Raw genomic sequence first — 71,119 nt, forward strand, 5'->3', positions numbered from 1 at the left:
AGTGTTGAATAGCATTGCTTAAGGGAACAACATGAGTTGAAAAAACCAGTAATTTCTATGTACACCTTGAAAAGAGAAAAAAAAGAAGTTTGAGTACAATGTTCAATCCCCAGATTTAGCAACATATGGAATGAAGAATCATGCCTGTAGTAGGTGAAATGTATCTTACAGGACAGATGAAGTCTGTCCAGTTGTTTGGTTTCCTACAGTGTGGTTCCTCTAGCACAAGGAGGAAGACACTTGATCTCATGGAAATCTTTTAATTTGACCTTATAATCTGTGTTTTATTAATTAATTAGTGCTTTATAAGAAGCAGCTTTTGTATGGGCTTTTATCCACTGTGTAAGAAGGTTCTGAAATACATTTTATTTGTTTTCATACCACGGTCAAGCATTTAAAACCATTCTTTCACATCTGCCTGAAGATAAGCCAGCAAGATAAGCCAGTAGGAGGAAGGTGATGGTAGGAGTTGCTTTCCCCTTAAAGTGCATGTGAGGAGGGCAGTGGAATCAGCTCTGTCCTTGGACCTGATCCATATTTGATACAAATTCACTTCTCCATGGTGTTACTAGTACCTTGGCTTGATTCTCATTTCCTTCTCTGGCCCTTAGGCTGCTCGGACCTAAGGTGAAAACAGATGTAAAAAGCCGTAAAGCTAGCAGTGTTCAAATGCTTGATCTCCGGAGGCAAGGAATGCCCTCCCTCCCATGATTTCCACCAAACAGGGTCCACTGTCTAACTGCAAGTGGCGCTGCTCATCAGCCATGTGTGTTGAATGTCTGCAGGCACGAGCATTGTTTTAGAAACCACACAAAACCATTGACCTGGGTTGGGATGAGGTGGGGTAGAGGTAAATGTCTGTTGTGCACCTTTTCAGACTTAGGCAGACTCTGCCATGTTTGTCTCCCCTTTCTCCAGGCACCTTTTCCCTGAGCTGGACCTGCCTCTTTTCCCCTTGTTCTGGACACCCTGTGCCTCTACTCCGTCCTCCCAGCTCTCAACATGCCTGTTTTCTTGCCTTTTTACCCAGTCTGTGCTGTCAACCACCAGCACCATGTAGAGAAAAAGATGGTTATCTTGGGACTTGCTCCCTGTGGGAGATCATAGAATCACAGAATCATTTAGATTGGAAAAGACCTTTAAGATCATCAAGTCCAACCGTAAACCTAACACTGCCAAGTCCACCGCTAAACCATGTCCTTAAGTGCCTCATCCACACGTCTTTTAAAAACCTCCAGGGATGGTCACTCAACCACTTCCCTGGGCAGCCTGTTCCAGTGCTTGATAACCCTTTCAGTGAAGAAGTTTTTCCTAATATCCAATCTAAACCTCCCCTGGTGTGACTTGCAGCCATTTCCTCTTGTCCTATCACTTGTCACTTGGGAGAACAGACCAACACCCACTTGTCATGGTTTAACCCCAGCTGGCAACTAAGCACCCCACAGCTGCTTGCTCACTCCTCCCGAGGTGGGACTGGGGAGAGAATTGGAAGAGTAAAAGTGAGAAAACTCATGGGTTGAGATAAAGACAGTTTAATAGGTAGAGCAAAAGCCGTGCAGGCAAGCAAAGCAAAACAAGGCATTCATTCGCTACTTCCCGTCGGCAGGCAGGTGTTCAGCCATCTCCAGGAAAGCAGGGCTCCATCATGTGTAACGGTTACCTGGGGAGACAAACACCATCACTCCGAATGTCCCCCCCTTCCTTCTTCCCCCAGCTTTATATGCTGAGCATGACATCATATGGTGTGGAATACCCCTTTGGTCAGTGGGGGTCAGCTGTCCCGGCTGTGTCCCCTCCCAACTTCTTGTGCACCCCGAGCCTACTCACTGGTGGGGTGGGGTGAGAAGCAGAAAAGGCCTTGACTCTGTGCAAGCCCTGCTCAGCAGTAACTAAAACATCCCTGTGCTATCAACACTGTTTCCAGCACAAATCCAAAACACAGCCCCTTACCACTACTATGAAGAAAATTAACTCTACCCCAGCCAAAACCAGCACACCACCTCTCCGCAACCTCCTTTCAGGTAGTTGTAGAGAGTGATGAGGTCTCCCCTCAGCCTCCTCTTCTCCAGCCTGAACAACCCCAGTGCCCTCAGCCGCTCCTCACAGGACTTGTGCTCCAGACCCCTCACCAGCTTCGTCGCCCTTCTCTGGACACGCTCCAGCACCTCAATGTCCTTCTTGTAGTGAGGGGCCCAAAACTGAACACAGTAGTCAAGGTGTGGCCTCACCAGCACCGAGTACAGGGGCACGATCACCTCCCTGCTCCTGCTGGCCACACTGTTTCTGATACAGGCCAGGATGCCGTTGGCCTTCTTGGCCACCTGGGCACACTGCTGGCTCATATTCAGCCGGCTGTCGACCAACACCCCCAGGTCCTTTTCTGCGGGGCAGCTTTCCAGCCACTTGTCCCCAAGCCTGTAGCGTTGCATGGGGTTGTTGTGACCCAAGTGCAGGACCCGGCACTTGGCCTTGTTGGACCTCATACAATTGGCCTGGGCCCATCAATCCAGCCTGTCCAGATCCCTCTGCAGAGCCTTCCGACCCTCCAGCAGATCAACACTCCCGCCCAACTTGGTGTCGTCTGCAAACTTACTGAGGGTACACTCAGTCCCTTCATCCAGATCATTGACAAAGATACTAAACAAGACCAGCCCCAATACTGAGCCCTGGGGAATGCTACTTGTGACCGGCTGCCAAGTGGATTTAACTCCATTCACCACAACTCTTTGGGCGCGGCTGTCCAGACAGTTTTTTACCCAGCGAAGAGTGCGCCCAACATCAGACTCTTACGTTCTAGATTACCACTCCCACCTCCTCAAGTAGCAATGTCTTTGTTCAGAAATCACATGTAGGAGGCTGCTTCCTGAGAAGAGTGACTACATCAATGGCAGCATGAGCTACCTAGTTCAGTCATAGGAAGTAGGGTATTTCTAATAACATAACCTCTGCTAATGGTGTGAGCTAAACTCTAAATGTCTTGTCCCCTTGGTCCTTTGTGGAAACCCTCTCCCTGGTTGCACAGCCCCTGGCTGGAGCAGTAGGTGCAAACAGGGCTTCTCACGGCCTGCCCTCAGTCCTGAGCTTACACTCACTACCAAGAGAGATGCTGGGTGTAGTGGCAAACATCTGTGTACCTTTCTGTGAGGCAACCTGAAGCTTCTAGCTGCAAGGTTCTTAGTTTTCAACTCCTAAGGACCCCCTCTCATTTCACTTCCCCTTCTTGGGCTTTCTGCAGCGCAGAAACACTTTCTTAGCAAGTGTTTCTACCAAAAGCATGCGGGTACTTATGAGTACATGGCAAGAAAGAGATAAAAATGTTGAGAAATTTGTCCTCTGGTCTGTCTTCCACAGAGAAAAAGTGTTCCGTCTTAACTTATCTTCTTGCACCGTATTAAAGTATTCCTACCTCTTTTTCCTGTAAGTTTGGGAAAGAAAACAAACAAAAAAACCAACAACAACAACAACAACAAAAAGAAATGGTGAATTACTTCAGTGACTGTCAGATTAGGATTGATTGGGACCTGGTTAAAAAAAAAAAATCTAGAACCACTAGGTAGATCATCCCTCATCTCTACTGCTGGGAGCGATTGCCCCCAGAGCTCTTCTAAGATATGAATGTCTTCAGAAGTCCTCTCTCCAGCACCAGGTCCTGTGGCTTACCTGTCCCATCCTCAAATTCCTCACTTTGTTCTGTGAGGGCTCTGAGCATTTCCATTTTCCTCTTGAGACTCACAGTGCTTGAGGCTTATCTTCTACGTAAGTAGGCAGTGAGGTTAATGTATTTCCACAACTTTGGCTCAGGCAAGGTCAGGTGATGACTCTCTTTCCTAAAATTTTTCGGTTTTTCACTTCTGTGAAGCTTTCGAAGACTGAACATAGTATGCAAAGCCTATGGAACCTTAGACACAATAAACTTTGGTACATGTAGGTGAATTTAAAGGGGATTATGCCTTTTGTAAAGCTTGGGAGTCATGTTCTCAAAAAGTAACTTTCCAGAATGTGTGATAGAAAACACTTTGGTTTTCTAAGTGTCATTACACCTGCAGGGATTTGTATTAAAAAAAATAAAGCTTGGCAGAGGACACCACAATGGAAAATATCTAGTCAAATTATTCCAATGCTGGGGTTCACACACAATTGAAGCATGCTTTGTAGCACATAGTGCTGCTGGCTCCTCGTCCAAAGAGTGAACGTCTACGACAGAAAGGAAAGCGGCATAAAGCTGCTACCTCAATGTGACAAACCTATATTTTTAAAGACTTTTTATAGAGACAAAAAAGTTGCGAAGACTTTTTCGCAGAGGTTGAGCTGGACACTTGGAGGGAAAACCTTTTTCTATACTTTCCTAAGCAGTGTGAATTCTTCCTTTGCTTCCCTATTCCCGGTGGCAGCAGTGAAAGGAATGTTGCTCAGTCCGGTGAATTCTTTGTTCAGCCGCACTTAGACCACCTCCGAAATGACCGTGCGGAACTCCGTCCCAAAACCTCTTCATCCTCTTCTCTTCAGATGACTTCCCAAGCAAGTTTTGGGCTTTGACAGCTCCGAAGCCAAAGCCCGTGGGAAAGTCACGCTCTTCCGGCACGGTTTTCCCGGGTGGGGAGAGGCTGCGTGGAAACCCCGTGGGCATGCCGGTGTGACTGCCGCTCCCCTGCCATGTTCCTGACGGGACTCCCCGGGGCTCTGACCCTCCTTCCCACGGGGAAGGGGGCTCCTTCGGAGGGCAGCCTGCGGGCAGGGCGGCGGGCAGCGGGGCCGGGGCGTAGCGGGGAGCCGAGAAAAGGCAGGGATGCTCCGCGCCCGCCGCACCGGCCGGGGTCTGCCGGCGGCTTGGACGGGTGGGACCGCCACCTGCCCTCAGGCCCGGCATGCAAGCCGAGGGGGTCGGGGGAGAGAAAAACACGTTCGTCCCACCCGCCCTGCCCCTGCCCTGGACCGATTTGCTGACCCTTCCCCGCCGGCCGCCAAACGCCCTCCGGGGCGGAGCTCGCTCTCGATTTGGCCCCGAGGAGCTGGGAAATAAGCTTTTATTTTTGAGGGGAGAGTGATTTCTTTTTTCCCCCGCCCGCTCCCCCTCCCACGTTAAAGAAATGGGGGGCAGAAAGCCGTTCCTTGGCACACTCGAGGCTGGAGCGCCTATTCCCGCTTCCTGGTGGGTGCCCGGAGCCAAGTGCGGGCTCCTGCGCACGGGCAACAAAAACACCAACGCATCTGCGGGAATCGGAAAGAAATAGCCTTCAAGCATAGTATGCTCCCGTGGTGCCTTACTCTGCTGTGTGTGCCACCGTTTTTCTAGCAGGAGAAAAAAAAAAAAAATCTTTCGCTTTTAAAAAGATCGTAAAGTCACGCGAAGGTACGAATTGCAGTTGAGCTTCCCTGTTGCTCTGTAAGCGTTGTTTTAAACAAGGAAATCAGCGAGTTCCGTGGATGTTTTTAACTCGAGTATGTAGGTAGGTGAATAATACACATCTGCCTGTAAGTTCCGTGAATGTGTTGTGTGTATGCATACGTATTTAGGCACAGACGCAAAAAATGTAAGCGACGAACAAAGTCGAAATAAATAACACCGCCCAACACTGAGTAGTGCTGCGTACAGGACCGTTTAATAGTTGAACACAAGGATTTTTTTTTAAACCAACCTCTTTGATATTTTGCTGTTGAATAATAACAGGTATTTCGTCACACATAAGTCGTAGGAACATTGGGTAGACGATGGAAATCGCATAGGAGAACAGAGGCAATTGCGTGTGAAGAAATTCAGATTTATAACCAAGCTCAGTCATTTATTTTTTGTTTCCAAACGCCTGGGCTAGAGACCCGGAAAGCTATCTTAAAAATACCGAGGTCGTTGCCCAGATCTTCTGAATTAACGGCGTATCTCCAAATGTTAAAACTCTGCAGTAGCTAAACAATTACCAATTGGTTTCTCACATGAATAGCCTTCCCCAAATATATCTGTGCAAAATACTTGCATTAGTTCCCAGACTGTAATCTCTATCAGTGTTAAATATTTTAAGACTTTCGAAGTTGAGCGGTGTGATGAGGGGAGAAGATTTGAAAATTAATTAAATTTGTAAACGGGATGGCTAAGGTGTTCACTGTTTCGGAGCGCTGTATAAGAGAATCTCAAGGCATCCCTAAAATGCAGAGCTCTCGCGGATTGTGCGATAATGAATAAAATCAGTACCGTCGTGAATGAGACACGTATCTGATGGAGATCAAGGCAGTGGCTTGCAGGACAGTGAGCAAGTCTCTAAGGGCGTTTTCACTTCTCTAAACCGCCTGAATTTAACAACAAATGGAGGGGGAAACGACGAAATTTTTTTTTTTTTTTTTCCCCTGGAGCACCGGAGAACCGTTCTCTGCTTGTCCTCCGCCTGCCGGGGAGCCTGCGGGGGTTGCGGGGGGGGACGACCTGGAGCGCTCCCCGCGGCCGCGTTTGGGTCCTTTCCGCTTTTTCTTTGAAAATTCAGCAGCATGCGTCGCCTCGCAGAAGGAGGACACAGAGTGCCCGGGGTGTGTGGGAGGAGCTCTGGGGCAGAGGGACAGAGGAAGACCCTCCCCAGCTCCCGGGAGCACCGCCAGCCGTGAGCGCTCGCTCGACGGCGGGGGGACTTGCCCGGTAGCTGCCGCGGAGATGCGTGCAGGGGACAAGGGGAGAGGGGCTCGGCGGGGGGAGGCGGGGAACGGCTGCCGCCGGGGCTTCGGGCGCTGCGGCGAGGGAGGGCGGCGGACAGCGGGCGGGGCGGGGGGCGCGGCCGGGGATGGGTCAGCGCGCAGCCCCCTCCGCGGCCGGCCCGGCTCCCGGGGCGTCGGCGGGGAGGGGCGGCGGGTGGCGCAGGTAGCGGCCCACCGGTCCGTGCGGGCCCCCCGCCGCCACGTCGAGGGGGAGGCGGCCGCGGCCGTCGGGCAGGTCGAGGCGCGCCCCGGCGCGGTGCAGCGCCGCCAGCGTCTCCAGGAAGCCGGCGCGGGCCGCGTCGTGCGCCGGGAGGCAGCCGGTGCGCGGGTCGGGGCGGTTGGGGTCGGCTCCGCGCTGCAGCAGCAGCTCGGCCACCCGCGGGCTGCCCAGCATCATCACCTGCGGGGAGAGACAGCGTCAGCGCCGCGCCGCGCCCGCCCGCTCCGCGGAGCGCCGCGGCTCCGGAGAGCCGGGGGGCGGCGGCTGGGGGCTGGGGTGTCTTCGCGGCACAGTTTTCCCATGTCAGCTACGTGTAGCTGTGACCTGCATGAATGCACACGGCTGTACTCGATGATCCTTATGGGTCCTTTCCAACTTGAGATACTCTATGGTTCTATGATAAATTAAAATACTAGCTACGGTACGTGTGATTTCCAGACTGGGTACCACGTATGTGTATGCTCTGTTCCACATTTTACACCATTTATATATACCGTGGTATATACGGTACCTGTGGGGGGTGTGTGTATACACACACACTAATATGTACATATATACATGTGTATATACATATGTATATACTCATATGTACATATATACACACAGGCAGAGGTATAATGTGTGTACATATATATACACAATATATATGCCATTTATATATACCATTTATATGTACCATTTATTATACCAGAAACTGTGCGTGTGTGTTTATACACGCACCCTACGTATTCTGTGAGAGCCCTGAGGAGCCTCCTGCCACTTCGGATGCGTTACTGATCCGTCGATGAGCAGCGCCGCTGCAGCGCACCAACCGCGGCCGGGCGAGGCGGTGGGGTGTAACGGCCCTGGCAGTGGTTCGCTTCTTTTCGGTGCCCGGTGTGGATTTCCCCCCTCCCGAGTTGCGGGTCGAGCCGCTTCCCTCTCTCCCAGCTCTGGCTAAACCTGTGCTGCTGCTCACAGGAGCAAGGAAAGCTGTTGCGCGCCCACGGGTAATGCACAAAACTTTCCTGCTGAGCCCTAATGCCGCTCTGGAGCTGAACCAAAAGCAAAAACTTCTGGCAAGGTCTGATCGTGCACGATTGAACAAAAGCAAAACAAAACCAGCTAAACAAAACCAACAAACAAACAAAATAAATTGACACTTAGGGTTTTACTTCCCGCATTCTCCCGGTCGCTTTCAGTGGAATTTTAACCTCCATAAATTGAATCTTAACGCTGTAGAAAATATCTTGAGACAATAGGTTTTCTCATTATTTTCTTTCTCCAGAGAATTTGGTTATGGACTACAAATATTTGGTTTTATTTATAAGTGCAAAAAATGCTTATAAATTTCATAATTTATAAATTCCTGTAGAGGTTAAGTTTTTCAGAAAGATAAAGTGAGTCCGCATGTCAGAGTGGCAGCCATTTTGCAAAGTGCTGGTAAGGGAAACAGAACTTAGTCTCACTCTGAAATGAGGGGAGGAAAGAGAAAAATTACAACAATTTGGAGACCCTTTTAATCTGGAATTTGAACCTACAACAGAAACAAAACGAATAACTTTCTCAGTGCCTTTCTCAGTAACTTACTTTAGAAAAATATTTCCTTTTCCATATTAAAGTGCAAGGACCAAAATGGCTGTTCAGCTTAGCTGGTGAATCATTAAATATATCCCTTCAAATGACAACTCGAGAAAACCTTTTCATGAAACGCACAACTCACAGTACATTAATCGTTCAATTAACATTTAAAACCTTTCAGCTTAAATATGTCGATTAATATAACACTCTTCTAGCTCTCAGGATGCCTGGAAAGCAACTCCACTACACACTGGTACTTACAATATCTATCAATGAATACTACCACTATTGATGAATAGTGAATATTAAAAATACTAATAATAATAGTGACGACTACTAATAAATACCCAGTTTCAAGTTACAATTTCTACTCAGTGACAATTTCTACGCTGTCCTGTGTGCCGTTCTTTCTCATGAAAACACTAGTAAGGGACCCCACTTCGATTTCCTTGGGGAAGAAGACCCATTAAGGCTATATTTAAAACAAACAAACAAACAAGAAAAGTTGATCTAAGCGCAGTCAGCTCCCCGAACCCATCTGGAAGCGGATTTTGCAGTCCCACTTCCCCTTTTGAGTACCCTCTAGCATAATTCGTTTGCTGCCAGCGGTGCCCCTCTAAATTCCATCTAGTATTTGCAGGAGGGCGAGGGTTCAGAAAAACGCCCGCTTCTATTCAGGCAGCTGCGGCTGGAGTCCGGTTCCGATAATAACAATAAAAACTTATTCAAAACCCGAAATCCCTCCCCCGCCAGCGTGGCAGACCACAGCTCCCCCCACCCGCCACCCCCGCCCCCCGGTGCTCCGTACCTGGAGCGGGGTCCTCCCGAAGGAGTTGGTCCCGTTGGGATCCGCGCCCGCGTCCAGGAGCTTCCGCACCTCCTCGCGGTCCCCGCGGGCGGCGGCGCTGCACAGCCGGTCGCCGGAGCCGTCGCCCCGGGGGGACCCCTCCATCGCCCCCCGCCGGCCCGACCCGCGCGGCCGCCCCTGGCTTTCCGTCTCCCCTGGCCGGGACCTCGCCCGCCGCCGCGCTGCAGCTCCTCCTCCTCCTCCCCGGGGGCAGCGGCCGCCCCCCGGCCCCCACCGGGGTAGGCGGCCCCCGGGCACGGCCCCGCGTACCCCCCCTGCGCACACCGCGGGCGGGGCAGGGCGCTGCAGCGTCCCCCCGCCGCCGGCTCCAAGCGGGGAGGGGGGGCGCGGTACTGGCGGCTGCGGTGAAATCCGCGCAGCCTGCCGGGGGGGCACGGGGGGCGGCGGCGGCGGACCGCGGGGTGCCGGCAGACGGCTCCGCAAGCTGAGGGCAGGGGGCGGCTCGGCACGCCCGCGGGGGACCACGATTTCTCTCCCCCACGAGAGTGCGGGGCGGCTCCCGCGGGGGCTGCCTCCCTCCGGGAGCGCCGTCGGTGGGGGAGAAGGAAGGGGATGAGGGCTGCGGCCCTGCGCCACCCCCACACCCCACATTGGGGTGGGGGGGTGAGGGCAGGGGAGGGGGACGCAGCCCCACCGGCAAACGGCTTCTCCGGGTTGCCCGGGATGGCCGCAGCTGCCCCGGCCCGGGCAGGTGGGATGCGCCCCGCGGTTGTCTTGCGTGGGGCGGGAGGCGCAGGGGGGGTTGACCAGAGCCTTCCCGGGGCATAGAGGGACTCTGGTGCGAGGGATGGATTTGGCTTTTGCCTCCGGAGGCGGGGGGCCTGCCCTGCCCCGAGCCCCTCCGAGCGGTGGGTCCGGCTCCGTCCCTCCGCCCCGCCGCCGGCCGGGAGCAGGCAGCCCGGATGAGGAAGAGAGCCGTGCCCGCAGGAAGTCTGCGATCCACCTAATGGCACCCGGCAGAAGAGGACCGCTTCACCCCGGCCCTGCGGGAGCCTCTCGCTGGCAGGAAAACCGCGGCGAGACCCAGCCGCGTTAAGGTAGGGCTCCAGCCCGGCAGCCGGAGGCTGGGCAGGGCCTCGCCTCGCCGCTGTGAACGTCCACAAAAAACGAGTACCTGACTCCTCCCCCTGCTTTCCGTCCTCCCACTTATCCCTCCTGGACAAAGCGGCTCCCCGCTGCCGGCCCCGTGACACCACACACACACAAGCGACACCCCCCCCCCCCCCGCCCCGTCGAGGGGAGCCGGGGATCGGCGCCAGCGCCCGCGGGGCTGCGAAGCACCCACGACCCGCGGCTCGAAGGTTTTATTCCGCCACCTCGAAGCTACGGGCAGACTTGGGTAAGAGGCAAGACGAAGGAGGGGGTTTAAGGCTCCCGCATTCCCCCAGAGCAACGCGGAGAGCGGGGCGGTTCGGAGCCACCGCCGAGGTCGGAGAGTGAAGTGAGCAAATACAAAAAACAGATTAAGGAAGTTTTTTAGGTTTTTTTCTTTTTTTTTTTTTTTTTTTCCCCCAATGTCATTTCCCTAATCTCCTCTTTAATTGCAGAAAACCGGTGCCATTGCCACAGGAGCAGTATCTGCCGTGCAGATGCACCTTTGTTCCCTTCGGCGTTAACCTCCCCCGGCCGCTCGGGCACACGAACCGCCCTGCGTAGCGAAAGGGGAAAAACGGCGGGTTTATGTCCACACGTACCGACGGCCGAAAGGCAGAGGCATTCTTGGATGAGGAGAAACAAACACAAATTTATCCCTGCGTAGACAAGTCAGAGGTTCACTGAAATTTCCTTGTTTGGGGGCCTTATGAGCCTCCCTCGCGAAGTTTCCGGGGCAAGTGGCGTTGCAAGAGCAGGGTGCGACATTTGAAGGGTGCTGGGGTGGGGTGAGACGCCCGCTCGGCAGGGACCTGCGGCGGGCTCCCACGCACCGTGGCTTTGCAGCACCGCATGGTGCAGAGCGGACCCCAGGGCTGGCGGGCGATTACAAAAAATAAAATGAAAAAAAATCAGCAAATAAAGTTTAAAACTGTATTTTTTTAAAAGTCCGTAAAGTCTGAGAAATTAAGAGGAAAGGATCCCCCACCTAACAGGCGAAGCGCCCTCCAGTCCGTCGTGCGCTCTCTGCCATTAATGATAACCATGTAGAGATAAATCCCAGGAGAAAACCTCCTTGGTTACATGTGTCCTAAAATTACAAATCAATAATTTGTAAGTAAGGCGCGTCAGGGTTGCATATTATCGCTGGCTAATCTTGCTTTCTGTGAAATAGTATTGATAGTGGATCTCTGTGTGTGTGTGTATAAATATATGCATACGTGTCTTTTTGTGAATATATAAGTATAAAAAAAAAATCTATACACTCACACGTCAACGTACTTCTAAGTGAAGACGTTACTAGAAGAGTCAGAAGGCCTGTCTGCATCTCCGTCCCTGCTAAAATCTGTTAAAAACTACAAAATCGCAGGACGGCATAAAACAACGAACAGGGTTCCGTGCTAATGATCACTGACCCTCCAAAACACTTATCAAGCTATTGGACCATTAAAACGACACAATTTTAAGTCACATTATTGAAGTAATACAATTTTTCCCCCCACAAGTGCAAATCCTATTTTGCACAATTCTGGTACCGACAAACGACCTCAGATTAATCGAAACATAACAACACACCGTCATACCTGAAGTTAGGGAAATAATAACCGAGCCTGTGCTAATGTGTTTTGAAAACCACCCTTTTATTACACTTGTGTTCTTGGGGGAAGGGATGAGAAACCGTCTGCTCTCCCCAACAAACCTTACTGCAAAGATATTTTCCCGAAAAAAAAAAAAAAATCCATCCACGTTAAGCTATCTCACTATTTTACATTTCTACTCTTATTTCTTTCTAAAGTCACTGTTCAACAACACAGACCTTTGACACTGAAAACAGATCCATTTTAATACTACAGTACAGCAATCCTGCAAATTGTTCTGAGATGTTTTGATACTAGCACACAGGACGGAAAAGGTAATTTTCAGTTACAAAAGCAGCCATCTTACGCCCTGTTTAAGGCTTAGCAAGTACTACCCTTTTAACGAAAAAATAGGGAAAACAAGTATAAAAAAAAGTATTTCAAAACATTTACGCGAGTTATTTTACCATCTAACAAGTATTTCGGTAATAAGTTTAGGGGTTAATTAAATACTACAAAGAGACAAACTATAGAGAACATAATAGTGGGATTTCCTCGCCTGTAAATAGGCAAAAAAGGCGCACGAGGGGCAGGGGGGGATGCCACAGAGAAGTTGCATGGAAGTAATCTGACTTACAATTCAGGTGGGAAAAAAACAGTTGTTTGTAGTTATGCTAAAAATGAAGAAAAAACGGTGAATAGAAATAGCTGAACAGTATCCTTCTACTCTTCAGCTTAAAATGTCAGTATATTTGCAAAGATAATTATCCTCATTACACATACTGGGTAAGAACAGGGAAAACCAGCACCTTAATTTTAGACTTTTAGAAGCTGTGCCATAGAGGTTTCTTTTGAACATAAAAATGACCAAAAACCCACCAAAACCAACCACCCAACAACCTGCAACAATAAAGAATAAATAGTTCGGTTTCTGTTTTCCGAGTCGTGTGATATAAACTTGCTCAGAGCACATTTCTGCATGTAATACGCTGCCCTAAATAGCTGTGAAAATATCCCTAGATATTTTTACATTTTTCTTAGAAACCCTCCAGAAAATTTTAGATGCATATTTTTTCGGTCCCTCGTTTTGGGCTATGGAGTCATCAGAAAGTAAAAAGACATAATGGCTCTGGGTAATCACCTAACAGTTTACAAAAAGCACTTAAGCATTCGTCAGGCAAAATACTCCCTTCCTTAAAAAACAAACAGCAGAGCAAAGACAAATAGCAAATAAACACACAAACTCTGTCAGCCAGTTTTTGAGTGTCCGTCCCCGTCTCGGACTCACTGGGGGTTCAGAAGCAGTTTCGTGAACGCTGTTTCAACGAAAGACTGTTTCTCTCTCTAGTGTTGCTGGAGGAGTGTTAAAATTGTCTTTGTTCCATCTATTTAATTAAGCAATTTAATTTTTAACAAAGCTTGAGACTAGGACCCGTCTTTCTAAATAGGAAATAAGGGCAAAAAGAACTGTTTTCTCTCTATTTCCAAACTTATTTTTTCCCCTGAAATAGATTTCCATCTAATCCGAATATGAAGCCACCCTCTCCCTGCAAACTGTGGCCCGAAATACCATGGGTTCGGGGTTCGCTCTCTCCGAGCTGCCAAAATATTTATGCATTACTTTTGTGACTGTAATGTTGTTACATCCTATTATGGAAGGAGTACGGTCAGGCAAAAGGGAAAATCTCGTCTTTTTTTTAGATTAAACACACACCCTTGTCTTACCCCTCCCCAGCCCCTTTAGAATCAGATTTTCAGCACATTTCGGTGACTATTTTAGACATAACTGGCGTTTTAGAAGAACTCGATCTACCCGATGAAAAGCTGGGGGGGGGGGGGAAGAGAAAAAAAGCAGCAGTATTTACAGCAAGTGTGGAAATAGAGAGAAAAAAATTTGCCACACTGCCTGATCCACGAGAGGGTTTTGTCCCTGCTACAGCGAATTTACTTCAAGATAATCAGCACCTTCATATTTATGTTTCATGCTCGAGATCCGTGCATTTCAGGTCAGCCAGGGTTTATAGTTTCTTTTTCCCCCTCTTAGTGTAAAATGAAGAAATTAGGCCTACTACAAATGCAAGAAACGAGGGATTTGAAGGTAACAAGGAAAACTGGATATTGTTTCTGATTTTTTTATACTTTTTTTATACTTTTATGCTTATTTGTGTGTGTATCTCCCCACACTTGTTATTCAAAAAGCGCTGAAAGTGATTTAACCAGAAACTGGAGCAGGCAAACTGTGAATTGCTTTATCTCCACACCTCAATTCCTATAGCTTGAAGGGTTTCATTTCTTAATATATATTTATATCTATATATAAAATATATAATCGCTATTTTTGTAGATATTATCAGGCAAATATTGCTACTCTCTTTCTCTTCTACCTCTGTTCTTCTCCAGTCTGTGCTCTGGATTAGAGGAGGTTGTGGACTGCTCTAATGACCCCCTACGAGGATTTTGCAGAACGATCCTCAAATACCCATCAAAATTAATATTCGCTTTATTTTTCATTATGTGTCTAATTATGTGTGATGATCGAGGCCTAAGCTGTGTCGTGCAGATCCACAACAATCCGATTTTGCATTCTGCAATCAGGAAAAAGTCTCTAAAAACTCCGGAACCTCGTGTATCTCTCAAGGTCCTTTATACGCGTGTATTTTAATTACTCTTTCTGCCGCTGCTCGGCCGCTCTGACCCTTATTGTGCATATTTATATAACAGCAAGGGAAGGCAAAGTAGGCCACTGTATTTCACTGTCATTTACAACAGTGGAAAGTAACACACGCTCAGAAAACAGTGGCCATTTTCTCTCTTCAGAGCAAGAGTTATGTTCCTTGTTCGCAAGGAACCGTCTGCAGATGTTGGTAAGGGGTGGTGGGTTTATTTTTTCTAAATTAGCCATAGAGAAAACGAAAAGAAAAACTTCTCAAGGGGGCTAAAAAAAGAGGCAGAAATAAGTTACAGCAACTTTTCAAGGACCTGTCGCTTTCTACTGCGTTAAAAAAAAAAAAAAAAAAAAAAAGAAAGAAAAAAAATAATAACCCGCACGCCTGTGCAAACCTCACGTGTTCCCGGTGTAATCTGAGCATGTGGCGCGGAGAGGGCTCCGCGGCCCTGCGCGCCCGGGGCCGGGCTGCCGCGGGTAGCAGGCACCCGGCTCTCCCCGGGGCGGCAGCCGCCGCCGCCGCCTGCCGCTGCCGCCGCCCCATCGGGCCGTCCGCGGCCACCGGGGCCGCGCCGCGCCCCCCCCCCGCCGCCCCCCGAGCCGCCCCGCTCCCCGGGGGCCCTACCTGGGCCGGGGGCTCCCGCGGCGCCTCCTCCGCAGGACCAGCAGCAGAGCGAGGCGCGGCGGCCAGCGCCGCCCCAGCGCCCCGACGACGACGCCGCGGAGGATGCGCCAGCCCAGTGCCCGGGCCCTGCGCAGGCTGCGGGCGCGCCGAAAGCGGACGGTGCACCTTATCCGGGGGGTCATGGGTGCGGGGACGCCCCCGGCGTGCCGCGCTAGAAATAGCTCCCCGGCGGGGCCCCACCGGTGAACCGGCCCTCTCACCCTCCATTCATTGGAGAGGATTTTCTTTTTTTTTTTTTTTTTTGTTTCTTCTTCTTCTTTTTTTTTCCCTTTCTTTTCCGTTCGACTAATTTCGACTCCCCATTTCGCCTCACCTCCCTCCCTCCCTCCTCCCCCTCCTCTGCCCTTAAACGCCTCCCACGATGATGGCTCCCGCCTCGAAAGCGGGCGAAGGAGGACCGGCGGCGGGGGATGGGGACGGGGGAGGCCGCCGACTCCTCTCCCCTCCCACCGGCTCGCCCCGAGGAGCACCACCGCCAAACGGGCGTGGAGGCCGGCCAATCGCAGGGCGCTCCCCTGCTTTCAAATAAAGCCTTGACGACATGTCCTTGCCCTCCCCCCCGCCTGTCCCCTCCAAACACGCCGCCTCCCGCTCCGTTTGCGGGGGGGGGGCATGTTATTTTGCCGTTTTTCTTGTTGGTTGGTTGGTTTCGGACTCCGCTCCCCTCGGGAGCCCCTCGGCGGGGCGGGGGCTGCGGCGGCCCGGCGCACCGCTACCCCGCCCGTCCCGCCGGGGGCCGCGCTGGTGCCCCGGGGGGGCGGCTAGCGGATCCCTGCCGCTTTAAAAGCGCAGGCCAGTATTCGCCCGGGCAAACAGCTATTTCCTTGTCACATGGTCATTTGAACGCGACGCGGGGCCGTTGCGTAGCGGAGCGAAAAAAAAAAAGCACACACACAAAAAAAGCGGATCTCGTCTCCCCCCGCCGGTAACCGAAACGGGTAATTAACTGTTTCTTCTCCCCCGACCCTCTCCCCGGCCGTGCTCCGCGGTGCCGGACCGCTTCGGTTTTGTTTTGAAGGGTGAGATTTCGGAGCCGGGGGGGGGAAGCAGCGGAGGAGCGCTGCAAAGCCCGGAGCAACCTGCCGGCGCTCCCCTCCCGGGCCGGCTCCAGGCGCTGCCGCGGGGACCGCCGGAGGGGTGCCGAGCCCCCCGACAGCCGGTGCTGAGCGGGGCCAGCCGCCCGGCAGAGGATCTCTGGGCGACGGGGCGGGGGGGAGAGGTGGTCCCGCTACCCACCCCGTCCCGCCCCCCTCCCCGGGAGCCCCTCTGCCTGCGCATCCCCCCTCCCAGGGTGCGGGGTACCTCCGTGCGCGGCGCGGGGAAGGGTGACGGGCAGGGAGGGTCTCAGTCCTGCGGACGCATCTTCGCCCTCCCCGGGTGCGGCGGGGCCCTGCTCGGCGCGGCATGGCGCGGCACGGCACGGCACGGCTGGACGCGGCTCGGCGCGGAGCTGGGGGTGCGCAGGGACTGCAGGGAGCCGGCGGGGAAGGCTCCGGGGCGGGGGGGGGGGAGGCAGCGCGGCAGTCCCTGGGAGGGCTGGTGAACATACGCGTATGCAACACCCCCCCCGTAACAAACACCTCCTTCTCTCTGCCGGACAAACAGTAATGACACCCATGTCAATAGAAGTTTCCTTCTTCTGCCTGGGCACGGAGTGACCCTAACAGCGGTGCTAATAAAGAAGAGCCTGTAATGGTTTCTCCTGGACCGAGTCCGATTTCAAGCCTGGGAAATGGGTGAGTGAAAACAGCCATTTCGAAATGAAAGCAGCTCCTCGAGAGATGCTTTTTTTTTTTTTTCTCTTTTTCTTTTTCTTTTCCCCTCCTGTGGCAACTCCTCCCCGACAGGCAAGGCAAAATTGAGAGAAATGAATGCCCGCCTGGGTGTGCGACGCAGGTGCCGGAGCGGGGGTGGGAGGATGAGCTGACAGTTTTGGCAATAGAAACCAAATACCCACCAACGCTGAATGCATGGCCGAGCCGGGCCCGAGGAGCATCTCGCCGTGCGCGGGGTGCAAACCTTGCTGCAGAGGGTTGTGTGTGCGTGTGTGCACATGTACTCAGTTACAGCTGCGATATTAGAAATAAAAAGCCCGAGTTATCTGCCACGTTAAACGCAGTGCTTTCAGGGCTTTCTCGAAGTGTGTATTGCTGCTGCTGTGTGTCGTTAACAACCACTGTTCCTCTTTTCAGGGAAGACTCCAAGCCCTGGAGCCAACGCTGCTGCCAGAAGAAAAGGCGCCTGTGGAAGCTCCCGCATCCGAACGGGATCGCGTCGGGGACCCCCATCCTCCCACGGGGTGAGTAGCCCCCGCCGTGGCCCTGGCCCGGGCAGGGGCTCCGGACCTCCGGCCTGAGGTAGATGTATAGCAGTTAGGCATTTAGCCCTGCTGGGTTTTGAGGGCATATTCTGCTCCTTTGGTCTGGTCAGCCTAGGAAAGTCCGTTATTTCCCTGCCGATTTTATGTGGTGGTGGTGTTGTTATTAGCAGCAGCAGCAGTATTAGTAGTATTAGTATTATTAGTGTATTATTACTACTACTACGACTGTTGTTGTTTCATAAGCTGTAATAGAAATACTCAAAATACTAAATCGAATTCTCGTTCTAGGAGAAAACGACGTTTTAAAATAGGAATACTGATCTAACTAAGGTTGGAAGCACAGTTTATTAGACCCTTACTTTTCTGTAAAGAGGCTGGTCAGGCTCTAGCCTTGCCCTATCTCCGTGTCTGGTCCCAGCTCCATCCCGGTTCCCTCAGGCATGGGATGCAGGCGCTTGACTGTCATGTCCCCAGTGTTGTCCTTGGCTCGCTTATGGCTGTGCCATGTACTAAGACAGAACACGGTACAATTTCGTAAGGTGTTGCCATCGCATATTGTAATTTTATATTTTTTCTGTTTAAAGAGATGTAGAAAATATATATTCTAGGCACTCTTATAACAAACAAGTACGAATATAGACGAAATATGATGTGATTTTTTTTACATATTTTATATGCATATAAAGTAGTTATAACTAAACATAAGCATATTACATATAAAAATAATTGTTAAGCAAATACATAGGCTTGATATATAATCATAATGTTTTTATATATACGCATATTATGTGTATTTTTGTATTGGTTATACATAGATGTATTACGTATGTAAACAGCATAACCACATATTTATAGCGTGCCAACTTATATGAAGTAATTGTAAAGCACGCGTTGTACGAGATTACGTGGCAATAAATTACACGTTCCAATAGGTTATATAAAAGTATATATATTACTTTTAATGCTTATGTACGAAATACATAGGAATTGGACACCCAGTCGGAATGCAAAACGAAGAGAAATCTTTCCCCCCTTTAATTCTCTCCAGGCAGCTCTGCAAAGCGCCCAGGATTTGCGCTGGGGAAGGAGACCCGAGCTCTCCCTCTGCCCCGCCTTGCCTCCTTTTCTGCGTCCCTGGCGCGCGGGACGCGTGAGCACAGCCCCGCGTGGGCTGCGGGGAGGGGAGCAGGGTCTCCCACCCGTGCCGCGGGACCGGCGCCAGCCGCAGGGGCTGGAAGCGCCGTCCTCGCTGCCTCACCGCCCCGCTCGCTGCCGCCCGGCCGCCTGCCGCAGCGCAGCCGCGGAGGTTGGGCACCCGCCGCGGCGGGAGCGGGTCTCGCCGCGTCCCCTGGGCGGAGGCCGGGCTGCCGCCGTGGCTTCACCGTGGGATGCTCACACCCGGCTTCCCCGGGCCGGGGCAGCCGGTGAAATGCGGATCGGCTCTCAGGTCATCACGCTGCCCCCGTTCCTCCTCCAGCGGCACAGCCGGCACGACCACTTCTCGTTACAACGGCTTGTTTGTGTCTCTACCAAACGTGCCACTTCCCAGCAGCTTGGGAGACCCAGAGGCCGAGCTCGGGCGTACGAGTTTTAATTTTTAGTTCCACGCCGCCTTCGTTTTGCAACCGTCACGATTTCTTCAAAATGCGGTTAAAATAACTCAGGGAGGGTCACCTGCAAGTTGGTAAAACACCTATTACTTCAAGCGAGGGCGGTATCGGGCTTGCAGAGACACAAATCGCTCTTCATTTTCTCCTTCCAGGTCCCATGTTTACAACCTTCATGAGAAAAGCCACGGATGCGCCGCGGGCCCATGCACAGACATGCACAGCATCTTACGTCGTTTTAAGAAGGTATTTGCCAAAGCCGCAATCGCACCAGGAAGCCTCGATTTCCCGCCTTCCCGGCCGGTTTTGCTAGGGAGAGGCAGAGATCGGCTTCAGAGCCCCTTGAGCTCGATTCGACTTGAGGCTGAAGTCAAACGGGGAGCAGCCGTCTCGGGCCCGGGAGAGCCCGGAGCCTCTCCCGACACCTTCTGACGGAGGTCTGGGAAGAGCCAGCAGGGAGCCCCGGGGGAGGAGGGTAAAAAGAAAGCCCAGACGCGGTCCTGTCAAAACACGAAGGGTTTATTGTGCCATCTCTGTGCGGGGTTTTTCCTTCATATTTATTTCTCTTCACAGTGTTTGGACTCCCGTGTGAAAATAAGTGAGGCGTGGAGGGCCGGGGGTTTTCAAGTGCAGGGTAACATACAGACACGTGCAAACTATAGCGTACATAACGATACATATATCCCGCTGGTCCTCCGTGCATCCGGGTGGGGAGACGCCACCCGGGGATTATTTACAACGCTTCAGTGCTGCTCGACTTCGGGTCTCCGGAGGCGTGCGCGGGCAATAAATTAGGGGAGGGGAGCGCCCAGGAGGGGGCTAGGCGCGGGGCGGCGGGTGGCGCAGGTAGCGGCCCACCGGTCCGTGCGGGCCCCCCGCCGCCACGTCGAGGGGGAGGCGGCCGCGGCCGTCGGGCAGGTCGAGGCGCGCCCCGGCGCGGTGCAGCGCCGCCAGCGTCTCCAGGAAGCCGGCGCGGGCCGCGTCGTGCGCCGGGAGGCAGCCGGTGCGCGGGTCGGGGCGGTTGGGGTCGGCTCCGCGCTGCAGCAGCAGCTCGGCCACCCGCGGGCTGCCCAGCATCATCACCTGCGGGGAGAGACAGCGTCAGCGCCGCGCCCGCCCCGCTCAGGCTCTCTCGTTCAGCCCCGCAGGAGCGGCGGTCGCCCGCGGAAAGCAGCGCGAAATCCGCGGGTGAGGCCTAGAGATCAGCTCCGGAGGCGCCACGAACGGCGGAGAGCACGGACCCGGCGGGAGCCGTGCGCAGCCGGGGGAAACCCTCCTTTGCCGCACCGCGGGACACGGCGGGGCAGGTGGGGCAGAGCGGCGCGGAAAGCCCCGTCGGGGCCGGGGCGTGTGGGCCCGCACCGGGGCTGCTCCGCGACAGGAGCCGGCAGGGGGGCAGGAGGCGCGGGGCGGAGGGAGCGGGGGAAGAGGCTCGCCCTTCTCCCGGCGCACCCCCGCAGGAACCGAGGGCAAGCCCCGAGCCCCTTCGCAACGGCCACCGCAGAACCGTGCCGGTGGAGCGGCTCCCGGGGGCTGCCGCCGTCCCGCTCTCACTCGGGACGCTTTTCCAGGAGGTCCTTAGCAAGGGGGACACTCGTGTGCAGGGGATCCGCCCTCCCTGCAGCACTGCGCTCGCGCGTTCCTCGCCCTCAGGAGAGACTGCAAAAGCACTTTCAGCCTGACACCCAGCCCAGTGCAGCACCAAAATGCCCGGGAGCCCCTCGGGCGTGCCGTTTTCTAAGCTGCGTTTCCCCCGGCGCACCCGGCAGTGCGTTCAGCGCACGGGCTAAGTCCCTGCTGCGCAAAGGCGCAGAAAAAAACATGTCGGAGGACGGCAACAGATACGTGTTTCGAGTGAAATGCTGCACCGACATTTTGTAGGAGAGAGTTTCGCAAGCACTGGCCCTAAAACTTAAATATAGCTTCTCAGATTATCCCAGTTTCGTTTTATTTTGAAAATTTAAAAAGAAGCTGGCTACAACTACCTCGGAAATTAACTCAGCTTTACAAAGCTAGTATCTACTACTCCTCCGGGCGCTACATCTACCTATACTTTCCCGCGACTGTAAAACGCGGGCAGACCGAGCCCCACAGGGACTGCCAGCTGCGTACCTACAGGGTCTGCTGGGCAAGGCTATCGCCCCCGGGAGTTTCTGCTCGTAAAGGTCAGTGCACATATCGTGAGAATCAGTGAATATACTTTTTTCGTGGGAGAGGAGAGGAAAAACGCTAACAGACATACAAAGCAGAAGACGAGGTGTGACGAGAGGGTAATTCTTTCTGAAAAGGTGACTCGTTACTTTTTATTGCGAGATGAGCATTGAAGTTCTCGGTTTTGAGTCATCCTATCTCAGTTGGTTAAAATAAAGTCAAGGGTTGCTAAGACTAAAACCTCTCTGTTGCGGCCGTCAAAGACTTTCGCCTTTCCAGAAAGGCGAGAGGAACCGCTGCGCCGCGCCGCTTCGACAGCAGCCGAGCGCAGCCGTCGGGGGGCGGCCTGCGCCGGGAGGCTGCCCCGGGGCTGCCCCCGCCGCCGCTCCTCGGGCACGGAGAGGCCGCCGCCCCCGCCCCGCCGCCCGCACCCCCCCGGCCTCCCTACCTGGATGGGGGTCCGGCCGTAGGAGTTGACGCCGTTGGGGTCCGCCGCGCCGTCCAGCAGCTCCCTCAGGCGCTCCAGGTCGCCGCGGGCGGCAGCATTGGCCAGCTCGTCCGCCGCCGTGCCGCCCGGCCGCCGCGCCATGCCCCGGCCCGCCCCGGCCTCACATCCGCCGGCGGCCGTGCGCCGCGGAGCGCTGCAGCCGCCCCTCGGTCGCCCCGCGCTGCCCGGGGCTGGCGGCGACGGCGGCCCGCGGGGGGCGCCCTGCCCATGGGAGCGCCGGGCCCGCCGCTCCGCGGCCCCGGCAGCCCTCGGCACCCCGGGCAGCACGCCCCGGCCCCGGCCCGGAGGTGCCTGCGTGGTGCTCCCGCCGGGGCGGCCTCCACCTGCGCGGACGCGGCCCAGCCTCCCGCCGCTTGTTTTCTCCGCACAGCTGGTGCCGCCCCGCCCCGCCCCGGCCCGGCCCCGCGGGCCCCGCCTGGCCCGTGCGCCGAAGTCACCGTCACCGCAGCGGAGCGCCGCGGCCGGCCCCCGGCCTTGCCCCGATGGGGCGGAGCGCCCTGCGCTGCCCTCTCAGGGCCGGGCTCCGGGAGGGCGTCCGGCGGCGGGGCGGTCTCTCCATGTTTGGTTTTTTTTTTTCCCGGCCCTCTCCTGAGGGCAGCGGCGTCTTAACCTGTGCCTGACCGCCCCGAGAGGAGAAGGGGCCGGGGGAAGGAGTAGGCGCAAAGGGAGCAAAGGGAGGCAAAGGCTTTCTTTAACGAGAGTGGGATTTAAGGCCGAGAGCGGGCCCGGGACCGCGGGCCCGGTGTCAACGGGGCCCCGCTCCCGTCCCGGCGGCCGTGCGCGCTCGGGCGCTCCGTCCCCGCTCTCTCCGGACACCCACCGGTCCCCGAGGTCCCTCTTCTCCTAGGGGGAACTGCGAGCTCTTCCGAGCTTTTTTAGCTGGCACAGGCACTTAGTAACAGACAATGAGCGCAGCGGCGCAGAGAGCCTGCACGGAGGTACGAGCCGCGACTGCGACGTCTCCACCCTCCGCCCGAAGCGGCTGTTTTTTCTTTCTTTTTTTTTTTTTTTTTTTTAAATAAAAAAACGCGCACCCGTCGAGACTTTGGACCCTTCCTCCAAATAAAGGCCACGGAGGACGGGCAAGCTCCCCTTCGGCGTGGCAAGGTGTTCGCGCGGCTCGCACACCGCCCGGCGGGGACCCAGCGCCGGGGCGAGCGGCGGGTGGGGGCGGGATGCCGCGGGGCGGGGCGGGGCGGGGCGGGGCGGCGGGGCGGGGGGGCGCGAGGAGGCGGCAGCACCACGGACAGCTCCCCCCCCGGCCGCCGGCCGCGCCGCCGCCCCGAGCCGCCCGCCGGGCCGGGACACCCCCCGCCGCCCCGCCGCTGACCACCCACCGCCTTCTCTCGTCCACTGCTCCCGGGGAAAGGCGTCCCGGAGCTGGCAGGAAAAACACCCTTTGCGGAACCCGCCGAATCACGGCACTGGTGACGTGCCGTGGCGGGCGGTCTTCCTCTTCCTCCTGTGGGTTGCGTTGTGAATCTCGCTGGAACGGCCAGTAAAGGGAGTGCTTGCGTTACACAGGGGGATAAAGGTTTCCTGGGTCTTATTGCGCATGGTGTTGTGCAAGGACTCAGAGGAAGTAAGAACTCCTCACTTCTTCATTCAGGTATGTTTCACAACGCTGCTGCTTCAGGTTTGTAAGTGCCCTTGCTTCTTTCAATGGGAAGTGCCATGAAAGTGACCTATTTCCTCACCTTAGCGTACGGACGCAACCTTTTTCAGATACACGGGATCTCTAAGCTCATTCTCTTGGGAAGTCTGCAATCATAATTCTACTCCATATCGCCATTCCCTGCTTTTTAATCCTTTGCCAACCATGCTGCCCACTTGTTTACCTGCATCTTTGTCTGAAACAGCTAGCACATATTATCAAAACAATGAAACTACTTTCTTGGCCTAATACTTTAGAAAGGCGTGGCTATACAACCAAGAAAGCTCTCTGTTTTCAGTACCAAATGGCGCAGGCAGTTTCCACCAGCAGCAGACAGAACAATGCTAGCTGGCGTGACCAGTGAAGACTGCCTATGTAAAGGTTAAATTTGTGGAATTATTTGCAGCGCTTGGCATGTTCCTATAATCAAATCAGCCTAGTGCCAAATTCTGCTTCTTCACTCACACTGGCTCCTATTTCTGTGCTCAGGTATGTAGAAATAAGTGGAGTTCCACTCATGATAAAGAGCTTCTGATATAAATAGTTGCTTCTGGTTAAATAGTTGAGCATTAACACACAATCTGGGGATTTCCTAGTTTTCTGTTGGTTTTGTTTGTTTTGTTTTGTTTTGTTTTGTTTTGTTTTCTCTTTTATTTATTAATGAATTCTCTATTCAAGCCCTGGGTGCCATAAAAATGAGAGAAGAAAGATACTTCAGACCTCCATAGTGAAAAAAAGGAAACAAAAGGAAGAGTTAAATCTCTATACCCTGGTGTGTAGACCACTGTACAATGAAAACACCCAAGTAGTGAAAGGTATACTTAAATCTTAAAAAGACTGCAAGCTAATTTTGACAGCAGCTGGAGTAAATAGCAATATCGCAGAATCAGTTCAGTAGAGATAGTATACTGATCCTGATTCTCAGCTACAGGACAGCCACGCACTAGTGGTAGAAGAAGGGTTCTGACAGGGCTTTGGTGCCAATGATATATCCATAAGGTAAACAAAACCAGTCCATGTCTACTGGAATTGTGTGAAAGTTTTAAGGAGGGCATGTTATTTTAACAACAACAAAAAAAAAAGCACGGAAAACATGCCTAAAGAAAGATTGTCTTTCTACTCGTTTATTTAACTCACTTGTTACTCCAAGGCTCTGTGGTAAATAAGATAACTGAACCCCAAAATATCCCTTCACACCACTTTCAGAAGAGGCTGGCATTTCTTACAAACCTCAGGAAGTAACACTGTCAAACATACAGGAATGACAAAGTAAGGAAAAAACCTCACACTGTGCTATTAGGGAAAAGAAGGCTGTCCTCAAAAAGGCTGCCTTTGCAAATTTGTAAATGCTTATTCTCCCGACTGAGAACTGAAAACTCACCCATGAGAGAAAATAAGATATTTCAGTTGTAAACTGCTTGCTTTGGAGCTGGAATCTCAGGCAGTGTTTTCCTTTTACTCCGAATATGCAGCTGCTGGCTGAAGGACAGTTTCACTGTCCAGCTGATGGTAGCTTTACACAGTTGGAAGTGTTGGTGTTACATGGTTAGAAGTGTTGGTGTTACACAGTTGGAAATGACTTCTTCCGGTTTCAAAGTTAATTGTGCAAAGACAAGTTGTGCAATCATGACCTTAGAACAATCATTTAGGGAGGCATCACGCCTTTTGTAACTGTATTACAAATGTGTGCTGCAGGCATATTAAATATGCATACAGACATTGAAAAAATGCCCAATAAATACAAATCGCTTGGCAGACAGGTAGACCTTACAAGCACTGCAATGATACCGATTTCTACAGTCAAAAGGAAAAAAGAGAAATGTCGAGAGATTCAGGAAGATAATTGTTAGTATACATAATGTGTAATCAGCTCAATATTACTCAAAAGCAGCTTACCACAAAGGAAAATGTTACTCACAGCAGATTTTCTTAGTCTTCACTGATTTGACTCTGGAGAAACTGAAGTTCTTCCAAAATATTGTTTTACTATAAGTGCAAAGAACTCAGTGCCACAATGAAATGTAATTTAGCACAGGTTAAAGAGCTTTGGATTTTGAAAAACTTGCCACTAATTTTTTTCTGCAGACTAATCTTTATGTATCATGCTCTGATAAAGTAGGTGCAGATGTTTGTTAGTAAAAATCCCCATCATCAGTTATGTTACTGTTTTCACTGGGAGAATAGACATCATTGAGTCCTGTAGAGGATCACTGGGGATGTCTGCCAAGAAGAATGGAGTATCATAGGGTAACAGGAATATTTAGGGGTACAGTGGTAAGGATTTGAAAACAAAACAAAACCATACAAATAAACAAAACAGGCAGAAAGGTTTTAAAATCTTCAAGTTGGGTGATAACATGACTGCAAGAGCAGTGGGCTTCCCGTCTCCAAAACCATCAGATGTTCACAGACCAGTTCTCCTGCTGACTGGACCTCACAGTAGTTATGTGCCAGCTCTGGTGGCCTGCTGACCTGTAAGTGAAAGGTGACCATTTCGTGCTCCCCTCAAATACTAATTGCCTGTATCAGGGAGGCTTAACCTTAGCAGGGGAGAATCTGGCTTTGTGAAAAAGTCTGTTCCTTCCTCAGTTTCTTCTGCTTGGTCTGGCAAGAAATTAGGCTAGTTATCACTGGGCAGGAAAAAAAGTTATTGGCAGGTTTATCACAGATGCATTTTCTTCCAGCTAACACTCTTCAGGGAGTTATGTTTGGAGTAGGAGGTTCTGTTCTTCCCTCAGCTGGGTCTCTTTCTTTGGGAAGGAAGAAGATAGGCAGCACTGGTGACCTAACATTCCTTGTCCAGATCAAAATAAATACACAAACAAATCAAAACAGAAAAACATGACGGTTTTGGATTTCTTTCAAGTGGAAGTATATGCACTAACTCAAATTAAGTTGTGTCTCTTTTTAGTAGTATTGACACTGTTTTGGAAGTGGATGTTCTCTTTTTAACCCATTTGTTCTTTATGTATTCTTTCAAGCAATGTGGACACGAGCACTACAAAACACTGCATAGACACACTTGTGGCAATTTTATGGCTATTTGCCTAGCTGTGTTTGCAATGAGCTCTCTGTGTGCACTGCTATTCTTACTGAAGTTGTAAGCATTACAGATTCAGTGAGAGAGAGCTTGAAACTTGCTTCCATGTTTGGTTACCATGTTGGATATGCCATTTGCTTCCTTGGTGCTCTTCAACAAAATATTCTCTCAGAATAGCTGAATCAGTGGTAGAGGAAGCACTCAAACTAGAAAACAAATCAATGACTTTCTTATGTCAGAGAGCTGTAAGCTACCAAAACACAAGCAGATGCGAGCGGACTATCTCCTCTGTAAGCTATCCCGGATTTTGTTATTTGGGATTTACTTTTGTTCCACCAGAAAAAGTTTCCTGATCCATGGATGGCCCAATGGTTTGGTCCTGTGGTTTGTACTATGGAAACGCTGATAAACCACATCATCAGAAAATGTGCTGTCTAGATCTAGGGGTGTTTTTAATTTTTTTTTTTTTATTTTTATTTTAGATGCCTTCATATCCAAAGGTTTAGCTGACTACAGAGAAAGACATGAATGCAGAATTCAGGACACATTCTCCAGTTCACATAGTCTAGCACAGCCCCAGCTTGCTTTTGTGGCATCTGTGTAACAAAACGACTTGCAGTCTAAGTAATAATTCTCATGTCCCCATCACTTAACTGTACAGTGCTGAGCAAATCACCCTATTTGTTTGTAAGGATTGTGCTTATAGGCCTGTGGGACAGCAGGAGAAAGTTTAGTGATATCAAGACATGCTTTCAATATATAAAGTTAAACGGTAAAAGCTACTGTGCACCCTGTTCATGGGCTTTGCGATTTTGCAGTTGCAGGGAGCTGTCATCTTCGGAGCGTCTGAAGAAGGGGGTGAGTCAGGTAACATGCTGTCTGAGAGCTAAGCAGCGCTTAACATGTTAGGCAGATGCCAGGCATCTTCCACAATCAATGACTATGTTACTGAATTACATAAAAGTCACAATGAACAAGTCTTTAATTAAATATTTAATCCAGTCCTCAAGTGTACGGATATAGATTTATAATGTTAATGACAACTCTTCTGCTTAAGCTGTAACACTTCTATCAGATTGAATTGAAGAATCAGTCACATTGTGCTAGTTTTTTCTATTTTGATCAAGAGCGCAGTGGTCGAGTTTAGCTGCTAAAAGTTACTGGCTTTCTCACTACAGTTTAGCTGCATATAAAGACATGCTGAGAATCTGTAGGTTCAATTTCATCTTATCAATTGCTGTATCTCTATAGCTGTGTATTTATATCTCCACAGGGAACAAAAGAGAAAGATTTCCTAGCTACAGTCAACTCATATTCTCAAGGATGTGAATTATTCCAAATGGGACTGGGGGCTTGGAGGCAGTGCAATTTAGTGCATTATTTCAACATACAGAAATCTTGGAGTATGAAATTTTGATCGACCTGAGCCCTAAGGTTAAGGTCCCCATGTTAAGGACATTAAGATCTAATTACTTTAAAAAAAAAATTATTCAGACCTCTTGTCAGCTGACTGCAAAGTGAGCTTTGCTAGCTGAGAGTTTAGTGAATGTTTATGAATTTTTCACTTGGCAGCTGTGCCTGTCATACCTTTAGGTAAGGAACACAGGGAGGAGTCACAGAATCACAGAATCACTAAGGTTGGAAAAGACCTGTAAGATCATCAAGTCCAACCATTAAAAAAAACCAAAAAAAACCACCCAAAAACCAAAAAACCAAACCACACACAAAAAACCCACCCACACCACACACCACCATGCCCATCAAGCCACGTCCCACAATGCCACGTCCACACGTTCCTTGAATGCCTCCAGGGAGGGTGACTCCACCACCTCCCTGGGCAGTTTATTCCAGTGTGTTACCACTCTCTCAGTAAAGAAATTTTTCCTAATATCGAGTCTGAATCTCCCCTGGCGCAACTTGAGGCCATTTCCTCTTGTCCTGTCACTCATTACTTGGGAGAAGAGACCAACACCCACCTCTCTGCAACCCCCTTTCAGGTAATTGTAGAGAGCGATGAAGTCTCCCCTCAGCCTCCTCTTATCCAGACTGAACAACCCCAGCTCCCTCAGCCGCTCCTCATCAGACTTGTGCTCCAGACCCCTCACCAGCTTCGTCGCCCTTCTCTGGACATGCTCCAGCACCTCAATGTCCTTCTTGTAGTGAGGGGCTCAAAACTGAACACAGTATTCGAGGTGCGGCCTCACCAGAGCCGAGTACAGGGGCACGATCACCTCCCTACTCCTGCTGGCCACACTATTTCTGATACAGGCCAGGATGCCGTTGGCCTTCTTGGCCACCTGGGCACACTGCTGGCTCATCTTCAGCCGGCTGTCGACCAACACCCCCAGGTCCTTTTCTGCAGGGCAGCTTTCCAGCCACTCGTCCCCAAGCCTGTAGCGTTGCATGGAGTTGTTGTGACCCAAGTGCAGGACCCGGCACTTGGCCTTGTTGAACCTCATCCAATTGTCCTGGGCCCATCGATCCAGCCTGTCCAGATCCCTCTGCAGAGCCTTCCTGCCCTCCAGCAGACCAAAACTCCCACCCAACTTGGTGTCATCTGCAAACTTGCTGAGGGTGCACTCTATCCCCACATCCAGATCATTGATAAATATATTAAACAAGACCGGCCCCAAAACTGAGCCCTGGGGGACTCCGCTTGTGACCGGCCGCCAACTGGGTTTCGTCCCATTTACCACAACTCTCTGGGCTCGGCCATCCAGCCAGTTTTTAACCCAGTGAAGAGTGTACCTGTCTAAGCCACGAGTCGCCAGCTTCTCCAGGAGAATACTGTGGGGGGCAGTGTCGAAACTGTGGTGGACAGAGTCAAGACATTTTTTAAAAGCTGACCTGCAAAGAATTTGTATTAAATTAGCTTTGTTTTGCCTTTGTAAAGCCCGTGAAATTTTAAGAACAAGAAAAACATTAGTGGTTTTCTTTCCCTCTAGCCCACTCTGCTTTGTAGATCATCTTGAAAATTAGTTGTTAGGAATACCAAACCTGATCTGCCCAAGCTGGCTGGCAGACTACTGAGGATATGAGGACTCTATATACTGTTAGTCCAGCTGTTGTAAAGCCCGAGCCATGAGTCACCATATAACATGCTTTAAATTATTGCACTATAAACCCCAAACATTTTGGTGATCTTTAGCTTGTCTATTGATTATATCAGTTTCTGGGGTTGTATTTTCAAACCTATTGCAAAAAGCTAAGACCTTTCTTTTACCTAATCACATAAGCCTGGAAACTGGGACCATCAAAAAAGCAGGAAGCAGGATAATGTCACTCCCCAGAGTGGCCACACCAAAGTACTTAAAAATTCACCAGAATGGTGGAGCAATGGTTTGATTCTAACCACAGCATTCTTTCTGCAGAGCATTCATTAAATGCTGGAAGTAAGAGTTTAGCTGAAATCTAGAATAATATTTTGAATTCCTTAAGCAGTTTCTTTCCAAATGTCGAACTTTCAGTTCCTTGCCTCTTGGCATGTCATGATTTCCCCCATTCTCCAGGCTTCATACAGCCTTCCAAAATAAAGGACATGTGCACTCTGAAAAGTCATTGGAAAGTAACTTATTTTCCAACTTTATCTGACGTCTTTTAAACATCAAAAATAAATCTGCCCACTGGCTTTGCCTTTTGCTATTTGTCATTCAAAGCCCTTTTGCAATACCTAGAAGGCGGAAACATGGAGACACAGCTGACGTCTGAGGCTTTGGTTAAACCCCACTGTTAGGCAGGCAGAAGCACAGGTTACTATGCTGCAGAAGGGATGGTACAGGAGACAAAAAAGCATAGGGTGAAGTTTTAGTTTCTGTCTAGCTTGCATTCCACTTTTGAATGTGGACTATTTTTCTCTTTCTTTTTTTAAAAATTTGTTGAACAGTGTGCATTATAGCTGCCAAAACTAACAGTAGGCAGCTCTAGAGGCAAAGTGAAGGGCTGAGGGATGAGTGTTGAGTTTGAGCCTAAATCAAGACTAAAACTGTGGGGGAGGGGAACGTAGTAGATCTGATTGAAGGCATTCAGTGTTTCTATATGACTGATGATGGGATGGTGTTTAGCATTTGGATTCACTTACTATCCTGCAGTTTTTACATACAGTACCCTACCCGATAAGACCCATTATCCAGTTAACTTGTTTGCAAAGCATTTAGAAAAGTAAAATAAGCTTCAGTAAAATGTTGAGTGCATATTATGTGTGCAGTATCTCTCCATGCAACATGTGCTTTGTAGAGTTCATACTTACTGCTGAAATGTTTATGCTGGGTGAAGCAGGTACTGTTAACTTGTATTGGGTTTGCGTGGCAAGGTTTTGGTAGCGGGGGGGGGGGTGGGGGGACTACAGGGGTGGCTTCTGTGAGAAGCTGCTAGAAGCTTCCCCTACGTCTGATAGAGTCAATGCCAGTCGGCTCCAAGGCTGAGTCCATCAGTGATGGTGGTAGCGCCTCTGTGATAATGTATTTAAGAAGAGGGAAAAAACAACTGCGCAACAGCAGCCGGAGAAGAGAGGGGCAAGAATATGTGAAAGAAACAACTCTGCAGACCCCAAGGCCAGTGAAGAAGGAGGGGGAGGAGGTGCTCCAGGCACCGGAGCAGATTCCCCTGCAGCCCGTGATGAAGACCATGGTGAGGCAGGCTGTCCTCCTGCAGCCCATGGAGGTCCACGGTGGAGCAGATATCCACCTGCAGCCCGTGGAGGACCCCATGCTGGAGCATGTGGATGTCCAAAGGAGGCTGTGACCCCATGGGAAGCCCATGCTGGAGCAGGCTTCTGGACCTGTGGACCCATGGAGAGGAGCCCACACTGGACAGGTTTTCTGGAAGGACCTGTGACCCCACAGGGGATCCACGCGCGAGCAGTCTGTTCCTGAAGGACTGCACCCCGTGCCCACGCTGGAGCGGTTCATGAAGACCTGCAGCCCGTGGGAAGGACCCACGTTGGAGAAGTTTGTGGAGAACTGTCTCCCGTGGAAGGCACCCCACGCTGGAGCAGGGGAAGAGTGTGAGGAGGAAGAAGCAGTAGAAACAACGTGTGATGAACTGACCGCAACCCCCATTCCCCGTCCCCCTGTCCTGCTTTGGGGAGGCAGAGAAAATCATGAGTGAAGTTGAGTCCAGGAAGAAGGGAGGGGTTGGGGGAAGGTGTTTTTAAGATTTGGGTTTATTTCTCATTATCTTACTCTGATTTTGATTTGTAATAAATTAAATTAATTTCCCCAAGTTGAATCTGTTTTGCCCGTGATGTTGATTGGTGAGTGATGTCTCCCTGTCCTTATCTCGACCCATGAGCCTTTTGTTATATTTTCTCTCCCCTGTCCAGCTGAGGAAGGGGAGTGATAGAGTGGCTTTGGTGGGCACCTGGTGTCCAGCCAGGGTCAACCCACCACATAAGTCTTCCCTACTTTTCTAAGACATGATTTAGTCTTTCTCTGTACTCCGCTCTGGCTTTACTGGTGTTTCTGGCTCATGCCCGGTGACCTGAAGTATATCCTCTCTACAGTTTTGGACACAGTTAAGTACTCTGTTTTATTGGTAAGATTCTTTTCTGTTTAAATAAATTCAGGGGATGCTTGTGTTACGGTTAGGTCTGTAGACACAGCTGGTAGTGGAGGTTAACATATCCCACAGTAAAACAAGACTAATCAGGCAATCGAATCTAGTGTTACATGTGTGCAATATTTTAATCTTCAGTGACAAAGTTTTCTATACAAGAATCTCTAAATCCAAAATTCAGTTATAAAAACACTTTTATTGTTCTTAGCTGTCATAATTATGGATAGGCAAGGAGACACCATGTGGTGAGGAAAGGCCTACCTTGATACTCTGCTGGTTTCTAAAAGCCCATGACCTTGTACTTAAGATATAATGGGTTTATTTTTGACATGAGAACACAGAAGTTTTCTGTAAATAGAATAATGAAAGAGATTTGCCTTGTAATTTATCAAAGGGTCAGCGAAATGTGAGTAGATGGAACAATAAGTGTGCTTTAGTATCATATATTTTAAGACAAGCTCAGCAAAATCAGAAAGTCTTGAACAAAATGTTTTAAAATAACTTCAAATTTATATTTTGGCAATGCTGGCATTTTTGTGACTTAAATAATGCATATATGATCTCATCAAACAGAATGGGAGGTTTTATAATACGTGTGTAGCTTAGGTGGTTTTAAGCAATAAAGAGAGCATGTTACGGTATGGTTTAGAATGAAACTGTTTCTACCTGAAGAGATCTCTGCCATATGTGATTTATCCTTTTCTTCTTAGACCAGATAAGCTCTTAATGTTTCTGTTACTAAAACTTCACTTCGGCAGATTTTTTTTTTTTTTAATTTTTGGGGTTTTTTTTTGGTAAAACATGTTAAACTTGTGTCACATTGCATTTTAAACTTCTTATGTATGCAGTGTTTCCTACAAAAGCTTTGCTAAGACTGCTTCTCAAATTACAACCCTGTTTAGAAATGGAGCTTGAGTCATCTTTCTTTATCAACAAGTACAGTCTTCTCATGGTGGAAGAGGCACTGTGACTCCGGAGATCCCATCTGTGAGGTGATAGCAGACTCCTCACTGATTGCAACCTTAAGATACTCTCTTAAAAATAAAGTTACCTGACTAGCCTTGTTTCTCATGCTGCTATATTACAATATGCCTCTTCATATTTCCATTTAGCTTGGTTAGATACAGTCATTACTCTGTAGTGCCGCTGTCTTTTGTAAAATTAATCCCACTGTTCTTCCTGGCTGTAAGCCACAGAGGGTGCTCAAAGTGGGGAAAAGACGGTAAGTTTGGCACTCTGCGTCGGTGTGCATGTTTTTTTCTGTGAACAAAAGCAGCTCAGGATGATCTGTGATGCTGAACAACTGGTTAGTGGCATCCTGTTTCAGGGGCAGGGATAGCTTCTGATTCCCTCATTGCTTTCCTGCAGAGGCTGAGTAGGCAGCAGAAGCGGCTGCTGTGCATGGAAGGAGGATACAGCTGATCAGCTGCTTTTGCTGTGCCTGCTGATGCTGCAGTGCAAGCTGCCCTGTGTGCTACAACGAGCTATCACACTCTGTTCTGGATTTTTTTGGGGACAGCCTTTGATGGCTGCTATCAAGCACCTTTGGGCACGTGTTTGTTTTCAAGTTACATATTCACGAAAGAGGTGATTGCCTAGGAAACACAGGTGTTTTGCTTTCTGTCGCCTGTGGAATGGCACTGTCCCCACCTATCTTAGCACACATGCACATTAGTTACCATTCCTATAGTCTCAGATACTTCTAACCACTGTGCAGTCCTCTATAAAGCTGTATGTATTTACCTCCAGGTTTTATTTAGGAGAGGAATGTGATTGGAAAGCCTTGCTTCTACTGAAGAAAAAAGTCTTTATTTATGATAAGGGAAAGCTGAGTTGCCTTTTTTTTTTTTTTTCTTTCAGTTACTGGTTGCTGCTGTGTTCAATACATCTTCCAGGCTGTGTGTAAGCTTGCAATGACCCTTAAGGTACTAATGTAGCACATCTGCTTGATCATATCCCACACGCTGGCTGCCCCTTTGAAATCTAACATTTTACGGCTCAGGAGCCCTTCTTCTGTTACTCCCACAAGAAAATTTTGTTATGTGAGGTACAGGACCCTGTCTGACTCCTCACTGAGGAGTGACAGGGTTTCTGTAGCTGGCAGCACAGCCTCCTTTGCAGAAGCAGACCATTAGTATCACAGCCTAAACCTGCCTGTCATGTCTTCTTTCATCAGGTTTGCAGCAGCCGTCCTGGTTGGACTCCAAAGCAGTGACTGTACTAAACAGACAGGCAGAAAACCCTGGGTACAGGGGTGTACCAGCTGCTGCAGCTAGCAGAATGCTGGCCTCCAACGGCAGGTTAGTGTAGACACCCTTTTCAGGTGTCTACAGTGCATACCAGGCATGTGGTTTCCTCCACATGTGCTGGATGTAGCTTCTGTGTCTGTTCAGTTGAATGGGGAGGGCTTCTGACTAGCAAAGTTTTATATTGTTTTTGAAAACAAATTAAAAAAAATTAAAAAATGGTTGCTTAATGGTCAGCACTTAGAAAATGGAGAATCTTGGAAGACTTGGAGAATTGTTCCTTACCATCTTAACTTTATCCTTTTGCATTGTCTGGTTGTATGCATATCTATGTGGCACATGTTGGGTCATGACCTGTGGCTGTCCTAGGTTTATATGCTATTAAATAAATCTGTGGCATTGCTTAGAGGTGACAGCAAAGCAAAGCACTGCTACTGTGAGTGCTGTATGAACAAGGACTTTAACAATAAATATACTATGGCTCTTTGCTTATTTGTTTTTCCCTCCAGCCCCCCCCCCCCCCCCCCAATTTTTCAACAGTTTGTATTCAATGTCAGGGGTAAGAACCAGGGCCTCCAAACACAGAGGTAAGGGTACAGCAAGGAAGTGGTTAACAAGACTACTGCAAGACAGCAGCTCACGGTAGTGGAGAAATGGGATGTGTGGTGAACGTGCCATTCATCTGTAGGTAATGCCTGCAAGTGATGAGATACCACTTCTAGTATGAGTAGCAGATGGATGGAGGTCATACCTATGACAGATGTAACCCCTGACCATGTGGGCTGCAAAATCAGACCAGGCAGGGGCAGCACATGCAAAGGTGTTTGGCACACTCCAGCCCCAGCAGACATGACTCCTGCTTTTGGAGCTGATGGTACACCTCTCCATGTCTGTGGGAAATGGCAGGCTGCTCTGGGGCAGTGTTAGGCTTTTCTGTACTCTCCACGCAGCTGCTATATTCGAATATCCATTTTTTGTAAGTCTGACTTTATTTAACAGTTCCCACGGCTTCCATGCGCTGCCACAGGTTTCAAAGCCAATGGCATTTTTTTTCACGAGCATTCTGCTTGATGACGACCTTTACTCTTTGCACTCATCGCTTTTATGGGGGATGGCAAACACGATGCCCCATCTCCCACCTGCCGCCCTGCCTCGCCCCGGCGGAGCCCGCAGCCCCTCTCCCTGCCGGGGCACCGCAGCTGCCTTTTTGTTTTTAAAATGGCAATAACCCGCGGAAAAGCTGCGAAATGCAATGTCGGAGGCGGGCGCCCGCCTCCGTGTGATGTTAGGAGAGGTACGTGTGCCACCTAGAGGAAGCGCGGCCGTTTCGGGGGCGAGGGACGGGGGATGCTGCGCCGCGCTGCGCCGCGCTCCGCGGAGCGCTCCCGCCGCCCGCCGCCGGCGCGTGTGGAGCAACCCGAAATGTCGGCCTGAAGTGTGATGCCTATGGGGGATCTGCAAAAAAACCCCCAACACGCGGCCATGATTGAATTCCCTTAGGAAGTCTCAGTAAATGGCGTGCTGTGCCTCTCTGTTTGCATATCCCGGGAAAAGAGGCTGAGGAGGCTGCACTCTCTTCTATTCCAGTAAAAGAGATACTGCCTTTGTTTGCATATTTTAGTAGTCCTGACATTTGCCAATCCTGTCTAGTTCCTAAGATGCAGAAAGAAACAGCTCTGACCTGGCAAAAACGGAATTCATCCTTCCCTCTTGCTAGATCCTTCAGTTTTAATTTGTGTCTCCTTGATTTTTTTTGAACATGATCTGATGCTTCTGGCATGTACCAGCTTTAGATCAGCTGACAGAAAGTTCAGGAGATCTCCTGTTCAGGATGAGGCCACACAGGGAGGAGCAGATGGAAATGAGAGTGTTTGCTGTGAGGAATGGGAAGTGTAGGATAGTGGAAGAGAGGAGAAAACAGAATGAAAAGGGCAGAATAGGAATTACAAATACAAACCAGCAAATACTAGAAAAAGGGCAGTTAAGGCAAAGAAAGTCACAGGGCAAGTATGGTTACCTTTTATTCCTACAGCATCAGGAATAGCTTCCCCAAGAGAAGACAGCTGTGATGGATGTTGTTCATGTAGTTCCTTGTAGTATGTCTTATTTTATTAAGACACAAAGCAACACCTGGACCAGGGTCACAGGCCTGCAGATGGTCTCCTTTTACATATATCCTGTATACATAATTGGACCTTGCTCACAAAGAACTGACCTCTGAACCAGACTGAATTCAGTGAGCACATTTAACTTGTTCTCTCAAATTTCTGTTTGCAATGCTCATTTCTACCATGCCTGTCTCTTTGTGAAGCTGCAGGTTGTTTGTGAGAGTGTTAGCAGCTTGGGAGGAAGAGGCAGAGCCTCATAACCTCATTGGGCCCAGGCCAGTTGTATGAGGTCCAACAAGGCCAAGTGCTGGGTCCTGCACTTTGGCCACAACAACCCCAGGCAACGCTACAGGCTTGGGGACGAGTGGCTGGAAAGCTCCCCTGCAGAAAAGGACCTGGGGGTGTTGGTTGACAGCCGGCTGAAGATGAGCCAGCAGTGTGCCCAGGTGGCCAAGAAGGCCAACGGCATCCTGGCCTGTATCAGAAATGGTGTGGCCAGCAGGAGTAGGGAGGTGATCGTGCCCCTGTACTCGGCGCTGGTGAGGCCGCACCTCGAATACTGTGTTCAGTTTTGGGCCCCTCACTACAAGAAGGATATTGAGGTGCTGGAGCGTGTCCAGAGAAGGGCGACGAAGCTGGTGAGGGGTCTGGAGCACAAGTCTGATGAGGAGTGGCTGAGGGAGCTGGGGTTGTTCAGTCTGGAGAAGAGAAGGCTGAGGGGAGACCTTATCACTCTCTACAATTACCTGAAAGGGGATTGCAGAGAGGTGGGTGTTGGTCTCTTCTCCCAAGTGACTAGCAACAGGACAGGAGGAAACTGCCTCAAGTTGCATCAGGGGAGGTTTAGGCTGGATATTAGGAAAAAATTCTTTACTGAGAGAGTGGTGAAGCATTGGAACAGGCTGCCCAGGGAGGTGGTGGAGTCACCCTCACTGGAGGTGTTCAAGGAACGTGTGGACATGGCACTTCGGGACATGGTTTAGTGGGCATGGTGGTGTTGGGTTGATGGTTGGACTTGACTATCTTACAGGTCTTTTCCAACCTTAGTGATACTGTGATTCTGTCATTCTGTGTTTCCCTGTTCCCCAGATCATGCAATTTAGCAGAAACTCTGTGTCCCAGATTTGGATCCTTTCCTTTCCATTCACTGTAGTTCGAGTACTGAGATTTTGGGGGATGAATACACTCAATTTTGCATAAATATAGAGAATCAAGTGTGGCTGAACAACCCATGCCATAAATACTTGTTCAAGTAGGACCTACACCAGCAAGGAGATGATTCTGCATGAAGTCACGTGCACAAAGTTTCTTGTGGGTAAGACACCCTCAACTATTTGCAGGCATGAATCTTCAGGCACTGCTGGAACCGCAAAGCAGGGTTTCAGTGCAGCAGTCATTGCTTGACAAGGTCAGCTCCTTGGTTTCAGATCATGCGTTTGTTTTAGTGAACTGACCTAGTTAAAGGAAACAGTCCCATCCCTGGGCCATAGGTTCAAGCTGAAGGAGCGGAAGGGGAGTTAAGTCTCGTTAATCAGAGTTCTACTGAGCACTTGCTCCTTGGAGACATGTACAAGCTGAAGCACAGTGAAACACCCTGTGATTGCTGCTGCAAAATGTACAGTGATGTAAGGCCAACTGGTCACATTTGCTAACTTTCCCCTGATTTCGTTGTACTAAAAGATGTTGAAGCCCCATTTGAAGATTTCTAAATAGAAGCTATAGTGACCCAGTGGCTTTAAAGAACTAAAAATTTTCCCCAAAGCTCATTGTCACATTGCTTACAAAATAATTTGGAATAACAGTTAATAAACAGTACACTCTGTCCACATTTTGAAACCTTTCATGACTTCTCTCATAAGTGACTAATATTAGGGGATGACTAACCAGGGTCAGAGTATACCTGACCTGGCTTTTTACAGTGACCTCATCTGATGACATAAGCCTTGCACACAAGGGTCTCACTCACAAGGAGACTCCATAACATCTATTAACTGTTTGACACCATGGGATCTCCAAGCGTTTACTGCAAATGACAAACCAATGAACAACAACGAATGGGAAGTACTTTGCCCTGTAGGCGCTTGCTCACTGCCAGAGGCTGAGGAAGGTACAAACACAGTGGGGCAAGCGCTGGTGACGACTTGTGGCTTGTCTCATACTCCATGATACTGTCTAACTGATGTAAATATGATGAAGCTTCACCATCTGTGGAAGAGGAACAGGCAGCCTCACCCCCTCATTTACTCTGCACTGTTTATTGAGGTCGTTGTCCATTGAGGTTGGCCAGATCTGTGGCTAATCAGTACCACCGTGTGCAGCAGCAAAAGGAGCTGTATCTGGGACGTTGCACAGCAGCAAGGAGCAATGCTGGGCAGTTGTGCTTGCAAAAGCAGGTACCTCATAACAGCACCAGGCATTTCAGGACAGCTCTGCACAGTGTCGGGGGACATACACAGACATACTCTCACTACCTCTGAGCTACTTGGCCTGGTTATTAAAGCCAGGGTGAAAGCTCTTTAAATTGCTAAGTACTCAGCATTATGCTGCTGCAAATTCATTATTTCTTGTAACTGCATTAGCTAAAAATAATCTAAAGCAAGTCTGAGAGCATGTACACGCTGCAGCAGTACCTCCCTGTTGCCTCCCTGTATGCAGCATAGAGTCTGCTGTTGTGATGAAACTCATTAACCTCTTGAGTTGTGTGTAGAGCAGAGCTAATGTTCAGCTTCCTACTGCAGGGAAGAGGAAAAATACAGCCTCCCCAGTACGACAAGGTGATAGATTCACTTCTTAGAAGTGAATAGAGGATAAATTCACTTCTTAGAGGATGAGGGTTGAAGTCCTGAGTAAAGGAGTAATAAGCAGATGAGGAGGTGGCTGTAACCTTGTATTCCTTCCCAGCTTATTTGTGTCAGATGCCTTTGTTGAGGAAGTAATCTCTGGGTCAGGTTTAATATGAAAAATGAGACCGCGGGGGGAGTCCCTTTCTGTTTGTAACTTACAGAAGGCTTCCTGCACAGGGAAATGTGGTTCTTCTACTAACCCATCATGGGTCTTGCGTCAGCAGGCATAGTTTTCAATTGAGTCACTTTGATGCTAGATCTTCCTAAAGAGGAGACAGTTTTGATACTGGTCAGTTAATTTCATTAGTTCCAAGCAGAATCCTGGAGGGGTCATGGGATTTTGCAGCCTAGAGGAGGTGCTCACTAGGAGCTGAGTCTGGAGTTTGTTTTTATTGCAATTTGCAGTAACAGGAGAGACAAAGCTCAGCAGAGAGGTAAGCTGATATTACATTAGTTTTGAAGGCTAAGAAATGGTTTCTATTTGTACCATGGTTGGTTCCAGCAAGCCAGTCTTGCTTCTGCAAGCAAGATGAGTGGGATGCTGTATGACTGTAAAAAATAAAACACTCCACAGGAAATATTTTTTGGAAGATCAGTGCCATAATCAGCTATAGGTCTGTGCCCATCTCAAAAGTAGATTTTTTTTCAGTTGAATATGTGTTAAAGAAAAATGTTTCCAAGGCCATGTCACAGGTCCCTTTAGAATGCACAATGATTAATCTTTAAAAAAAACCAACTCGCAGGGAAACACCATAAAGAAACCAATGCTGTAAAACAGTTGTATCCTTATAGATATTGTCACCTGAAATTCTATTCTGAGAAAGAACCTATTGCATACTGAAATAAAATTAAACATGAAAACACATGCTATGGACAAAAATGTTTACTTACCCTGGTTGGCCCTCTCGAGCTACATGGGGTGGTTTAAGTATTTTAAAAAAAAAAGAATGTGTTGTGCATCAAATACCAAACTTAATACTGTACACAGTGAATCTGTAAACTGTGACTAAAGGTGAAACATTTTTAAAATGCCTCTGATAATGAAAAGATTTATTGTAAAATATGTCTTAAATGGCTTGAACAAAATGCTCATTGTGTGTGCACAAAATGGCTTTTTTCAGCAGTCATTCTTGGATTTAGCCCTTGGTGGGGTTCAGATGCAGGAGGAGCAAAGGATTTGACAGCAGGGGAGCTGGAATCCGTAACAAACACCTTTTTAATTTAGGGCAGTAACAGTGATGTGATTTGGTAAATGGGAGAGCTGAATTTGATTATTTTTTTCTGAGTGCCTGGAGCTACCACCACATGTGCTGATATTCGCATAAAAAATGTATTTAGTGTGCAAGATGTTGAGGTCAGATACTGTACACCACAAAACTGCATGGCAGGTTCCACCTCTAGATTTGAGAGCCGCCTTTTTGTCAAGTGATCACACGGCACGGGGTGTTGTCTTCTCTCTTTCTATCAACGGTTATACCCTACTGTGTTTCCTCATTCTTTGCTGACTTGTACACACTCAGGTCTCCTGCAAAATCAGGCCTTGTGAGTACTCAGAAGAGCACCCAAATTCACCAGCTGCTTTTGGAAACTTGCACATACAAATTTTGCTCCTGATTCCCTAGCATGAAAGTCTCTCTCACTTTTGCTCATTCACGCTCTGTAAAACTCCCCCACCCCCCTGCCCTGTAAAATTTGTCACAATGAGTGGCAAACAAGAAAGAAGATTCTTTTTGCATGCTTGCTTTGAAAATGATCAGTCCACTTAAGAGAAAATACGTATTTCTGAGCAATGTATTAAAGCCTTTTTCCTTTTTTAAAGCTTTCTTCTCACAGTCCTTTTCTGAAACTGTGTGTTTCTCTCTCTCTTATAACTTCTTATGATTCTTTCTTTTGCTGTTACTGTTTCGTTTTGTGGGACATTTGGTGGTACAGCTGGAAGGAGAGGAACTTCAAAAACTAAAAACCAGATTATAGCTCCAATTAGCCCTAAAAATGGGCTGGAGTAACAAGTTTTGTCTCATCTCTCTAGAGGAACTAGCTGCTGTGAAAATCTTGCAGTCCAACTTAAACCCCATGATTTTCCACCCATTTTAGATACACTCATGGCACAGTCAGGTTCGTTAGAACCTGCATCACTCAGTGGGCAGATGACAACATGACTTGGGCCAGAAACACCTTCTTCTCCTTTGGGGTTGCTCCGGAGAGAGGAGTGCTACTTATTTTTGCAGATTTGTCTCCCTTACTGGCTCCTGTAACCATATCAGAGAGACACGGATTAGTACCTCTTCTTGTCACTGTTGGCAGCTGGGCCTGCAATCACAGCTGAGTAAATACTGTGACAATCTTGTTCTGAATGATAAATTTTGGTGTATCTATATGCCAAGAGAAATTACTCACGGTGGTAAGATGTGTCAAGGCTGTGCTCATGGACAAAGTAGAAGTGGCTGTGCCACCGCAGAACACCGCACAGAACCCCAGTTGCTGTGAACTGTGGTGGAGATTAACACAGACCTAAGGTAACGGGCCCTAGCTATGGATCCAGCCTGCTGTTTCCCACCTAAAGATTGTATCAATCACCTGCTAATGCATAAACTTCAGGGCGCTACAGAGCCTGTATTTCCATTTCTGTGTCTATTTTGTTTATTTTTAAAGTGCCATTGGCACATTTCTACATCTCTGAAAAGGCAGCTTGAACAGAACAAGAAGAGGTCTTCAAATACAACATAGAGTGTAGGGGTTTAGGTTTTTATTACTTACGGGTCATTCTGCTTGATTTTGCCATGAAAGGAGATAGCAATTAGATAATAATGAAACAAAGTCCACCACTTGCTGATTGAAGTCCAACTCTTGCAAGATAGTAATTAGTCTTCTGTAACATGGTGAAAACTGCATTTCTGTGAATTTGGAAATGCTATCAGACTTCCTTAAGAATAACACATGCTGGAGGGAGATGTAGGTCGTCTTGACACAGCCCACTGTATTCCTATTTCTATGTTTCCCACCAGCTGGGTGTCATTTGGAAGTGACCACAGTAAGATGGCATGGTTATTTAACTGCCAAATTTATGTTCTGGAGATCCTCTCTTAGTTACTTGTTTAGCCTTAGAGATATCTGAGGATCCTGATGCACAAATTTGCATTTCTGAAGATCTTTATGTACATTACCAGAACAATCTGTATCTTAAAACACACTGGAGAGCCAAATGTGTCAGCCATGCCTGATCCCTGCTGGAATAAGCTAGGCATTTCTAGGCTACTTGGATGCAGTAGGAATTATCACAGCGTTGTTGCTAAAGTAGGAATTTCACAGAAAAACAGCTGTATGATGTGATGGAGTTGGAGACCTTCTGTTCATTAACCTGAACTCGAATCCCTCCCTCCTTTCTTCAAGGGGTTTGACCACAGCTTTCATTTTCCAGGTGAGTACTGTGACCTCTGGGCAATGGCATACTCTCCAGTTGCTTTCCCTCAGCCTCTAGATTCAATGACAGTGGAGCCAACACCTCTGGTACTGAAAGGAAAGGTACCATCAGGAAAGGCGGCCGGGCTTAGGTTCCTGCCCTGTCTTCAAGAAGTGGAGACATATCTTTGATAGGAGAGATTGAAATGTCTCAGGCTCTTTCATCTCTAACTCTGGCTCTGATCTGTGAAAAAAATGTAGCATTTTTAGATGTTTTAAGGACCTTTATGTGCTTAGAGCTGTGGTTATGGTTTGTAAGCTGAAACAATGAGATGTTTAGCAACAAGACACTGATGGCCTGTAAGAGGGATATGAACAGCATGAGGCTCAGCATGGGGCAGCTTGGGTTGAAATAGCTTCTCAGATATCCCTAAAGCCTAAAGAATTCTCTTCCAGAAAAGAAAATTTAATGCAGGTTAGGACAATAGGAAGGAACATAAAGTCAACAAAGTTAAACCTGAAATGGGGATTCTGAAGAATAAATGCTTAAAATTACAAGAACTGATAATAGGGGTTTCTGGTACAGAGGGAACAGACAACTGAAAGAGAATTAGAGACTTTTTTCAGCTTATTAAAAGCTGGAGAATCCATGAAAAAAGTACAGAGTCTATAGACTTTCAGGTTTCATTTTGCAACAGTTTTTGCTGGGTAGTGTTGTAGGCAGATACAGCATGCTCACTGTCTTCAAGTAATAGAGGTGTTGTGATCAACAGTTCCTATGAAATAAATAAACAATATCAGTTTAACTGCATGTGTCAGGTAAGAAGACAAAAAAGATAGCTAAAGGATGGGATCAACTTCTGGTTTGGCTATTCTTTGTTCTGTGGCATTGAACAAATTTCTCGATTTGAATTTATTCCGTTAGTTGCATGTACTTATTCTTGTTTCAGAGAAGTTGTTGGAAGAATTAGCAAGGAATTTATAAGAATCTTTGCTCTTTCTTTCTCTATGTTGAATGGCATGATTCTGGTCAGAGACAAAAGAGTCCTATCACAAGACATTGTTTCTGTAGAGTTCCATTGGCCAGGAGGAAATCACAACCTTTCCTAGTTTTCTCGTCTATTGGAAAGTCTCCAAATACCACTGGAAAAGTGATCAAAATGTTAGCAGTTTCTGACCAGGTTCCTGCACTTCATTGATTTAGTAGTACTCTGGCTTGTTTCATAGCATAGCTTGTCGCCATGCTGGGTCATCATTCTTCATGCAATTTCTTATGAAATTCTTACTACAAAATAAGAAATAGTCTGTTAGGCTACAGGACTCCAGGTGTTCCTGTCAGAAGATTTGGGGATGGTCATGGCAAACGTGCCCACTGAGATCTGATGCTCATACCTGATGGGTGCTCAGGGATGGATACATAACCACCCTTTCTGTGAACAGCAGCATTCAGTGACTGCACCTGGGGGGTTTTACTGCAGTGCTCCTAGGTATACTAGCTTGGCTTGGCAGTGGTGGCATGCTAAGTGAGATATTTTAGGGCTGCTTAGTAGGATCTTTTTGTAGCATCCTCTCAGGCACTGGGGTGACTCAAATCCAGGGGCATCTCTTCCAGGATCTTCCCCTGTTTGGGCAATCAAATAAGAGAGAAAGGGAGAAAGAGGAAAACTTCTGTTTTCCTTCTTGTCTCCCAAACCAGTGTGTCTGGTAAAAGAGGGTATGGGAAGGACCTCAGGTATGTCTGTGGTTCTCAGAAACGGAGCTGAGTGCTTTTTCCCTGTAGCTAGTGGACGTCAAAGGGACTGAATCCATTGATATAATCAGGACAAACACATGATTAGGGGGATGTATTCTCAGTCCTTTTACTTAGAGCTTGTCCAAAGCCTGCTACCTGTAGTCATGAAAGGACTTAAAAGTGCGGGTGTTGCAAGCTCTTGCTACCCAGGGGTTCAGCATAGGAAGAGTTGGGGGAGTTTTTATTCTGTTCTCCTGTCAGAGAAGGGGTTGTGCAGATGAGCCATGCCGGGGTTTGATTAACAGATAGGCCTGGAAAGTCAGAATGCGTTGTCAGTGCTTCACACACGTCCTGCAGCAAAAATGAAACAAAGGGAGAGGGATACCTGTCAGGTGGTGCTACGGGAGAGGTGCAGGAACATAATACATCTCAGCAGAAGCTATCATTGATTAGTATGTACCAGTGTCAAGAGCAAATCTCGCTTTTCCTTTTCTACTGCCATATAGTTGTATCTGTCACCATTTTTAACTCCAGAGAACTTTACACTATTGCACCTCCCCTTCTCCTTCTTACCTGGTATCCCAGCTTCACTCCCATCTGTCTTCATACCTGAAATAATTAGCATATCACATGCTGAGCTTCCTCTACTCATATTGGCTAGCAGATATAGCTGAGATCTAAAAATGTTGAGCCATATGTTGAGGCAGAGCCATATAAACCTGAGATGGATTAGGGTTTCATGTCTGGTTCCCTTACTTACACTCGTTTAAAAATTTGATGAAGTAGCGAGTTGGAGTAATGGTTGCAGGACTTGAAACAGTGCTACAAATTACAAAGGCATAGGCCCAAACACAAAAAGTTTTCTTTTACATTTTAAGGGGCAAAATGCTGACAAATAGTTGCATTTTACGTGTATTCAAGATAGAAGGTCTTTCCTCTCTCAAGGTGTTATTTGCAATGTTATTTAACCTCAGTTCTGGGTTTCATACATGCTGATGTAGTCATAATTTGCCTCAGGGTCAAAATGACTAAGATTTGCAGCTGAAAAAATAAGAAGCTGATACAAGACTGATCTGAAAATTCAAGAAACCAATACATAAACAGGTCAATGATTTAAATGAAAATATATTTGAATTGCAAAACCCAGCTTACTGAAAGACTTGCTTTCACAGTGATGTAGAGGAAATTTCTGTTAATTGTTTCTTGTTGTGAATCTGATGGGCTGGTGAACTATGTTAAGTTCATTTATAAGAACTGTATTGGGTGGACACCTCTGGAGGGTAGAGAATAGTATCCCTTCCCTCAACTGAATGTGCTTAAGGAAATACAGTCCCAGACACTGAGAGATGCCCTGATACCTGTCTGGACCCAGAGGAAAGAGCAGGGACCTTGCAGCAGAGACTGCTGAAGAGGGCAAGATATATCCAACAAGTCCAAAAGGGTGGTCTTACGGTGATGGACAGAGAAACCCCTAAGGGAGCAGGGAGTCTGTGTAGCCCCCGAGGTGGCTGAAGTCAGGCATAGAAACAGGGATACCAGTACCAGGAAAGAATTAGTTATAAACATCTTTAAATTTCTGCTGACCTCACTACTATATTTTTTTTTCTTTTCCCAATTCTAAAATAAAACAGGCTTTGTGAGTTTGAAAGCTTCTGGATTTCTTTGGGGAGCTCATTAAAAGAAAAATATCTCAGCAAGTCCATCTCAAAGCTCTGGAGAGCTTGAGGTCCCACCACATAAAGAGCAGCTGAGGCTGGTTAAAGTGCATCATTTCAGATCTCCTCCACTGAGTCAGGCATGATGTTGCTGGAGTCTTCATCTTCCCGTGTTTATGAAAGAATAATCAAAGTTGTTTCACATAAGAAAGCCTAGTCATCACCATTCATTCCTAGACCAGTACTGTTAGAGCAGCGCTCAGTCATTGCTGGATCTCAGAGCCACCCAAACCCCTGATGAAAGCTTCTCAGAGCTGGGTGCCAAGCAGAGGCAATTCACAAAAGCCAGAAAGCCAGTAAGGTACCCCTAAGAAACTCTCTGGAGAGGAGGAGCCTTCGTGGGGTAGAAGACCCTAAAAGGTGCCAACCAGCTGGAGAAGTGCATCTGTTCAGAGTTCATGGCCACAGACTTTTACTGGAGTTGGACAAAGAAGCAGGGTTGGGTTATATTTCCTTGGCTCTGTTTCTTTTCCCCCTTTGTCCAAATTCTCACCAGAAGTGTGAAAGACCATGGTTCAACTCTTTTCCTTCCTTCTGATTTTGACTGAATCTTGAAACAGCCCCCTCTCTGGAGGATGTCAGGTATTTGTCTTTCCTAAGTATCTCCTGGTGAATGTACTCTGTTCTGTCCAAGACATGGAGAGTCTTGAGGCTGTCCCGACCAGGACCGGTACTCTTATTCCTGCTTCTGATACTGTCATATTTGTGCTTCTCCGGGAAAAGGGTGCAGAACTGGAAAACATTGGTTGGCCTCTCTACTTTTCTCCTCCCTTAACACTGCTGTGGAATTAATGTTTCAATAATAAATATTGACTAACATTTTTATTTAAGCTGAGGTTTTGTTTTCTGGTATAAACACCCACAGTCTGCATGCCTCCTATAGCACCGGCTTGGGCATAAAGATATAACTTCCTCCCTTCTCCAGCGTCACAGCAATAGCTGTCATATAGCTGTGGGAGGGAATTCTTGAAATATTCCTGAATACGTGCAATAAAATGTGCCTATCACGAAAGAGTTAACTTTTTCCCTCTCAGTGCATATGTTACTTCTGAGTCTTTTGGGAACTTCCGGAATATTAAGTACACAACTTACTTCACAAGTGTGTCTAAAGGTTCATTTTAGCTAACCTAATTTTTGTGTGCTCTGTTTTGGAAACATCAAGATCAAAAGCTTTGCAGACAACAAAATATCAGAAAGGAGGAAATCTTGTGCACCTGCTAAACCCCATACTTGCAAAACCAGAAGCACTCCCAAGTCAGTGGTATCCTTAAAATATGCTTCCCTAAATGACTTGAGTAAAGCTGCAGTGTTTAATAGCAACAGAAGCAAGAACTCATGGATATTGTAGACCTTCAGTGTTGGCCTGTGTTGCCTGATGAGAGGGCTGCTCTGAGAATAAACTGTGAGTTAGTCTTCTTGTTTGCCTTCTTTCTTCTGTGAGAACAACAGATGAAACTTCACTCGTTTGTTTGCTTTCTGGGTATGTCTGCCACTGGATCAGTTTGCATTTTTCTTTCATTTCCAAGACTTAAGAATAATATATTGCTTCTAGTGATCTTTGCAAAATTATAATTTCTGCCAGCTAGATAAGTACATTTAAAACTGCATAGCAGATGTATGTATTTACCACCCCTCTTCTTGCACAGCAAAGTGTGTAAAAGGAAGTTGCAGAGGTGGATTGATTTAAAGTGATTTGCTCTTTAAAACATAGAATTTAAGACATAGAATTAATAATCTATTTTACTCATCCAGGTCTCAGTGAAGCTATGCCCACTCACTGCACAGACAACAACCAGATGACCATTCTCTTTTACACTTCAGCTATTCCTTTCTCTTTCTGACCTGTGCCCATCACATAACTCCATCAACGTGGGACAAATCTGCAGTGCCGTTATTTCTTCCTCAGCAAGTTCTTTATGTAGATGCTCTTCCTAAGCACGAGACACTGAGTACAACGTCCACGCTGCTCTTGGCAGACAGCTGTAAAAATGCCATTGCTTATCACCTGAACCACTTGCCTTCTATCCGTCAGGCTGTCAGTCCTGGTGGCGTATTTGTAATACAAGGGCTGCGTGTGCCCAGCCTCCCAGGCAGGAGGTCAGTCCTGGGAGACGTTGCGGTTTTGCACCTCCCTGTTTGAGGAGCTACGTAATCACCGACGTCATTTGGGCTAACTGTTTGGGCAGAACGATGGGAGTTACGGATAGGAAGGGAGGACATGAGAAACAGAGGCTGGGAACCATGATGGGAGCATAGACAGTGAGGGGAGGGAGGCTGCTCTCTCTGATGATCATATACTTTATTTAAGCAAGCATGACAATCAGCCTCAGATCTCTGCCAGTTTAGCAAAGCCCTTAAAACTCCCACCTGCTGTCTGTTCCTTGGGGTTGTAAAATAAGAGGCTGTCCTCACCTCCTGTCCCCAGAAGCCAAATTCTCTGAGCTCTGGGCTGCTATCCTTCTTTTTGGAAATCTCCAGCACACCCAATTTTACCCCAGAGTGGCAGAATTGGAGTATTCCTGATTCTAGTGTCTCCTTTGTATTAGTTCTCACTGTTTTGTCTCGTTTCCTGTGTCCTTGTTGAGAGGGTGGTGGTGGGCTTGCCTTCTTCCTGGCAGACCTGAGCCAGAACACCTTGAAAGGCTGTAGGGTGCTGCCTTGGAGCTGGTGGCCATACCACTTCTTGTCACTGTTGACATTACTCATGTAAACAGGTGGAAAACCACATCAGAGTGCTGTGCCTGTGTACAGACATGATGTTTTATGGGGCAAAAAGATGAATCCCTTAAAATCTGGATGGTCTCCAAGGAAGAGTACATGACCTAACTGGTCTCCATCTAAGGAAACACGCAGAGACTCGCAGAAGTGATTTCCCAGAAGTACCAGCTCTGTCTGGGCTTGAGACATAAAGCTATTTCTGTCACCAGACAAGCCTGTATTTTCACTGCTGGGGGTGGCAGCACATGAAACAGGGAGGTGGCTTTGGCTGTGTAAGCTGTGTCCCCTTGGGGCAGTTAAAATGGGTCCAGAGCAATATATATTCTGCTCACTGTTTTGCTGAAAACGTGTAAAAGTTGCCCCTGTTTTCTCCTTTTGCTCAGTACACCCTGCTTTGGCTCTCAGAAAACGCTTCTCATCTTGGGGCTTCGCAGGTCGTCTTGATCTCTTGTTTTGGCTGGGATGGGGTTTTGCAGACAGTTCCCTGGATAAGGATACCAATGGTGTTTACTTCCTTGACAAGATTGTCTTCATTTGGCAAATACTACCGTTTCTACCGAGCTTGGAAAATTCTTGAGTTTGAGGCTTGTCAGGGGAGACAGAAGCAAAGATGGACACAGTGCGTAACAGTGACAATGATTCTCCTGTTTACACTGAACATACTGAAAGCTGCTTCCAAAAAAGTTTGAGGAATCTACTAGGAGATTCTGTGTCACGGAATTTGGGGCTGCGAGTAAACTGCATTAGAAACCTCATGAGGGAATTAATCACAGTCTGTTTCTTTGTTCCATTTCAGTGTGCATGTACTCTTATAAAATGGGATTCAGGGTTTGGAGTTCATTCTCTGCCCACCAGACTACAATCATCCAGCGTATGTTTCAAACACTTTGCATTTCAGTACTCCTTTAGCAGAACACAAACGTGAGGTGATCTGAAATGATCTATCACAGAACTGTGGAGGTTGGAAGGGACCTTGGAGGCCCATCAGGACGTTCTGGCCTGAGCTACACCATAGTGCACCCAGCCCTGCCTCCTGCTTGTGGCTGGACTCCCTTGCTGGACCCCAGGACTGACATGTTACCTCACCTTGTTTGGGGCTGCAGATGGGACTGGTCACTGTCACCAGCCCAACACTGCTGTGGGCACTGCCTGTGCTGGGGCACCCTGTTTGTGCCCACCATGGAGCAGCCCTCTTCTTGGTGTGCCCTCCTGCCCACCGACACCTATGAGGAGGTTGCGGAGAGGAGAAAGTGGCTCCTCAGAGCAGCAAACAGCAGGAGGGTGAAAGGCAATCATTGTAGACTGAAATAGGAGATGCTCAGCCTTACGATAAGGAAAAGGCTTTTCCCCGTGAAGACAGCCCAGCAGCGCAGCAGGGGCCCAGAGAGGTTGTGCCATCTCCATCCTTGGAGCATTGCCGGCCCCAACAGGATAAAAAGCCCTGAGCGACCTGGTCTGACCCCACGGCTGAGCCTGCTCTGGGCAGGGGATTGGACTGGGGTCCTCCAAGGTCCCTGATGGGCTCTGTGAGTCTGTGGTCCTCGGTCACATAGGCAGGGCATCTTGAGAGGCTCTGCTGTGCTTCAGTCGGGAACAGGAGCGTTTGTGTGTTCCTGCTGAGGAAGTCGGTTCCCTGCGGTCATAAAAGCTGCACTGTGGTCTCAGCTGGCAGCCTCAGGAGTAGAGGGGGATGTGGAGTAGCCCTCTCCTTGTGGTGGTGAGGGGCTGCCTATCCAATGTGGACTAGCAGCTGCAAGTTGAAATGAACATGAAACGCTGTGCTTGAGTTATTTGGTAAGGGCAACAGAATTACTTGTCTGAAATCATGGGAGAATGATGCCTACGGCACTTCAATTCTGTGTTATCCTTTTCGCTCTCGCTCTCATGGTTAGATTTGCAAGCAGTTTGGTTGCAAAGTGAATAAAGAAAGGTCCTCCAACCTTCTTCGTGCACGCTTGAATACCAGGTCAGTTCTTTCTGTAAAGTGACCCCTTAGAAGCAGGCATTTGCAAAGCATGTGAAACCATAACTTAGTTTTTTAAGCTTTGGCACAACTGAACTAGTGACAGGAAACCTCAAGCACTGTATTACTAAGCAATAAATAGCAAGTGACTTTCAGTAATTCCTGGAACTCATTCACAGTATTACTACATGACATTTCTCAGTAATTTTGTGAAGGTATTTCCATCTGTCTGGCTTAAATTCTTCGTACTGGTTAAATCTGAAAAACAAAACTATTTACTAGAAGCAAATTTGAACACAGGCAAAGGAAATGGAATAGAAGGGGCCTGAGCCTCATGAAGTAGAATTTTTTTATGCAAAAGCTGTTGTGTTTTCTTAAGAAGCCTTCAGGTATGATCCAGCCTAAACAAAATGGTTTTCAAAATAATCACAGAACGGGATACTCACAGTCTAACAATGTTCCTTCAGAGCAGGAAGATGGAGGTTTGAAATGGAAAGCTTGGCTGCAAGGCTGCACTGCTCTTTTTTGATGTCGTGGCATAAGAGGAGCACTATGTGAAGTGCCTGCAATCTTGAATGCAAGTTGTGGAGCTCAGTGACTGAGATGAGCCTTGGAGCACTCACAAATTGCAGGTATAATCTCTAGTTCGTAGCATGAAAGACTGGAAGATGTTTGCTTGCCTGAGGCCACAGGTAGATGCACGTGGCGTATCCAGGATTATGAGGACTCTGGGCTCTTTCCCAGCTGGTAACCAGCTACAGCATCTCTCCTAGCTTGCTGTGAGATACACCTCTCACGTCAAGGAATGAAAAGGAAAATAGTGCATTAGCCTAAGAGACTCAAAACTGAGCTGTCTAAAATTCGTTCTTGGAGAGGTTTCTCTAAACCAGGAAGGGTATGGCTTAAGGGCAGAGCTTCCTCTTCAGTTAAAAGGAATGCACTCGCATGGCATTTATTGGAGAACTTCCTCCTCCTTCTGAAATGGACTTGTCTGGTACCTGGCTCTGCTTGACATGAGGCATTGGTCTTTTTTCTTAGATCTCTTGGTTGGAAATGAAAATCACCAAGAGCTTCTGTATGTGTCAAAAGACTTTGCAGGTGAATCATTTAACCTCTGTGGTTCATTTTACCCATTGATAAAGTGGACACAGTGAAAAAAAATACACACACATGCACACTGGTCTCAGGAGTCATACCAGGCAAAAAGCAGCTTCAGGCTTTGGATAAGTCTCGGTTTGTTGACTCAAACCTAATTTTTCTGAAAGGGATAGGCTCCCCTGACCACTGCAAAGAGCCTAGGGCAGACCTAGGATTCCAGGAAAGGCAAGAGATCTAGCTTAGAGTATTTTAAATTAACTACTCCAAACTACAGGGAATTACCCTTTACTGATGAACCAGTGCTTTCTTCTCCTAATTATTATTTATACTGAGCTGGTGGTTTTCAAGGTGTACTGCATTCTAAATTTATTTATTTAAAATTAAATATCAAAGGATGTGTGTACAATACTAAAGCCAGCGAAGGAGACTTCAGTGAATTTCAACAGCTTTTGCAAACGAATATGGGAAAAATGTTTCTGGCTGGAGTAATAAAGGCCATGTGTACATGTATAAATAATACGAGTACCATGGGGTAGCATAAAGCTATTTTCTACATTTTGCATTTGGCATATTGAGGCATGCAGAGGTAAATGACTTGTCCAAAGTGCATAAAGGAGTACTGGGACACAGCTGGGAATGGTACCCAGATGCCCTGAGTCTCAGAATGATACTGCAACTGTCAGATGACACGTAGTCTTGCCAGCTTTTATGGAGAGGGTTCAGGAAATGATCTGTTCAGTTTTGTGTTGGCTGTTTGCTCTAAGTTGGTAGTCCTGTGAAAAAGCTAATGTTCTGTGTTTTAAAGAAGAAGATTTTGAATTGGAAGTCTGATGCTCTAAGCTTCTAAACAATGTCATGTCACTGAAACCTGAGTGTCTTTAACACTGTCAATTCAGGGAACCATGAAAGCCGCACTCCTAAAAGAACTGTGGAATTTCAATTTATTCTCATCCCCTTTTCTCAAAAAAATGCTTGCTTTAAGATGATCTTAGAAACAATAGTTCAAGGATATATCCATGGGGAAACAATATAATTTTCCCCCCTCCTCCATGTTTATGTTTCAGGTTCTTTACTAATTTTTACGTGCTTTGATTTTTGATCTTTCTCTACTTTCTCCCTGTAATAGGGAATTTTTTCCTTTCTTTCACACAAAGATTCTCCTTCTCCCACTCCAAGATGTTAATGTGGTCTCTGCACTTGGCTTCAGGCTTGAATGTTGGCAAGGAAGCTCTCAATTATTAGGCAATTTTTAAAAACAAACACAGTTTCAGCTGTTTTATGCAAAGGAGGAGTGCAAAATGCTGGCTGTTTTCCAAGACACTCTGTAATGCCCTGAAGGGTAACGGTTGAGAGCAAGGGGCTAAAATACATGACTATTTCAAATCTGGCAGTATTGCTAACACATTTTTTTTATTCTGATGTGGACTGGGTTTGCTCTGGACAAACGTATATCTGTACCGTATGTAATATGTGTACCATTTGCATCTGGCCTCTAAGGTAAACGTATGTCAAACAGCCAAGAGTACACTTACCCAATTTGTCAATTACAGTCTGGGGCTGCGTCCATTGCAAGATTTCATTGCTCACTGGCTGCAACAAGCGCAGTGACAAAACAGGAGCACTGCTGCACTGCGCTCGGGGGCCCTGACTTTCAGTTTTATTTTGGGCACAAGTGAACATGATGAAGACTTCTGATGAAGGAAAAACCTTAAAAAAGCTCTCTTTTGGCTTCTTCGCTCCTCTGCAGAAGAACAAAGTGTAGTGTGCTCCGGAATAGAAAGCAGTTGAGAAAATACCCCGGGGAAGAAGGAGGGGAAGAGGAGTGAGGGGTGTAAGCTGCGGCTGGTACTTTCTGGGGCTGAGAGAATGAGGCGGGGGAGCAAAGGCTTGTGGGGAAGGTACTGATGTGTCATCTGAAAGAAATCCAAGGCTGTTATTGCATGGAGCTCGCAGGGGTTGAGTGAGGTTTATTAGATGAGGCTTGGTTTGGTGGGCCCGTGGCTAGCCCCCCGTAGCGTGTTTGAGAAGGCAGCTTCAACCCTGCTGCATTTCAGCTCTCAGGTTTTGTTAAAGAAGCAAGGTAGAAAATCAAACCAGCAAAAATTTTTCAAGGATAGATTGATCAGAGGGCTTTGGTTCCAAAGTTCTGTAGTAGAAACTGAAGCAGCTTGATTAATTAAAAAAAAAAATCTGCCTTTAAATAGTGATTGAACATTAAAGGTTTTTTAGAATAAATTTCCCATCAAAATACCACCATTTAATTTTCAACCAAGTACATTAGTTTCATGTAACTCTGCATTTCAGGAGGAAATGTTTTGGTCTACAGTTTGTGTCTGGCTCCTGAGCTCAACGCTGTTACATCAGAGCCTGTGCTGGCCTTCTCCTCATGCCTTGGGCTGTAACCACAAAGTAATTGCTATGGCTGTGGTAGGAATAGGCCTGATGCGTTTTATTTTTGTCACTGCAGTATCTTGAGAGAGGTGGATGGAAATCACTTCAGAGCCTATCACTGGGCAAAAACAAAAGCTCAGGAGCTGTCATGCTCCTACGAGAAAGAAACCAAAGCACTGCAGCTGTTCAAGTGCATGCCCCCAAAAACGTGTTCTTCACATACAGGGAGGAAACAGCTTGTCTCGATGGCACCTTCCTTTCAGCTGCCCCAGTCCCACCAACACCTGATTTTGGGAAAGAGAGGCCACGCACACCATATACCAACAGTGAAAGACAGCATGGAAATGTTGGTGGTCGTGGAGACCTTTGTCTAGCCAAGCAGAAATCCAGGCAGAAGGGGACAGATGAGGAAAGCTTGCTTTAGCTGAAGCCTTTTGGGGCCAAAGTTTGCTTTGTGGGTTTCAGGCTCTGCTTTCATTCTTGCCACGTCTGGTTTCCATTAGAGTGCAAACATTACAGATATCTCTTTTTAATGCCAAAAAGGTGAAAGGCCTTTGGGAAGAGAAGAATAGCTCTGTACCCACTGAGTGTCCCAAAGCAGGGGTCTGTAAAACCCAGAAGACGAGATGCATGCAAAAAAGTCTAGGTTCTGTTAATGCCAGGAACAAAATGACTCTTACAGTACTAGAGTCCTTAATTTTTTAAAATAAATAACCATAAAATCATAGCTGTTCTACTATAGGTTGCTAAAAAGTTAGTGCTATTTTGTTGCAATATTGGTTCAGGTTGCGAGTTGAAGTCAGTTAACTTTCCTGTACTCGTGTGTATTTCAGGCAAACCTCCCCAAGAAAGGATTTGCCGAAGTGGAAGTATCTGTCCTCTCATCAGCCTCAGAACCTGCCTCTGTTGGGGACCCAGCTTTTTATTATAATAACTTTACCTTTTTAATGGTTTTCTCTGTACCATTTTTAAATGAGGGGGGCAAAACTGAACATGATGAAGCTCTACAGTTTTACATGTTACACAATTTAAGTCTCAATGCACCAGAAGTGGTATGGGTATTCTGAGACAAATGTGAAGTTCACAATACTCAGAAATCTTCTTTTCAGAAGGAAAGCAAATGCACTGACTTACACCCACTCTCTCTTGGCTCCAAGACCAGGGTGGAGCTTGCATTTGTTTGTCTGTTAAAATAAACAAAGGATCTGTTCATGGTTTTGGTGGACCACATAGTCTCAAAGCTTGTGGGCTCTGAATCAATGCTATTGAAAATACCTGTTTGCTCAAGGAAAAGGCAATTAAACCCCTTAATTTCTGGAGCTAGCAATACTAAAAAGCACTAAAGCATCTTTCCACTGCTTTCATGGGTACACATACTGTCCTTTTAACACACTCCTATTTCTAGAACTCCATCAGTTCTTATTAGCCTGGTGCAGAATTCTGTAATTAAAAAATAAAATCCTGAAAATTACTATTTGTCAATTCCTTTTCCTTCTGGCACTCACACACAACAATAACAAACACTCAAAAAAGCTTTAAATAAATGAAGATGTTTTGCCTTATTAAAGCTCTGAAAATATTACTTAAGTAAATATAATTACACTGGATTAGATATCGAAATGAAAATATGATTTTGGGTCAGGAAACTGATTTGTCTCTGAGGAACTAATGTCACACTACCTTAAAATATATCTCTGAGGACAACAGAGGAGGAAGAATAATGTTTAAAATAGAAAAATGTACTCCCAAACATAGAATGTTAGAGAAGATATGGTAACATTAGTCTGCATGAAATAAAATAATCCAGAGATCCTTTTTAATAAAAAGTGTAGGTATTACTTCAGCCTACTTGTATCATCAAAAATGTTGTTTCTAAAGGGCTGCTTAGACCAACTTTTACCTTATGCAAGGCATTTTTTTTTAGCAAGGATGTTTGTTGGACTGCTTTAGTGAGACACTGAGAAAGCTATAGACATCAAAGCCAGCATGTTGTAGGCTATGTTCAGCTTAAAAAAGTATCATCTGCCTTTCATCCCCAAGATATAAAAGCAAACAAAGGTGCCATTTTCAGGATGCTTGTCCTCAGCTGTTATCTGCAGGAGTTCACTTATTATTTTGGGTGAAATCCTGACTCCACTGAGATAACTGGTAGTTCTGGCATTGTTTTTGATGGGGTCAGCAATCAGTCATCTACATTTAGAAATTATAAAAAAAAATAATTAAATTGAAACCCTTGAATTCAAATTTCTTTGTTTTATGTTTGCTCACAGGAAAGTCAGTTTAGAGGGGATAAGTGACTATAATTTTGAAAATAAACATTGTGTTTTTGTATTTGAATTTTTGAGATATTTTTATAAAATGTCTCAAATACATGTATTTCTGTGGACCAGTGGGTTATTTTTTTAATTCTCAAATAAGAAAAAATAGTACTTTTGAGACTCCTGACAACAAACTCCCTTCCTACAGCATTTTCTCAGGGGCTGCCAGTGGTCAAATCTGCAGGTGCTGTGCTGTCAAAAGAGGTGACCAGAACTGCAATGTCTCCCTCTGCTATCGGCTCTGCCCTGGCTTGTTTCATAGCCCTGGCAACTAATTTAACATCCCTGGATGTATCATTACCTGGTGTAAATTGTCATAGTGCCATGTAAGCCATTAACACTGGCAGTGAGGCTCTGCCTCGCTGTGCCTCGGTTTACTCTTGTGATGAAATGAGCAGAACTGCCTGTGCTTGCCAAGTGCATTGCACTGGGTAAATAACGAACAGATGTCAAATGCTCTGGGCTTCTCCGATGGGGAACAAACCAACCACCCAACAACGAAAAGAAGCTATAGGAATGGCTAGCAGTGGTGTCATATTCAGAAATCTTCACAGAGCTGGCAGGTGAATTATTAGGAAAGTGAGCTGTGGTAAAGGCTGGATACTCTTAATTCCTCATTAAAATATTTGTTTATAGATCTAAGTTCTTCTGAGCAGTTGTTTTGAAGTCATGGTAATGGGTACATTTGACTCATGTAATGTTTAACTTGCAGTATTCTATTTGTTCAAGGTTTCGAAAGTATTATAAGATCAAATGTGTGTTGTGGGAGAGAAAAAGTCAAACAATATCTGAATTCCAGTCAGGCTCCAGGAAGACACAAGACTCTCGCTTATCTATAAAAAGTAAACATTTGCAGCTATATTTTGTTTGCTACCAGTAGCTGCCAGCTACTCTTATACTGCATGATCTAAATTATACTTTTTCCCTTAGGAAGCTATTGAGTCTCTGAAAATGAGCATTATGCAAAATTATCTGCAAAAGGGGTCCTTGAAGCTTGGATTTTTTGTTGTTAAATAGTTCTCTTTGTATTGATGTGGTTGTGTAGATTTTTTTGGCTGAGCTGCAAAGGACAATGCTGTACAATCTTTAACGAAGAGTTGCCATGCAAATGGTAGCAAAAAAATGGCAAAGTCCCCTTTGATGACTTCCATGGCTGCATACAGGCATTATCCCTCATATTGCAGCAAACTGAAAAGCAGGAGCAGTGCTATGACTAGCCTGAGACAAGGAGGGTGCAAGAGGCAACAAACCCGCTGGGGAGCACGAGCTGTCCCCAACTTGCAGAGAGTTGGGGTGTTGCTGCGGTGGGAAGAGGAGGGTGAGCAAGGGCAGGGGCTCCTGGAGGTGTCCTGAGAGAAGGAGGATGGTTTTGGAGGACACCTGGAGGGACACCACTGGGTCTGAACTCCTGGTGGCTCCGGGGACTGAGGTTTTTAGCCTGGTAACAAAAACACAGCTGCAGGCTTGCAAGTGCTCGATTTCAGTCATCGGTGATAAAATTATCATCTATTAAAGGAACTGTGGTTATGAGAGGGTGTGTGTTTAAAAACTCTTCCTACTTCTTAGAAGGCCAGACATAGTCAGCAGGCAGTGCCTTCTTCTGAAGTCACCCAGCAGCCACAGCAGAAAACAATGCCCACATCCGTGGAACGAGCCTGTGGAGGAGTGGGGCTGTTTCATGTTCCCCAAGGTAAACACCTGCAGCACTGCTACCCCACCACGGAGAAGGAGACCCTTCCAAAATATGAGTTGGGGAACCTAATGCACTGCCCTCCAAATGGGTGGCAGCAACTTCCAGCAGCAATTCTTTGCACCCATGCCCTACATTTTCCCCGATCCCTCTTCTGGCTGCGGCCCTGCTGATGCTGCAGGGTGCCCTTTGATTGCTGTAAGCTCTGCAAGAGTGTCTTCCTCCTGCACTTAGAATTAATTTGCAGGGCTGCAGCTCGTATGAATAATTCATGTGGCTCCTTCCTGTGTGCTTGACCTTGCTTTTGTTAAACCTAAATTTTGTGAGTCTTCTGTGCCATCCTTCCTGAGGGTGAGCAGTATCGTAGTGCTTGACATGGACTGCTGAAAGGACAAACTTTGTTAAAGCTGTCAGAAAGTCTCCACAGTTTACAGTGGTTCATCGTTTGTGTGGCTACACCATTATTAATTCCTTGTCAAGGATCTTGGAAAAAAATTTTAACACTTTGGGCAAAAACGTGTTTCCATGCAACCTGGTACATGCTAGATGTGTGCTCTTCTCATAAATCCAAAACAATAGTCTTTGCTATCCTGATTTACACCCTCCCCCAATATTTAAAAAACCCTGCTTGTACACAAGGTTAGACAAACGGGGGTACAGAAAACAATTTTACTAATTTAATCGAGATCTTTTAGAAAGACTTGAACCAAATGAGATTTCAGCTGAAGAGGAAAAAAACCAGGAGATTTGGGATAGTAGCTGAAGAACAGTATATCCGCACTGATGAATTGTTCAGGGCACATGAAGGGTTTATTATTGGATACCAGTACTTCTATAAGAAAAGTAGGATTCTAGCCCTTGCTCTTGAAGGCTGAATTTCCAACTATGAACCAGATGGAGGGGGACTCACGGGTGAGGAGGAATCCTCTTCTGCCCAAGTGTAGCCGTAGAACCTTTGGTATTCTGGAGAAAAGGCATTTTCCCCATGTAGACATCTTCAGCCCTGTTTTGTTGGGTTTTTCCCTACTTGCTATCCAGACCCCATATGCTAAAAGCCGGGGAGGGTCCTGTGTGGGCTGCAGGAATGCACAGCCCTGGGGAAGGTGTCTGTGCAACCCCTCTGTGGTGTGGGCACCGCAGCTGGGCGGCCATGGGTGGTCCCGCTGCCAGGGGGTGAGCCGCAAGCACTCCCTTGTCTCCACTGGGTCGCTGGGAAAGGTCTTTTCCTTCTCATGAAACCGCTTCATTCAGTTTCCCTCTGGCGTGCTGTGTTTACCTGGACGTGCTGGAGGACCTGCATCCCTTCCCCACCAGTGTTTCTTGCTCTGTACCATCATGTCTCCTGTTGCTCCAGAAATTATATCAACAGCACAGAGAGCTGAGCCTACAGGGAGGGGAAAGCTGGTGAGCACTGATGGCAGAAGTGATAGCGGAGAGACCAGCTGGACCAGGGGATGCTGTGACCTGCTCCTGCTCTGCTGCAGTAGGACCTTGGCTAAGCCCTTTCACCTCTCCACGTCTCTCCTTTCCCTTCCTTCCTCCAGTCTATTTAGACAGTGAATGACTTAGGGCAGGGCCTCTCTTTTCTAGACAGTGTGTATGTGTACGGTGACTAACATAACAGACTTGGGTGATTTCATCTGGGACTGCTGCTCCAGTTCAAGTAGCACCCAAAATACATATTTAAGCTCCAAGTAATTAATCTCTAAGTGGTATCTGCTGGTGGAAGGTGGAAGTCCCCTCTGCTATGGAGAAATCACCATTTCTGTTCTGAGTTAGTGCTTCCACATGAAGCCAAACACTTAAGGATCTTTGAGAAGTTTGGTCTCAAGTGCAAAGGGTGCGTGGAGAGGGGTTTATACTTTGAACATGTTGCTATGAACCTACTGTGCTCCAGCCTGCAGTCCCACGCATGTATGGCACGCTTCCCCGGTACTTAACAAATTCTTATAGTCTCTCAATAGGGATTTTTTGATAAGATTTTGCATGCCCATAATGTTTGTTCCAATTCCTCTCACCTTCCCAGGAGCACTGGACTAGGCAGAGGTGTTTAAAACAACCACCGGTGGGTTTTGTTTTTCTCTCTCTAACTATGCCATGGCTGTGTCTCGTACTTGTGCAGAATCTCGGTGGCTGCTCAGGGGACATATGTCCTGTGCACTCCCTCAACAGGCTCCCCTCGGGATGGATGCTAACGGCATTTTCTCCACATCGCTGGTGGCAAATTGCAGGCCTTGCTGTGAACAGTGGCACCATTCCCATTCAGCTGAAATGGAAACAGACTCAGCCCTTCAGCCTCTGCAGTTAGTTTATCTCTAGTTTAGTAACAAATGACACCACCAAGTCTGTGCTGGAAGTTTCGAGGTGTTGATTTTACACCAGGCCACCCAGAAGCCAGGCAATGAGAACAGCAATGCCGCTGTGATAAAGCTTTCCTGCTTGTTGTCCTTTGTGCCGCTGTATGGCACATGTAACACAGTGCCTCCCAGAAACTCTCCTAACCTCCCCACCGGGAGGCAAATATTATCCTGATTTTGGCACGGGAAATGAGGGATAGGAAAGGGAGTGGAGCTAATAATGATGGATAGCTGCAGACACACTCATCACCAGAGATATACAGATGTCAGACTTTCTCTCTGCCGGGCGATACTCCTGGAAGACAGAGTTTTTGCCTGTCTTAATAGGGGATAAATGTAGTTTTCACCATCCTTCAGTTAAAAGTAGAAAAGTGGGGGGAAGAAGGGGTGTCCTGCTGCCAGCATATCTAGCTGCTAAAGTAAAGAGTCTTTCAAAAAATCTTTTCAACTTGCCATGGAGTGACAGAAAAGTCCATCTGTATGAGGCAGCAGATCATCCTAGATGTGTTACTCATTTCAGACTAATTGCGTGAGATTGTTTTGATACTACAGACACACTGAGAGATTGAACTGTGGATTAACCATGCATCAGATACCTGACCTGACTTGCCATTTTCCCAAACATTGTGATGTTTAGCTTGCCAGTCGAGCATGCAAAATGGGATTGCTGACGTCAGGGTACAGTACGAAGAGGGATGGTTCGACCGGGAGAGCAAGAGGGACGTCTCGCGTTTTTATGGGCTGACATCACATCTGGAAGGCTGCTGCCCTCTGGTGAGTCAGCACACAAAAGGCAATCATACGAGTCTGATCATCCAATCGCTTGGATGGAGGAAAATGTGCTGTTTCTGCCAGCAGTCTCGTTATAAATAAGCCTCTGCCTTTATCGGGGAATTTCGAGAACACTGCAAAGAGCCCATCGATAAATCTCCACCTGTTTTCCTTGATTGTAACCTTGTTTGCCACTTGCGGGTTTTCTAAGCTACGTAGGAGTGCGCTGCCTGATGAACCTTTACCAGCTGTGCTTTTACTGGATTGGGGCAGGAATGTCTTTTTTTGGCTGCTCACCCTGCGTGGTCTTGTTAATGCCTGAAGCACCAGAGCCCCCCTCCAGTATGAAGCATGACGGTGGGAATGATGCACATGTTATGCTCCTTTTTTGGACAGTCTGCATATAGTTCTTAATTCCTTTGCTGCTAGGAAACTCCAGAAGTTCAGAGAAAGAGGATAAAAAGTATTTTTTTTAATCTCCTCTGTGGTTTGAAGTCTAGAATGTTTTCTTGCTTCTCTTTTACTGCTGCCTGCCATAGCTCTTGAGATACCAACCAAGATTTATTTTTTGAGGGTCTGATCTCTTATTCACCACAGATTTTACTAGTAGGAAAAAAAAAAGAGATATTGCAGTGGCATAATGATTGCAAATATCTACCTGTTATGGTCATTGTCATATCAAACAGGTAGAGCATCCCTTTGTTGTCTTTTTCAACAAGCACCCTGTTGCTTTCTGCTGCAAAAACATTTGAGAATTACTGATTCATTGGTTACCTACCTTTGTCTCAAATATTCTATAATACTTCCCCCACGTTCCTTTCTCTTCCTTTCCATATTTTGAGATGTGCAAAGAACTCCTGAAGAAAAACCCTGAAGATTGAGGCAAAGAGACTATTGTACGTCTGGGGAGAAAAGTGGGTAACTACTACCATCTCCAAACAGCGGGGACTATCAAACTCGCTTAGTAATTTCTGTATCAATGCCACAGCTGTGCTTCAGTATGTCTGTGGAAAGATCAGTCTTACTTATCAAAGAGCTTTCACTGGCAGAGGACCAATCACTACCTTAGTGGCCAATCATCCTCCTTTTAAAAAATACACATCTTTATTGTAGGCCTGATTCTGTTCAGCCATTGAATGACAACATATTTTTTTACTTGCTTGATTGAAAGAAGCATATAGGATTGGAAATGCCCCCAAATGTAGGTACTGACAGGCTGTGACCAAATCACTATTTAAGTTTTTGTGCATCAATCAGTGAGATTTCTCAAGTACCTCTTATTGCAAGGAAAATTTTCAGGACTAAGGATTGTTCTTGCGGCTTTTTTGCCAGAATGTACTCCGAAGCATAGACATCAGGACTGGACAGAGATTTCCAGGGTCAATCTGCAGCTGCTGTAATATTCACAAAAGTAGCATAGAGCCCTAACCCTTGCTAACAGATCTCACAGACTTCTGGTGAGACTTAGGCTCTATGGCATTTCAGATATAATTTTTTTAGTAAGAGTTGGCACCACGATTTTATTGTGACTATAGCTTTATGAGTCGTATGTGTCTGGTTCTTAGGAAGGCCTCAAATAGCTATTTTCAGTCGTGTGGGACTTGAAGATGGGAAATGCCAGTTAGTGGGGACTGGGGAGCATATTAACCTAGTCTTAGGGAAAAATTAGAATCACCCTAAAACGAGTGTTTAAGACAAATGGGATCAGCTGCCTCCTGAAAGTGACTGTCTCTGAATGCAGAGGAACCCTAATCAGCTGTGGTAGCCTCATTTCCTGATTTTTAGATGGCTGAAGGTGAGAAAAATCCCAAATAACATTACTGTGCTGTTCTGTGATTTGAATAGGATCATAGCTTTACATCTAACAGTGGTGTGTCTCTGTCACCAGTGAAAACAGGATTAGCACAAAGCATCTCACTGCTCTGGAGTGCTGTGGGGGACTGGTGTGCAAGCAAGAGAAATTGGGACTCTTGCGGGGCTGGTGAAGCATTCAGGCTTAAGCAGGGAGCACCCTGACTTAAGTGCAGATACCCAGGCAGCTGCCTTTGCCTGAGTTAGCAAAGGGATTTCTCAGATAAATCCTTCTCCACCCTTTCTGCTCCATCCCCCTTCCTGCACAAAAAACCCTGCCCAGCTGAAGCCTGTCCAGAGGATTGTAGGGAACAAGCTATTTTTATTTCAGCTGCATCCTAATAGTGTGCAGGGGGGACGACTCCTGCTGAATGAACAGGAAGGAAAGGAGGTTTAGCGCATGGCATTATCCCAAAGCATTTCTGGGCTGTGCTATTAACCCCTTGACGGCTGTTTATAACAACCATGTCCCCTTCCAGACTGCATATAGCCTTCTAGCTCACCCAGATCTCTCACCATTTCACACAGACCTGGGCTCTCCACTGCCACAAGACCTGAGAGGCTCTGCGCAGTCATTCTGCAGATGAGTCTGAACGGGCTCTTGGCAGAGGTGCATCCCTGCAGCTCCTCAGGACGGTTATTGCTCCAGGGCAAGGACACATGCAGGTGTGCTACAGCCAGCTACACAGGTATCAGAAGGAAAGCAGGGGTGTTGAAATCTCTGGAAATGTGCCTCTGTACTCTGTTTTCTTCACTGTGCCAGACATGGCCTGTTTGAGAAGTTTCTTTCCCTAATGCCTCTTAAGGTGAGTTGTAATGAAAGCTGGGCTGAGTTTACATCCGCTGGAGTTTATGGAGCTGTTCTCCACTTAAAAAAACCCAACCAGAAGTTGAAAGGTGGGGACAGATTTGTTTGGAAGGTCCCAGTAAAGACCTCATTCCTCTTTGAAAGCCTCTGGGAGCTCTCTGTGCAAAGCTGTTGGACCTGAATGCATCAGGGAAGAGCATGTGCAAATTCTTGCCCAGAAGGTCTCTAAATGTGAGAGATGTGGTGATCAGTAAATCATGTGTGACAGAAGCCTGTGTTTGCTTTTCACATTTAGCAGTGGCGTTAGAGCCTTTTTCCACAAGGAAGGCAGCAAAGGCAAAAAATATACAGGCTGTTTTCCAAAGAAGCTTTCCATTCAATGAAAGCAAACCCTACCATTAATGCTGTTGGGAACTTCCTGGTTAGCTTACTGTTACCAGAGAATAGCTGAGAAGGTCACCTGTTGGGTAGGCAGGATGTATGGGACAGATCCACAGCCCACTCCTTCCTTACAACTGCAGGGTGATATACCTGATCACCCAGCTGCAAGGGCAGGAGCGCTGCTGGGTTGTGTTGCTTGCAGTAGCAACAAGTTGGGGAGGCACACAGTGATAACTGCATTAGCCCTTCTCCTACATACAACATATTAATTTGATCAGAGAGACAAAAATACAGGTACCAATGCTCAGTAGACTTAAAAATATTATCAAACTTCGGGATGTGCATGTGGTCCCACTGCATGGAGTAGCAGAGATCTTTGTTTTCTCTTCAGAAAGTTTGTATTCATGATTTGAAGAATGCCTATTATTTCATCCCAGTGAATAAATGATTTGAAGAATGCCTATTATTTCATCCCAGTGAATAAATGCTTTGTTTGCTAGCAGATCAAAGATACTCCAGAGCAGATTTCTTTCCATATTGTTTGAGAAATTGTGGTTATAGACCACCAGCATTCATTGGCCATCTACCAAACAGACTTTTATGGCCATTTGGCAAAGGTTCTGGGAAAAGTATGTAGAGTTTTCTACTATTGGCAAAATCCTACTCCATCCTATTAAGTGTGGATAACACATGAAAGTAGATGGTAATAAATACAATATGTGGGTGTGTTAAAGCTAGTCTTGAAAGGATCTGAGTGTTTAGAAAAACAAAACAACCCAAACAAAAACGTATCTGAGAATTTTATAGCTTTATCAGGTCTAAAAAAATTGAGACTGGCCAAAAAAGGTAACTGTACACTTGGTGCTTTTCAGGAGTCAGTGGAAACTTAAACTAAAAATCTACTGAAAAAAAACCCAACAAACCCACAGAAAATGGTTCATATCCTGTCATTTTCTTAATATAGAATCATAAGTAGTTGCCATCCAGTCTAACCATTCTGTCTGCGCATAAATCACATGCCTCTTTCTGTGGCCTGGAGATGGTGTGGGGGGAAATCCTGTTGCTCCTAAATATGAATGTTCACCTCTGTTTGTGGAACAAAGGATCCCCCTCGTTCAATACTCAGTTGGGGATGGGAAGAACATCAGTGTTCCTCCAAGTCCAAGACGTTCATGGCAATACTGCTGCAATGTTAGTATGAACCGCTGGAATGCCAGATAACAAACTTTAACCTAATTTCTACCACAAAACCAATGCTTTTGAGTGGTCAAGGCAGGATACCAGGGACAAAAATCTCCTGTCAATTGGTGCTGTCTAATGTGTAGCTTTGGGATATTTCGTTTAATCTCTGCAGGTAGCTGAGTCAGCGTCCTGGTGATAGGGAGAGGAGAGGATGGCTGAACACCTCAGTTAAAGCCTTAGCTGAATCCTTCACTACGGACAGTCCATGTGGCATGAGGCACGTTGGACTGGCCCTGCAGCACCTTGCTACAAGTCTTGCTGCAGGGATCACTTCTGCTTGGGTCAGTTTTTTTGAAGACCAGTGCTCACCTGCAGAGGAGGACCCCGGACTTTATGTCCAGAAGGATGTGACTGCCTGGTTGCAGCTGGGAACATAGTGGCCACTTTCAAGACAGGAGTGAGGTTTCAGGCACACCTTTCTGCATAGTGCTTGCCAAGCTACAGGTGGTTTCCTGCACAGCAGCTGGTTTTGTTACACCACCTTCCTTGGGTATTCACTCCAGTGCAACTCACAGCGACCTTTCCTTGCTTTTTCTGGCCTTTTGGATTTCACTTCAAGGACCAGATACTGAAGTGTTAGGTAACTCAGCATCTGACTCGAGGTTATTTTTAATCTTACGTTCAATCCAGTCTTGAGTAACCTGTCTGAAGTCACTGAGTCCAAATCTCCCACGTTCAGGAGTCTGGGTTTATGCAAGCATGGAATAAGAACGATCTCTTTTCACTCACCAGATTTTTCACTGAGTTTTTCACCAGTACTGAATAAAAGATGAAAAGGAGAGGACTCCAGCTAACTCACCACCAAGTGCCTAAGAAAGTCCTGACAGCCCCTGCCTCCCCCTTCACCTTTTCCCATCAAGCAGGATATACAGAGGAAGATGGCAGAAGACAACATCAAGCAAATCTGCAGCAGAGTTCAGACAACCAAAAATTAGAGGTGTAGTCACATTTCAGCCTCTTGGGTGAAAAAAGGAATTCTTTATAGTAAGGCAGAGATTTGCCTCACTGACATTGGGGGTTCTCTTGAAATACTTGATATATTTCCTAACGTCATTTCCCTGTTGTCTTCAACTTGTTTTCTTAGTATTTTTCAAACTCACATAAGGACAAAGAAATGTCTTCTGTTTCATGTTATTCATGTAACACTGAACTGCTTGGCTGAGCACATAAAATACAGATATTTATTTACATTTTAGGTGAGGATACAAATCTCCAAAGAGAGTAGATAGCCTCTTAACTAAACTTCTTCCATCCTCTTACACCCTGTTATCAGGTGTTGAAAATTGTTAATTTAATGGAAATAGATGACGGTTTTGGCTTAATATTGAAAGCTCAGTTTCATTGTCACTGGACAAACTTTTTACAGGGGACCTAGTGTTGGGAAAATGAGCATAGAAATGGTCATTCAGAAATGTATGTATAGGTTATTTTTTTTTGAGCAGAAGATCGTCTCAGTAAGAAGCCTACCCAGGGCAACCTGAAGCTTAGTATGTAAGTTTGATGTTATCAGAAAAGATTTTTACCTCTTCTTCTCCTCTTCTCCCACTCAGGGAGGCTCTATTTTTCATTGCCCTTGCAAGCTTGGGAACATGATAATGTCATCTTTTGTGGCAAGGACAGGAGTAAAAATCTTAAAAATGTGTTTCGAGCCATGTTTCTGAAGGAAATTAACTTAATTTGTCCCAAATTCTCCCTATGGCAGGGCTGGGAGAAATTCAATATTGCAGTAAGTTGTTGGCTCTTGCTTAACATGAGAGATGAGTCATTATACCCATTCTGGCAGTGAACAGACTTAATCCTGGGAATTGCAGTTAAGTGATCAAGGAAGGATTTTCTTGTTGCTCTTAATGACATACCTGTATAAAACTTGAACTAGCCTGTTACCACTGTCAGCCTGTTTGAAAAAGCAGGTGACTATGGGTGGGGAGTGAAAAAGAAAGTCTAACAGGTTGCTGATATGGCATTTTCAAATCACCTCCTCAAGCCTGTTAATTTTAACTCTTGGACTTTGTAACCTAGCCCACAGAAACCGCAGGATTTATCACCCTTGCCTCTTAATATTATTGCATATTAAAAAAAAAAAAAAAAAAGAGAAGAAAATTATCTGCATTGTGATACAACTCTTCCAGGTAGAGAAGGTGACAGTCCCTGATCCAATGGCTGTAGAAGCAACAATACCCTGAATTGCCATTTGAACACCCTCACTCAGTGTCCTGGCAATAGTCAGTATGTAAAGGGATCATTTTCTACAAAGCCAAGAATGATGTTCTCTGCATAAACAAGTGATCATTTCAGGTCACCCCTCCCCGAGCTCTCCTCCCACTATATGTGAACAGTGTTGTCCCAGGCCTCCAGCGTCTTTGTATTGTTCATTACAGATCTTGCTGAAGTTGCCATCTCTGCCAGCTGCTTATTGTTCAAGGAGAAGAAATGAAGCTCTTTACAGGCACAGAGAGCCAGAGACAGTGAAAATGGCTGTACAAAGCAGCTCATCTCATGGCTACAGATTGGTGGGGAATGTTCAGATTAGACTTTTGTCTTAGTTATTTGTTATGGGGAAGAAGAAGAAATTATAAGTCTTTTGAAATGGAAGGTTTTAGTCGGAACGTTTGGAAATTTCTCATCAAAATGAGAAAGAGACATTCATGTCAGACATTTCTGCTTTCACAGCTATAGGTCTCTTTGTTTTTCTGTGTACTTTGGCAGGAGATACTGCAGATGATCACCCAGTGGTTACGGCCTTCACTTGAGGCATGGGGAAGTTTGGTTTGTCTCCAGGTCAGAACTGAGATGGCCAGAGACCAGGTTCAGCAAACAATGGCCCTGGATACTGGTACTCATTTGACAGCAGATGAACAATTTTTCCTTCTCTGCTTCACTCTGAGTGAAACTGAAGGGAGAGGAACTATTCTTTAAAAATACCCTGTTTGAATTTTGGGGAAATATAGCTGGACTTTCAGATTTACAGGTTCTGAAGAGCACAGTCTTCCTTATAGTAACCACCCTTAAGACCTTTCCTCAGGTCTTATATTTCAAATTTATTGCAGTCAGTCAGCATACCTGTCATAAAGATAAGCACCAAAATTAAAATACCTAATCTGGGTTATTATCTGATAAAACTTTTCTTGGTTCAATAAACTGAATTACAGTTACTTTCTCTTTGTTTGTCAGCTGACTGTAGGCTGAGGAGATAGTGAGCAGCAGGAAGGATCCTGAACTGTGAACTGTTGCTTTATCACATTGAATAATCTTTTGATGACTAGTTTGAACCTTTCCCCTCCCCCTGAGTTACAAGCTGGATGGTGATCATTTCTGCATGCAAGCATGATGTTTAGGAGTACCACTTTACTCGAGTGTCTAAACAGTGGGCCTCCATCTGCAGAGCCACAACGGGTAATGCTACTGGTAACTCTGCCAGGGCGTGTAGGAACAGTCCTTTTGTTTGAGCTCTTCTTTAGAGTCAGGCAAACATGTCCCGATTATTAATATCCAAACAGTCAGTTGCAACTACCCCCGCAGCAAAGAGATGTTTGCATTTCAGAAGGGCATTAAAAAAGTTATTGGGGTTACACCTACAATGAGCTGTTTCACGCGTCATTTATTGCTTTTTGTCTAAGAATATTTGTATTCTTAGACAAGTATTTGTATTGCTTTTCTCTGAAGAATATTTGTACTCAGCAAAACCCTCAAGCATCGTGTAGAGAGCAAAATATTGTCGCCTTCATATGAACTTCAGAGCAGAACTGCTGTAGAATTATTTGTGGTGTGAACATTAGTCTTTATTTTAAGTGCTTATTGTGAAGCATGGCACTTGCTGTGAATTCAGGGAGATACCTCTCTCTTCAGAAGGCACCCACAGGACCTGAGGCCATATGGAGGTGTTAAAATGCTCATACCTGGACAAGGTATCAATTCATGATAATGTCAAACTGCCAAATGATACTTGCTGTTTTCTAAAGTCCATTGACTCAAGTTCATATTGGTGAAGGTGATGAGGAAGACATGACTCTTCTGAATCTCAGTCGTAGATTTCATGTTTGAAGAATTCTTTTCAAGAGTGGCGGGAGAAGATGAGTAGACTGTGTAGCATCAGGAAGGAGGGACAGGATCTCCACAGGGTCTTTTTAGACATCCTGCAGAGGCAAAAGCTCAAGCCACATAGTACAAGGAGAAGCGAGAGTTAGAGGCCATGGGTGGACAAGGAGCATTTTGGATACCCTTGGTATGGGTGAGGCTGAAAGCTTGTGCCCTGTGTCAGCAGCAGGCAGGCTCTCTTCATCCGTGGGCCTGCAACAACCAACCAAAAGTCTGGGACACAGGCAAGGAGGAAGCGTCACAGTACTGTTTAATGTGTCTATTGACAACCCAGATGATGGGATGAATGGCAGTCCTGGAAAGGTGGCAATGATACCGAACCAGGGGAAGCAATCAGTGTGCTACAGGGCAGGGCTGCTGTGCAGAGGGACCTGGACTGGTCCAGAGAAGGGTGCCTGTGATGGTCAGGGTTGGATCACGGGGCGTACGAAGGGAGATGGGGGACACCGGGCTGGTTAAGCCTGGGGAAGAGGAGGGGAAAGAGAAATCTCTCCATTGTCTGCAACTGCCTGGTGGGAGGGAGCAGAGGAAATGGAGCCGAACTCTTCCCAGTGGTGAACAGCAACAGGATGAGATGCAACGAACATGACCTGGAACATGGGAAATCCCCATTAGATATTAGGAAAAACTATGAGAGTCATCAGGCGTTGGAACAGGGCCCAGAGAGGATGTGGAATCTCTGTCCTTGGAGAAATTAAAATTTGACTTGACAAATCTCTGAGCAGCCTGATCTAACTGGACCTGCTTCAAGCAGTGAGTTAGATTAATTCCAGAGGTCCCTTTCAATCTGAATTATTCTATGATTTCACAAAAATAATTTGGAAGAAAAAATAGTTGCATTTTAAAAATAAATAATTAGCTTCCCTAGGTTTCTGTACACAAATCTGAATGTTTTTTATGTGCTTTTAAAAATCCAAATATTACCATCCCATTTTTGCAAGTTTTCTAAATTATGTACGTATGTAAAAGAAATTTGAAGTCCATTATTACTATCACACTGTTGTATATTGTTGTTATTATATGTTGTGAAAAGCAGTGAAAAGTTTCCACTTAAGTTAACATGCACTAGTAAACTGTGACATTTTTATTGTCATGGTATCTAGGACCATTAGCCATGTGTCAGGACATGACAGTGCAAGGTGCTGCACAAATTAGGTCCAAAAAGACAGTCTATACCACAGGGATCTTTTGAGCTCAATGGAAAGAATGTTTTTGTAT

General features: G+C 47.0%; 2 protein-coding genes across 2 annotated transcripts; both read right to left on the minus strand.

The window, feature by feature from the left end:
• Positions 1-6,766: 6,766 nt before the first annotated feature.
• Positions 6,767-9,407, minus strand: LOC132320737 (cyclin-dependent kinase 4 inhibitor B-like). Its single transcript, XM_059834038.1, has 2 exons — positions 9,264-9,407; positions 6,767-7,075 (listed from the first exon to the last, which is right to left on the minus strand). The coding sequence occupies exons 1-2, from the start codon at positions 9,405-9,407 to the stop codon at positions 6,767-6,769; spliced, it is 453 nt and encodes a 150-aa protein (XP_059690021.1).
• Positions 9,408-20,088: 10,681 nt separating this feature from the next.
• On the minus strand, positions 20,089-22,009 carry LOC132320738 (cyclin-dependent kinase 4 inhibitor B-like). Its single transcript, XM_059834039.1, has 2 exons — positions 21,869-22,009; positions 20,089-20,352 (listed from the first exon to the last, which is right to left on the minus strand). The coding sequence occupies exons 1-2, from the start codon at positions 22,007-22,009 to the stop codon at positions 20,089-20,091; spliced, it is 405 nt and encodes a 134-aa protein (XP_059690022.1).
• Positions 22,010-71,119: the final 49,110 nt, after the last annotated feature.

This window comes from Gavia stellata, chromosome Z, assembly GCF_030936135.1.
Source record: "Gavia stellata isolate bGavSte3 chromosome Z, bGavSte3.hap2, whole genome shotgun sequence".
In the NCBI taxonomy this organism is placed as follows: Eukaryota; Metazoa; Chordata; class Aves; order Gaviiformes; family Gaviidae; genus Gavia; species Gavia stellata.

What these genes read in the sequence shown, in the direction of transcription:
- LOC132320737 (XM_059834038.1), bottom strand. Translation starts at nt 9,407, where the DNA reads ATGGAGGGGTCCCCCCGGGGCGACGGCTCCGGCGACCGGCTGTGCAGC. An exon ending in TCGGGAGGACCCCGCTCCAG is followed by an intron (nt 7,076 to 9,263) that starts GTACGGAGCACC and finishes CTCTCCCCGCAG; the next exon opens with GTGATGATGCTGGGCAGCCC.
- LOC132320738 (XM_059834039.1), bottom strand. Translation starts at nt 22,009, where the DNA reads ATGGCGCGGCGGCCGGGCGGCACGGCGGCGGACGAGCTGGCCAATGCT. An exon ending in ACGGCCGGACCCCCATCCAG is followed by an intron (nt 20,353 to 21,868) that starts GTAGGGAGGCCG and finishes CTCTCCCCGCAG; the next exon opens with GTGATGATGCTGGGCAGCCC.